General features: G+C 34.6%; 1 protein-coding gene across 27 annotated transcripts; it reads right to left on the minus strand.

Annotated features, from left to right (window-relative positions):
- Positions 1-23,445: 23,445 nt before the first annotated feature.
- Positions 23,446-45,760, minus strand: LOC109620264 (zinc finger and BTB domain-containing protein 49). Of its 27 annotated transcripts, XM_066083888.1 has the most exons (9): positions 45,636-45,760; positions 42,723-42,884; positions 41,395-42,560; positions 40,866-41,143; positions 38,324-38,397; positions 37,976-38,222; positions 37,149-37,235; positions 36,456-36,679; positions 35,424-35,548 (listed from the first exon to the last, which is right to left on the minus strand). In XM_066083888.1, exons 2-8 carry the CDS (start codon positions 42,846-42,848, stop codon positions 36,555-36,557), a joined length of 2,103 nt encoding a protein of 700 aa, XP_065939960.1. In that variant the 5' UTR covers positions 42,849-42,884; positions 45,636-45,760; the 3' UTR covers positions 35,424-35,548; positions 36,456-36,554. The 27 variants fall into 27 exon arrangements, with proteins under 27 accessions (XP_034332000.2, XP_034331371.2, XP_034332377.2 ...); XM_066083889.1 differs by lacking the exon at positions 37,149-37,235 and having other exon boundaries at positions 35,426-35,548; XM_034475787.2 differs by lacking the exon at positions 35,424-35,548 and having other exon boundaries at positions 36,526-36,679; positions 37,114-37,235.
- Positions 45,761-62,078: the final 16,318 nt, after the last annotated feature.

Genomic DNA, 62,078 nt, shown 5'->3' on the forward strand with positions numbered 1-62,078 from the left:
ATATCAAAGTAGATAATTTTAATCATTAGATTTACCTGGTATTCAATTTTGTGATCCAAAGGAAAATCCACAAGTCAGACGGTATCCGTAATAAAAGTTTTATGAAAACCCCGAAAATTCTAAAACTGCTGAATTAACAAACAAAGTGAACATTTCTATATCGATAACAAACACAAGCACCTGACGTTAGAAATATTTTTTTACAATAAGATTCCCAGAACTTTGACAATAAAAAGATTTGTCACGGTCGCCATTTTGATTTTTAAGACCGACTTATCGGACACGATTTTCTTCATTTGCTATTCATGCAAAATTAATAGGTAAAAATAAATCCGTTCGCTATTTACTACTTTTTTGTGTAAACTCGTGCATCAGCTACACGAATTACGTTACAACCGTTCCTTTCATTAAAAATCATACTCCGAAAATCAGAGACATATATAACAGATATTGTCAACTCCGCCATTAACTTGTAAATGTTACGGGACCAACCTTACGTTGAGAACTACAAGTGCAACAACAATCTTGTATAAGTAATTAAATCTAAACCTGATAGTGAATATGAACATGAACCTGTAAATATTTTAAGCATGTTTTATTTGTGAAATATTTACAAAAACTCTTTGTTTAGTTTTTAAATTACTTTTTTAAACTTATTGACTTTTCACAAAGTAATGGTAATGCACTACTTTACTCATGTAATGGTAATGTAATGCATTACTTAAGAAAGTTCAGTAATGGTAATGATAATTTAATGCCCTAATTCATGAAGTATTGGTAATGTTATGCATTATTACGGGCCGCCGAAAGGCGGTCCGTTATTTGATATACATTTAAATATTGCTGCTGCGTTTCTGTGGGATAGTTATTTTTTAATAGTATTCATATTATGCTTCTTTTTATGAATTAAAAATAAATTTGCATCTAGAAATATGTTTTATGCCTTTTAAAATATATCACATGTTTTTTGTTTTACTCGTGAATGAAAAATAGGTCATACTTAGTAGACTGTCGTGGTTGGCGCGTTTTATCGAGAATATAATCTATTCGGAAAATTTCGGAATTCTTCATTCTCTTCAAAACAATGCATCAGGATCGGTATGCGGGACATACATAAGACCTGAATGTCATTAAATTTTATATAAATGATTTATGTGAATTTCTATGTGCCTTGTCAAATAAAATGACTTTGTGTGTATGTATTTATTATATTTCCATGTAAAATGTGGTAAAAAATATCATGGAATGACATCCATATCAATTATTTACGCAAAAATATGAGCGAAATGAAATTTTGAATTGACTGGAAAATTTGAACTAATCCATTTTTATCATGTGGTCCCTTGAAATCATATAAACTAATGCATTAAGTTTTCATTCAATACAATGCAACAACAAAAAACCAAAATGGTTTGAAATACATAATCTCCAAGAGAAAAATGATGAGTAGAACTTTGTATTAGGGTAATGTACAAATCAATGTGTTCTCCATTACTTCATACTATGGCAATGATCATACAATTACCGTTAGAAATGCTTACAGTAATGAACTCGATTCTTCATGATAATAGTAAAATGTTAAACTTCAAAACAAGTTGCTGAAAGTATATTAAAACTTACCATAAAAATTAGTACAACCAACTTTTATTTTCTTCTTCTTGGTGTGTTTTATGTAAACAACCGACATACAACAATTTTTTTTTTTTGCGGCCCATTTGACGCTTGCGTCAATATGATTTCTTGTTTTACAATGTAATTCATCCCAAGCCTGATTCCAACTAAGCCGGAAAACATGAACATCAACATTTAACTTGGTTCTTCAATTGATAAGATTGTATATATTATATGATGTATAAGTCTTCCAAAATGTATAATCTATTATAGATTTTGCTTACAATGCATTGTTTAAAATTTAAATTCAGTTTAATCAACTAAAGAGCCAACGAACGAGAAGGCAAATTCAGACTTGTTTTTATTTTCTTTGTACAAAATTCCCTTGGAGAGGAACAGCAGTCATACCGCAAGTAGACTGGAAGCCAATGAAACACCTATTTAATTTGTAAAACATCTGTGTAGAACCCGTCCCGATTTTAACTTCGGCTTGCGCATGAAGTTTGGTAGTAATAAGGTGAAAGATTGTCAAAATAAAATTCACAACTTTTCAAAAATGGCACATTGCGTTTGGGAACTTTAATTTCGATTCCACAATCAACCTCTTCTATTGATTAATGAGCTCGTACAACAACTGAATCGTCAACGGCGCTGTGGATTCAGTTACGTAACTCATTCCACATTTGAACCCGAGCAAGAATATTTTGATCAAAAATACTATTTGTTTATTTTCTAAATAGAATTTTGTTTATACACAGAGGACTTAAAAAGATTTAATGCGTGTTTTTATAATACATATTTACTGGAATGCATGAAAACTTTCTGCACTATTTTCTTACGCGTAGACTCAATTCATGTGTTCTACGCGTGCCTTCCGGTTTGAGACTTCGGCGGACAGTAAACCAATAGACGGGGTCACGTGACCCCGTCTAAAAACGAAGTCATCATCATAGTGTTGCATACTTCATACAGAAAGTCGAGAGGGGGCCCTTTACAGTATTGCAGTGTACTTGACGGTTCGTTATAGATCTTATTATTTATAAAGTTTATTTTAGACAAAATGCATCTGTCAGGTAAACAGCATTCGGTCTATCATTCATGAATGACTGCAACATTGCATCCTCCAATAATTTGATTCAGCAATGTCATTAGTCTTTACCTTTTGATAAGACTAGAGTGTTTCATGCACGTGTTATTTGTATATCTAGGAAACAATTTAGGAACTTCAATATCAGAATTTGAACGACGCAAAATGTTTTGTGACCTTCAATGTTGGTTGGAATATACAAATTGGTCTCTGCAATTATTTTTTTCTCAAACAAGTATTTGATATACAATGTAGATATTGTTCGATCTTGAGAGCAGTTTGAGTTAAAGTACAATGTACACTGAACACAAACACCCATGCGATGGTAATACAATGGCAGCATTACAATCTTAAATTACTTTTACTTTGGAATTTAAAAGCAAACTTGATAAAAATCTATTAGAATCACTCATACCTGTAGTCATAATTATGTTTCAATACAACTATCACAATAAGACTAAAAGCCGTCTAGTGTGATGTTTTGCACTTAAATCAGTAAAAATCAATAAAATCCATCAGATATGTAAATAAAATATGAAAATAACAAGAGGCCCATTGGGCCACATCGCTTACCTGAGCAACAATTGTTCAAAGGATATTGTGCCATATGGCCCCACGGTAGAAAAACAAAAAAAGAATACCATAAAATAAATTGTATCATAATTTTACACTTATTTTCCTACACTTAATCTTTGACATTGTACCCTTATGAAATACCATTTTTACCAAAAATAAGATCCTATGCAAGAAATAAAACAAAATTTTTGGTAGGGGTACACTCTTAACTTCCAATTCCCTTTACATGTATTTTAGTTCTGCCCCCTCACTTTATAAAACAATCAAATGATATATGAGAACATGCATATAGGTACATATTCATCTTCAACTACATTGTACTAGCTAGTTATTTCATTATTTTATATATATCATTATTTTATATAAGTATTTTATTATAGAAAATTACTATATGTGAAAGAGGAAAATTGTACCTCAAGGTGCTCAAATTAAAAACATTCAAATATTTAGTTGGTCTTCCGCATTATAAACGATTGTTGATTACCAGGCGTGAACTCGTGCTACGTTTTATAACCTTATTCACTTGAAAATGAAAAATGTTGCCATGTGATATGTTTACGAGCTATTACATATATAATCAATGCATAGGCGTCGGAACTGAGTGGAGGGGGATGCCCCCCCCCCCCACTCCCCCACCCCACTTTTTTTGCAAAGTTAGACATAGCCGTACTCAAAATCTTTCTTCTTTTTTTTTGCGTGTCACGATTTCTGATAAGGTCTAGCCAACCCAACCCCATACCCCACCCCTCTCAGACTGCATTGTATTGGCAGGCATATCCTCTATTTTACTTAGGCCCACCCTTTATTCAAAATCAACGTTAACGAATGGCTACAAATTAAGATGATTTTTCCGCTGTAATTTTTCTTAAGAATAGCGATAATACATTTATCCCTGTAACAGTAATGTTTTTAACTGTTTTTAAGAGGTCGTTTTTATTTAATTGTGTCTGAAAAAAACCAACAAAGTTGTTGTAGATTCATCGTATAAGGAGGGGGCCCCAAAGAGTTGTTACTGCATACTATCCTTTTAATTGTTCTGTACAAGTATTTAACGTTTAGTGAGACATTTCTAAAGATAAAGAGTTAATCACATTCAACTTAAGATTTTTAAACTTGGTATTTCCTATTCAGAATGAACAAAAGCATGGCCTCAGTTCTGTGAGCAAAGCTCTTTATCTTGCTTATAATTCGAAACTAGACACAGCTGAATATGGTTAGTAAAGAGAAAATTGTAAACAATTAACACAGAAGAAACATGCACTAAAACAAAGAAAGAGCACAATTTATTTTTCAATTCAAAACAACGTAACACCACGGTCACGAGTGAAAATGTCAACGCATTGAAAGATTTAACCTCAATTCACTTCACAAAATCGGCACAAATATATTTAGCATGTTTCAAGTATCTCTTCGCACGTAAACTGTTGCACAACAAGCAATTTCATCTTTGTATGTTTGACCCGTTTCTCTGACTCTAACTCCCGCTTTTATATTGTGACGCACGTCATAATATAAAAGCGGGGGTTAGAGTCAGAGGAATCTCGGATTACCGTTTGTCATGCGTCAACATTCAAAAATGGCTGCCTTATATTATGAACTTTCGTTTTAGATATAGAATACCGAATCCGAAGTTATAAACCGATTGACAGCGATTATCTCTTTATTTTTTTTTCCGTAAATTACTCAAATTTGAAACAGAATTCACCGATTATTTTTGCAATTTATATTTTCCTTCCCGTAAGGATTATTTTGCAACATTACGTTAAATTTGACTCAGTAGTTTTTGAGAAGAAGATTTTTTAAAATGCACCCCCCTTTTTCTACAGTTTCGAGGTTTTGTCCACTTTGAAAAAAGATCCGTCTTTCATTTCTGCAAGTTATAATCGCCTTCACATAAGGATGCTTTGTGCCAAATTTGGTTTAAATTGGCCGAGCGGTTATAGAAAAGAAGTTCAAAATGTAAAAAAGATTACAGACAGACAGACGGCGGACTAAATGTGATCAGAATAGCTCACTTGAGCTTTCAGCTCAGGTGAGCTAAAAATGAGGCCAACAAATTTGGTAGAGGCCAAATTTGAGGCCAGGCCAAAATTTGGGATCAAGCCAAATATATGTGACCAAAAATCATTATTCAAAAAAGTGTTTGTTTTTGTTTATTTGTTTGCAAGCTTCAAATTACAAGAGCTGTCCACTTTGTTTATGGTTAAAACAACGCAATCGAATTCCAAACCTCTCCTCCCATGGAAATTTTTTTTAAGTTTACAAGTGGAAAATTGAATTTATTAGGAGCCCACCCCCTCCCACGTCTTTGCAAGCAGATAAAGAATATATAGGGGGAAAATCCAAAATCCCCCCCCCACACACACACACACGCATTAGGGATTTTTTTTTTCGCTTGTCCTGATTTCGGATTAGTCTGTCCCATTTCATTTAAAAACCAAGCTGTGTGCCTGTACTTATAAAACCTTATATATTGAGATTGAGAGTTAAGTAAAGAATATACCCTCTACCAAGAATACACAAGGTACACATGGCCGCCACCTTGGATTAATTTATAACTGTCACATCGGCTGAAAGTTTCGCTCCAGAATCACCGGTTAAATTATTTTGGGATCATCTCAGTCTCCCGATCGGTCCTACATCTAAGCTTACAACCGATTCAACCAAAACGACGCATAAAAATCATCATTCAATTTGAATCCACCGACTTCGATAAGCGATAAATGTTTAAATGGAATACAAAATTTACAACTTTATGTACACAAGATATCCATGCACCTGTGTTTTTGTCAATATCTATGAAATAAGGAATCATTCTTTGAGTATTATGAGGTGAGTATTTCGGTCGGGGCGTGGTCAAATCCAATAAAGCCCGAAGGGCTTTATGATAGATTTGACAACGCTTTGACCGAAATTATCACCTCATAAGATTCAAAGAATGATTCCCTATTACTTATATTTATATTATTTCCAATTTGTACACTTTAAACAACATAATTTTTAAAACACTATTTTTTATGTAGCACATGCAATGTATTACAACGCGGCGCAGCCAATACCGTTTTTCAGTTATGTTATAAGGCACGCCCATTTTGTGTCACTCATAGTTTATGAAGTCATTTGGTTTTAGGGTTCAAAATTGGTTCGTAATGTTATCACAGACAAAGGCAGTTGGAAATGTAAATATTTCAAATATCTGCATTTAGAAACGTGTATATAAACTTTGTGTAATAAAAGTTATATTTGACAGAATGAATTTCCACTTCCATCATTTCAACGTGTATGATGTTGTTAAAATTCAGAATCAGCGCCTTCTGAATATACGCATCAATGCTATATTCAATTTGGAAAGGATAAATCGAGGTATGACGTCTTTGTGTAAACTTCCCTTCATCCTTTAGCCATTTATTGCATATCGAATGCAGTAGATGCAAATTAAAGAGCGACTTTTGTTAGAGACAGGTGTAATGCGCCGTTTTTGTTGAATCGGTTGCAAGCTTAGATGTCGTAGGATAGGGAGACGGAGACGTACCAAAGGCTGCACAGAATTCTAAATAATAGGGACTACATGTTGTATCTTTATGGTTGTAAAAAGAATAAAGGAAACCACAATCAAAAATTCATAAAAGATTGTGTACTCTGTGAAAGTATTTTCCAATGTATCTTCAAATCTATCAAAACAAGTTGCTGAAAGTATATTAAAACTTACCATAAAAATTAGTACAACCAACTTTTATTTTCTTCTTCTTGGTGTGTTTTATGTAAACAACCGATGATTCATACAACAATTTTTTTTTGCGGCCCATTTGACGCTTGCGTCAATATGATTTCTTGTTTTACAATGTAATTCATCCCAAGCCTGATTCCAACTAAGCCGGAAAACATGAACATCAACATTTAACTTGGTTCTTCAATTGATAAGATTGTATATATTATATGATGTATAAGTCTTCCAAAATGTATAATCTATTATAGATTTTGCTAACAATGCATTGTTTAAAATTTAAATTCAGTTTAATCAACTAAAGAGCCAACAAACGAGAAGGCAAATTCAGACTTGTTTTTATTTTCTTTGTACAAAATTCCCTTGGAGAGGAACAGCAGTCATACCGCAAGTAGACTGGAAGCCAATGAAACACCTATTTAATTTGTAAAACATCTGTGTAGAACCCGTCCCGATTTTAACTTCGGCTTGCGCATGAAGTTTGGTAGTAATAAGGTGAAAGATTGTCAAAATAAAATTCACAACTTTTCAAAAATGGCACATTGCGTTTGGGAACTTTAATTTCGATTCCACAATCAACCTCTTCTATTGATTAATGAGCTCGTACAACAACTGAATCGTCAACGGCGCTGTGGATTCAGTTACGTAACTCATTCCACATTTGAACCCGAGCAAGAATATTTTGATCAAAAATACTATTTGTTTATTTTCTAAATAGAATTTTGTTTATACACAGAGGACTTGAAAAGATTTAATGCGTGTTTTTATAATACATATTTACTGGAATGCATGAAAACTTTCTGCACTATTTTCTTACGCGTAGACTCAATTCATGTGTTCTACGCGTGCCTTCCGGTTTGAGACTTCGGCGGACAGTAAACCAATAGACGGGGTCACGTGACCCCGTCTAAAAACGAAGTCATCATCATAGTGTTGCATACTTCATACAGAAAGTCGAGAGGGGGCCCTTTACAGTATTGCAGTGTACTTGACGGTTCGTTATAGATCTTATTATTTATAAAGTTTATTTTAGACAAAATGCATCTGTCAGGTAAACAGCATTCGGTCTAATATAATGTCATTCATGAATGACTGCAACATTGCATCCTCCAATAATTTGATTCAGCAATGTCATTAGTCTTTACCTTTTGATTAGACTAGAGTGTTCATGCATGTGTTATTTCACAGTATATCTAGGAAACATTTTAGGAACTTCAATATCAGAATTTGAACGACGCAAAATGTTTTGTGACCTTTAATGTTGGTTGGAATATACAAATTGGTTGTCTGCAATTATTTTTTTCTCAAACCAGTATTTGATATACAATGTAGATATTGTTCGATCTTGAGAACAGTTTGAGTTAAAGTACAATGTTCACTGGAAAAAAAACCCCTTGCCATGGTAATACAATGACAGCATTACATTCTTAAATTACTTTTACTTTGGAAATTTAAAAGCAAACTTCTATTAGAATCACTCATACCTGTAGTCATAATTATGTTTCAATACAACTATAATAATTAGACTAAAAACCATCTATTGTGATGTTTTGCCCTTAAATCAGTAAAAATCAATAAAACCCATCAAAATGGAAATAAAATATGAAAATAACAAGAGGCCCATGGGGCCACCTCGCTCACCTGAGCAGCAATGGCTTTATATGGGTGTTCAAAGGATATTGTGCCATATGACTCCACGGTAGAAAAACAGAAAAAGAATACCATAAAATAAATTGTATCCAAATTTTACACTTATTTTCCTACACTTAATCTTGTACCCTTATGAAATACCATTTTTACCAAAAATAAGATCCTATGCAAGAAATAAAACTAAATTTTTGGTAGGGATACTCTCTTAACTTTCAATTCCCTTTACATGTATTTTAGTTCTGCCCCCTCACTTTATGAAACAATCAAATAATATATGAGAACATGCATATAGGTACATATTCATCTTCAACTACATTGTTATAGCTAGTTATTGTATTTTATTTAGAAAAAAATACTATATGTAAAAGAGGAAAATTGTACAAGGTGCTCAAATTAAAAACATTCAAATATTTAGCTGGTCTTCCGCATTATAAACGATTGTTGTTTACCAGGCGTGAACTTGCGCGACGTTTTATAACCTTACTCACTTGATCGATGAATACACTCGAATGAAAAATGTTGGCATGTGATATGTTTAAGAGCTATTACATATATAACCAATGCATAGACGAATGGCTACAAATCAAGATGATTTTCCGCTGTAATTTTTTCTTAAGAATAGCAATTATACATTTATCCCTGTAACAGTAATGTTTTAAAGAGGTCGTTTTTATTTAATTGTGTCTGAAAAACCAACAAAGTTGGTGTATATTCATCGTATAAGGAGGGGCCCCCAAAAAGTTGTTACTGCATATCATCCTTTAAAATTTGAGCTAGAGCCACGAAACATCAAAATGTGCCTTAAAATTTTCACAAAACTCAAGTTTGAAACAATACAAATTGTAATTACTTATAATGTAGGGCACAATATTCTGCTTCTATGCATATGAAATTTTTCCACTTCGGCCCCAACGTTTAGCACATGCGCATCATCAAACATACTATGATCGTTAAAAATAGCTGAAAATTGTAGATTTTACTGCAGTATTTCCTAAATTTGAATGTGGCCACACTTGAGTACCTCTTTGAAACTTTTAAAACTGAGAGATATTGCATAAATGCTTCTGCCTGCAAAATTTCGTAGAGGTACTCAAGTGTGGCCAATATGTATTATACAAATTTTGAAAATTTTAGTAACAGAAAATAAAACAGACCACTCTATTTTAGGGTAATTATTTGCTTCCTTTTTATTGAAATAGCAGAATTTAATTAATGATGATAAAGAATAATTTGTGATTATTTACAAAATCATCATTTTATTAAATGTTTGAGGAAGAAATGCATATAAACTGAACTTTAACATGTTTTATCTAGTAATTTTATACTGTGTATTCATGCTTATATCGTGCATCATCAATGACGTCATAGTTTGACGTTTGCGACGTCAGATGAATCTGTACATGGAATCTTGAGTTTTTTCAGTATTTTGCCAATAGAATTTACCAGTAAAGTCTGCATTTTTAAAAAGCATTATTTCTAAGTACCACGGTATTATTCAATTGCAGTAGAACATGAGATACATGAACATTGCTAACAAACAGAAAAAAAATTAAATCATGGCAAAGTTAACATTGTACGTACGTAAGTAAATATATATTCCTATACCTTTATGTAGAATAAGCGATAGCATGTATAAGTAGCTAGTTGTGGTTTTTTTTGTCAAACGGTGAAATGCATTAAACGAAAGGAAAATGCAAGCGATTTTTTTTTTACACAAGTACGTGTTCCTGAATACCGCGGGAGAAAGACAGTCGACATCACGTGTAAACATGTACATGTACATATATTTGATTAACTTAACTTATTCCGTCAAAAAACTTGATCATTTAATTCCTAATTACAGCTGCAATTGAATATTAAGCCATCGTCCCTTGCATAAAAACATTTTGCCAATGCATACGTCTTTTCTTTATCAGCCACCTGTTGATCAGTGTTGTTTCGTCGCGTGGTCAATGCCGTTGAAAGGAGTTACACTCCTTTCTCAAAGATCGATTGTGTCCGTTTCGATGAAGACGGCTTTTGGTATACACAGCTTAGAATACATTATCAATATGTACACTATATAGAAGTCTAATCCTAATTGCGATGTCTTTGTTGATAATTTGTCCAATAAAATAAAAAATCGCCCTAAATATGTATACATCGGTGACTTACTTTTGCCTATAAAATTCTCGATTGAAATTATCTTTGATTATTTTATGCGTATTAAATCTTATTAAAGTTTTACTTGTATGGCATATAGAAAAAATTCAGATTGCCGGGCCCTTTCTTTAAAAAAAAAAACAACGATGAGTACAGAGAGATTTAAAACAGTATTTGTTTCCATTCAACCCCACTCCCTTCCCTACCCTCTGAAAAAATCGATTTACGGCCGAGTTCATGACAAATCTATGTATATGATAACACAAATTCTACATGCTTGATATGAATTCGACTTTTCAAGACAATTTAACGACATTATTTATGGGCTACTGCTTGATGTTTTAAATAAAAATGTTCATTTTAACCCACATTTCTCTCTCTCTCTCTCTCTCTCTCTCTCTCTCTCTCTCTCTCTCTCTCTCTCTCTCTCTCTCTCTGAAATATGATCTTAATTTTCAAGACATATACGGATAGCTAATCACTTGTAACAATTCTCAAAAGACATGAATATCACTAGAAAAAATTTAATGTAAATGAATAGACGTTATGGCATTTATAAGGAATAATTAGCTCATAAAAATATTTTTAAAAGAAATCGATATTCTTTTTTCATTTAATTAATTAACATTAAAACACTGCTGTAATGTCATTCCCTTGTTCCAGCAGTCAAAAATTTTACTTATGACAGTCCGATATATTAGAGAGCTTTTTAATATCAGACCATTACCAGTGGTTCCAACACTGTTATTCCTTAAAATCGGGCTGTCTTGGGAATCAACAATGATATTCAATTAAGTACTATATATGCCTTAAACACTTCTGTATGAAAAAATATCACAGTTCTCGGCCCTATTACGGGCTTCGAAACTGTTTTATATTATTTCATACAGAACTGCTTTCGACATACTAGTGTATCCATTACATAAACATGGTCGCTAAAAGGTTTTATTGTTCACTTGAACAGTTCCTGAACGGTGAGCGCACAGTGAGTGCACTCTAAACGAACGGTGAGTGCACGCTGAGCCGAATTTGGATAGTGCTTATGAATGGTGGATTATGAGCGAACGCAGAGCGCAAACGCAAGCGCAAAGTGAACGGTGAACGATATATGTACTGTCTCTATGTGAACGCAAGATGAACGATTTATTCGGAGTGCCCCGGGAGGTATTGTTACATTGTGTTTCGTTGGTAATCAGGAAATAACAACAATAAACTACATGTTTGTATCGTTATAAGCCTAAATATAATATTATCTGACTAAACAATAAATGAACACTAAATGAACGCAGTGAGTGCAAGGCTAAATCTTTGTGAACGCACGGTGGGCGTTTTGTGAACGATGAGCGGGAACGGAGCGGAGAGCGCGTGAACGCACAGTGAGTGCGCATGGACGCACGGTGAGCCCACGGGAAAATGGGAAAATAAAACATTTCAAAGGACTGAACCCTGGCATCTAACTGCTGTAAAGCGCCAGGATTGGGTGAAAATATCGAAGCCTTGAAACAAGTACCGTAAAATAATCATGTAGAATAATGTACACAGACTGTTACAGTAATGCATCAAAATTCGAGATTACATATATCTCTATTAAATTCAATTACCGTATCTCTGTCATATTTATAAATTTATTTTTAATAATTTGTGATTACACTGGTAGAATTCAATGATTAATCCTCATTTATACACTGCGCATCATCAGCATTACTTCATGCAGTTTCAAATTGCAGAAAAAAGAACTTTTAATACACCGACATATTTAAATGTACCTCCGTTATATTGACCTTCAGCACTGGTCCCTGTAATATTTTTTAAACTTTATTATAATAAGCTTTTCATGGTATTTTCATCAATAAATGTATTTTCATAAATTAATTATAATATCTACATGATAATTTTATTTGTTTTTTGTTTATTTTTTTAGATTCAAGTCATACGTAGTTTTATCATTTCATGACGTTACTTAACAAAAATGACGTCTGTTCTACATTTTTCATCAAAACAATGCCATATTGTAAACTCCGTTTATAAAAAAGTATGATAGATATCGAAAAAAGAAAAACAGTTATGAAAAGCTAAGATTCTACCCTATATTTTACCAAAATATGGTAATTTTTAATAATAGGGCAATTTTTGATGCTTCGTGGCTCTAGCTCTTTTTCTGTACAAGTATTTAACGTTTAGTGAGACATTTCTAGTGATAAATCAAAATTTCAGCGTCAATCGTAGAATTATAAGCAAGATACTGCTTGGTTTGAGTCAATTTTTTGTTCACAAGAGTTAATTACATTCAACTTAAGATTTTTAAACTTGGTATTTCCTATTCAGAATGAAAAAAAGCATGGCCTCAGTTCTGTGAGCAAAGCTCTGTATCTTGCTTATAGTTCAAAACTTGACACAGCTGAATATGGTTAGTAAAGAGAAAATTGTAAACAATTAACACAGAAGAAACATGCACTAAAACAAAAAAAGAGCACAATTTAGTTTTCATAATATATATATACCTATATATTTCTAGCAGCAAAAACAAACTCCCTTTAGACTGAAAATGTAGAGCATCTGAACAAAGTACGTTGCATTATAATCAACCATTACGTAGAGATCGTACCGAATTACCAAAAGAATGTATAGTATTTATAATTTAATATGTTGTAAGTGCATCAGATTTTGCTCATCTTGCGCAGGTTAACAATTAACTGTCTGATTTACCGAGGTCTATATTTGATTCGATACGTAAAAATTCCAAAATACAGGCGATATTTCCCCTCAAGTTAAAAAGCATAAACGAAATTCAAAACGACGTAAAACCACGGTCACGAGTCAAAAATGTCAACGCATTGATAGATTTAACCTCAATTCACTTCATTAAATCGGCACAAATATATCTAGAATGTTTCAAGTATCTCTTCGCACGTAAACTGTTGCACAACAAGCAAATCCATCTTTGTATGTTTGACCCGTTTGTCTAATCCAAGATTCCTCGAACTCTAACTCCCGCTTTTATATTGTGTCGCTCGTCACAATATAAAAGCGGGGGTTAGAGCCAAAGGAATCTCGGATTACCGTTTGTCATGCGTCAACATTCAAACATGGCTGCCTTATATAATGAACTTTCGTTTTAGATATAGAATACCGAACCCGAAGTTATAAACTGATTGACAGCGATTATCTCTTTATTTTTATTTTCGTAAATTACTCAAATTTGAAACAGAAAATTCACCGATAATTTTTGCAATTAGACTAAAAACCGTCTAAAGTGATGTTTTGCCCTTAAATCAGTAAAAATCAATAAAACCCATCAAAATGGAAATAAAATATGAAAATAACAAGAGCCCCATGGGGCCACCTCGCTCACCTGAGCAGCAATGGCTTTATATGGGTGTTCAAAGGATATTGTGCCATATGACCCCACGGTAGAAAAACAGAAAAAGAATACCATAAAATAAATTGTATCCAAATTTTACACTTATTTTCCTACACTTAATCTTGTACCCTTATGAAATACCATTTTTACCAAAAATAAGATCCTATGCAAGAAATAAAACTAAATTTTTGGTAGGGATACTCTCTTAACTTTCAATTCCCTTTACATGTATTTTAGTTCTGCCCCCTCACTTTATGAAACAATCAAATAATATATGAGAACATGCATATAAGTACATATTCATCTTCAACTACATTGTTATAGCTAGTTATTGTATTTTATTTAGAAAAAAATACTATATGTAAAAGAGGAAAATTGTACAAGGTGCTCAAATTAAAAACATTCAAATATTTAGCTGGTCTTCCGCATTATAAACGATTGTTGTTTACCAGGCGTGAACTCGCGCGACGTTTTATAACCTTACTCACTTGATCGATGAATACACTCGAATGAAAAATGTTGGCATGTGATATGTTTAAGAGCTATTACATATATAACCAATGCATAGACGAATGGCTACAAATCAAGATGATTTTCCGCTGTAATTTTTTCTTAAGAATAGCAATTATACATTTATCCCTGTAACAGTAATGTTTTAAAGAGGTCGTTTTTATTTAATTGTGTCTGAAAAACCAACAAAGTTGGTGTATATTCATCGTATAAGGAGGGGCCCCCAAAAAGTTGTTACTGCATATCATCCTTTAAATTTTTCTGTACAAGTATTTAACGTTTAGTGAGACATTTCGAGTGATAAATCAAAATTTCAGCGTCAATCGTAGAATTATAAGCAAGATACTGCTTGGTTTGAGTCAATTTTTTGTTCACAAGAGTTAATTACATTCAACTTAAGATTTTTAAACTTGGTATTTCCTATTCAGAATGAAAAAAAGCATGGCCTCAGTTCTGTGAGCAAAGCTCTGTATCTTGCTTATAGTTCAAAACTTGACACAGCTGAATATGGTTAGTAAAGAGAAAATTGTAAACAATTAACACAGAAGAAACATGCACTAAAACAAAAAAAGAGCACAATTTAGTTTTCATAATATATATATACCTATATATTTCTAGCAGCAAAAACAAACTCCCTTTAGACTGAAAATGTAGAGCATCTGAACAAAGTACGTTGCATTATAATCAACCATTACGTAGAGATCGTACCGAATTACCAAAAGAATGTATAGTATTTATAATTTAATATGTTGTAAGTGCATCAGATTTTGCTCATCTTGCGCAGGTTAACAATTAACTGTCTGATTTACCGAGGTCTATATTTGATTCGATACGTAAAAATTCCAAAATACAGGCGATATTTCCCCTCAAGTTAAAAAGCATAAACGAAATTCAAAACGACGTAAAACCACGGTCACGAGTCAAAAATGTCAACGCATTGATAGATTTAACCTCAATTCACTTCATTAAATCGGCACAAATATATCTAGAATGTTTCAAGTATCTCTTCGCACGTAAACTGTTGCACAACAAGCAAATCCATCTTTGTATGTTTGACCCGTTTGTCTAATCCAAGATTCCTCGAACTCTAACTCCCGCTTTTATATTGTGTCGCTCGTCACAATATAAAAGCGGGGGTTAGAGCCAAAGGAATCTCGGATTACCGTTTGTCATGCGTCAACATTCAAACATGGCTGCCTTATATAATGAACTTTCGTTTTAGATATAGAATACCGAACCCGAAGTTATAAACTGATTGACAGCGATTATCTCTTTATTTTTATTTTCGTAAATTACTCAAATTTGAAACAGAAAATTCACCGATAATTTTTGCAATTAGACTAAAAACCGTCTAAAGTGATGTTTTGCCCTTAAATCAGTAAAAATCAATAAAACCCATCAAAATGGAAATAAAATATGAAAATAACAAGAGCCCCATGGGGCCACCTCGCTCACCTGAGCAGCAATGGCTTTATATGGGTGTTCAAAGGATATTGTGCCATATGACCCCACGGTAGAAAAACAGAAAAAGAATACCATAAAATAAATTGTATCCAAATTTTACACTTATTTTCCTACACTTAATCTTGTACCCTTATGAAATACCATTTTTACCAAAAATAAGATCCTATGCAAGAAATAAAACTAAATTTTTGGTAGGGATACTCTCTTAACTTTCAATTCCCTTTACATGTATTTTAGTTCTGCCCCCTCACTTTATGAAACAATCAAATAATATATGAGAACATGCATATAAGTACATATTCATCTTCAACTACATTGTTATAGCTAGTTATTGTATTTTATTTAGAAAAAAATACTATATGTAAAAGAGGAAAATTGTACAAGGTGCTCAAATTAAAAACATTCAAATATTTAGCTGGTCTTCCGCATTATAAACGATTGTTGTTTACCAGGCGTGAACTCGCGCGACGTTTTATAACCTTACTCACTTGATCGATGAATACACTCGAATGAAAAATGTTGGCATGTGATATGTTTAAGAGCTATTACATATATAACCAATGCATAGACGAATGGCTACAAATCAAGATGATTTTCCGCTGTAATTTTTTCTTAAGAATAGCAATTATACATTTATCCCTGTAACAGTAATGTTTTAAAGAGGTCGTTTTTATTTAATTGTGTCTGAAAAACCAACAAAGTTGGTGTATATTCATCGTATAAGGAGGGGCCCCCAAAAAGTTGTTACTGCATATCATCCTTTAAATTTTTCTGTACAAGTATTTAACGTTTAGTGAGACATTTCGAGTGATAAATCAAAATTTCAGCGTCAATCGTAGAATTATAAGCAAGATACTGCTTGGTTTGAGTCAATTTTTTGTTCACAAGAGTTAATTACATTCAACTTAAGATTTTTAAACTTGGTATTTCCTATTCAGAATGAAAAAAAGCATGGCCTCAGTTCTGTGAGCAAAGCTCTGTATCTTGCTTATAATTCGAAACTTGACACAGCTGAATATGGTTAGTAAAGAGAAAATTGTAAACAATTAACACAGAAGAAACATGCACTAAAACAAAAAAAGAGCACAATTTAGTTTTCATAATATATATATACCTATATATTTCTAGCAGCAAAAACAAACTCCCTTTAGACTGAAAATGTAGAGCATCTGAACAAAGTACGTTGCATTATAATCAACCATTACGTAGAGATCGTACCGAATTACCAAAAGAATGTATAGTATTTATAATTTAATATGTTGTAAGTGCATCAGATTTTGCTCATCTTGCGCAGGTTAACAATTAACTGTCTGATTTACCGAGGTCTATATTTGATTCGATACGTAAAAATTCCAAAATACAGGCGATATTTCCCCTCAAGTTAAAAAGCATAAACGAAATTCAAAACGACGTAAAACCACGGTCACGAGTCAAAAATGTCAACGCATTGATAGATTTAACCTCAATTCACTTCATTAAATCGGCACAAATATATCTAGAATGTTTCAAGTATCTCTTCGCACGTAAACTGTTGCACAACAAGTAAATCCATCTTTGTATGTTTGACCCGTTTGTCTAATCCGAGATTCCTCGAACTCTAACCCCCGCTTTTATATTGTGTCGCTCGTCACAATATAAAAGCGGGGGTTAGAGCCAAAGGAATCTCGGATTACCGTTTGCCATGCGTCAACATTCAAACATGGCTGCCTTATATAATGAACTTTCGTTTTAGATATAGAATACCGAACCCGAAGTTATAAACTGATTGACAGCGATTATCTCTTTATTTTTATTTTCGTAAATTACTCAAATTTGAAACAGAAAATTCACCGATAATTTTTGCAATTAGACTAAAAACCGTCTAAAGTGATGTTTTGCCCTTAAATCAGTAAAAATCAATAAAACCCATCAAAATGGAAATAAAATATGAAAATAACAAGAGCCCCATGGGGCCACCTCGCTCACCTGAGCAGCAATGGCTTTATATGGGTGTTCAAAGGATATTGTGCCATATGACTCCACGGTAGAAAAACAGAAAAAGAATACCATAAAATAAATTGTATCCAAATTTTACACTTATTTTCCTACACTTAATCTTGTACCCTTATGAAATACCATTTTTACCAAAAATAAGATCATATGCAAGAAATAAAACTAAATTTTTGGTAGGGATACTCTCTTAACTTTCAATTCCCTTTACATGTATTTTAGTTCTGCCCCCTCACTTTATGAAACAATCAAATAATATATGAGAACATGCATATAAGTACATATTCATCTTCAACTACATTGTTATAGCTAGTTATTGTATTTTATTTAGAAAAAAATACTATATGTAAAAGAGGAAAATTGTACAAGGTGCTCAAATTAAAAACATTCAAATATTTAGCTGGTCTTCCGCATTATAAACGATTGTTGTTTACCAGGCGTGAACTCGCGCGACGTTTTATAACCTTACTCACTTGATCGATGAATACACTCGAATGAAAAATGTTGGCATGTGATATGTTTAAGAGCTATTACATATATAACCAATGCATAGACGAATGGCTACAAATCAAGATGATTTTCCGCTGTAATTTTTTCTTAAGAATAGCAATTATACATTTATCCCTGTAACAGTAATGTTTTAAAGAGGTCGTTTTTATTTAATTGTGTCTGAAAAACCAACAAAGTTGGTGTATATTCATCGTATAAGGAGGGGCCCCCAAAAAGTTGTTACTGCATATCATCCTTTAAATTTTTCTGTACAAGTATTTAACGTTTAGTGAGACATTTCGAGTGATAAATCAAAATTTCAGCGTCAATCGTAGAATTATAAGCAAGATACTGCTTGGTTTGAGTCAATTTTTTGTTCACAAGAGTTAATTACATTCAACTTAAGATTTTTAAACTTGGTATTTCCTATTCAGAATGAAAAAAAGCATGGCCTCAGTTCTGTGAGCAAAGCTCTGTATCTTGCTTATAATTCGAAACTTGACACAGCTGAATATGGTTAGTAAAGAGAAAATTGTAAACAATTAACACAGAAGAAACATGCACTAAAACAAAGAAAGAGCACAATTTAGTTTTCATAATATATATATACCTATATATTTCTAGCAGCAAAAACAAACTCCCTTTAGACTGAAAATGTAGAGCATCTGAACAAAGTACGTTGCATTATAATCAACCATTACGTAGAGATCGTACCGAATTACCAAAAGAATGTATAGTATTTATAATTTAATATGTTGTAAGTGCATCAGATTTTGCTCATCTTGCGCAGGTTAACAATTAACTGTCTGATATACCGAAGTCTATATTTGATTCGATACGTAAAAATTCCAAAATACAGGCGATATTTCCCCTCAAGTTAAAAAGCATAAACGAAATTCAAAACGACGTAAAACCACGGTCACGAGTCAAAAATGTCAACGCATTGATAGATTTAACCTCAATTCACTTCATTAAATCGGCACAAATTGTCTAGAATGTTTCAAGTATCTCTTCGCACGTAAACTGTTGCACAACAAGCAAATCCATCTTTGTATGTTTGACCCGTTTGTCTAATCCGAGATTCCTCGAACTCTAACCCCCGCTTTTATATTGTGTCGCTCGTCACAATATAAAAGCGGGGGTTAGAGCCAAGGGAATCTCGGATTACCGTTTGTCATGCGTCAACATTCAAACATGGCTGCCTTATATAATGAACTTTCGTTTTAGATATAGAATACCGAACCCGAAGTTATAAACTGATTGACAGCGATTATCTCTTTATTTTTATTTTCGTAAATTACTCAAATTTGAAACAGAAAATTCACCGATAATTTTTGCAATTTATATTGTCCTTACCGTAAGGATTTTTTTTGGCAAAATTACGTTGAATTTGACTCATTAGTTTTTTAGAAGAAATTTTTTTTTCTACAGTTGTGAGGTTTTCTCCGCTTTGAAAAAAGATCGGTCTTTCATTTCTGCAATTTATAATCGCCTTCCCATAAGGATGCTTTTGTGCCAAATGTGGTTTAAATTGGCCGAGCGGTTTTAGAGAAGCTCAGGTGAGCTAAAAATGAGGCCAAAAATTTTGGTAGAGGCCAAATTTGAGACCAGGCCAAAATTTGGGATCAAGCCAAATATGAGACCAAAAGTCATCATTCAAAAAAGTGTTTGTTTTTGTTCATTTGTTTGCAAGCTTTAAATTACAAGAGCTGGCCACTTTGTTTTTGGTTTAAACAACGCAGTCGAATTACAAACCTCTCCTCCCATGGAAATTTTTTATAAGCTTACAAGTAGAAAATTGAATTTATAAGGAGCCCCACCCTCTCCCACGTCTTTGCAAGCAGATAAAGAATATATAGGGGGATCCTAAATCCTCCATAGGGTTTTTTTTTCGCTTGTCCCGATTTCGGATTAGTCTGTCCCATTTCCTTTGAAAACCAAACTGTGTGCCTGTACTTACACAACCTTATATATTGAGTTTGAGAGTTAAAGGGGAAGGAAAGTCAAAAACATAATTTATTTATTTTAATAAAGTGATGTAAATTATCACATATGGTCATGCTGTTTTGAAAATAAAATACGTAATTAAGCTTTAATGAACGTTTGAAGTTGGAGAAATCGTATTTACTGGAGGCTGACATGATGTAGAACTCTTTTGTATTAAAAACCCAAAAAATTAATTATTTTGACGTCACACCATATATTCCGGTTTGGTTTACATTAAAATGAATGTACACAGTGCTCTGAATATAATTAACGCTGGTTTAAGCGTTTCTGTTACTCAAATACGACTAAACAAAATTGATAATGTTTGAGTTCAAACGCCAATCTAAAGAATAAATACATGTATCATTGTATGCATAAATATATATGCATTTTCTTAAGTAAATGACAGCTGTTAATCTGCTATCATTCAAAGTTGAAAACGACCTCGATTAAATTTTTTATTCCAAGTCAAGTTCTTCGCTAACTGAATAAATTATATAATTGTAATCGGGATGTTTAAAATTCATTCTTTAAAGTCGGAATTACCATCTCGAAATAACGACGGCAGACATTTTCTATGATACTTGGCATCTGTTGACAATTTCCACATTTACGCGGAGATTTCTCCGACACTAACCTCCGCTTTTAGATTTCAACGAATATACTCAATTTGACGTTAGTTTGTAGTTTGCAAAGGTAAAAGAACGGTCTCAAATCAATATTGTTTCAAATTTTCCAGAACTTGTCATTTAGAGCGAATATCATGATTTACTAATACTGATGTTATGTTGATAAGACAAACCGGAATAGATGGTGTGACGTCATAGATTAAAGTTCAATGGCAGCCCTCATGGCGGCGGGAAATTTAAATTAAGCGATCGATTTTCTTGATTTATTCATTGTTCCGGGGTTTTTAATGAAAATAAATACGATTTACAATTATAGTAGATGATAATTAATTGATTTATTGTACAACATATTTTTAGTTTCCTTCCCCTTATATATACCCTCTACCAAAAATACACAAGGTACACATCGCCGCCATCTTGGATTAATTTATAACTGTCACATCGACTGAAAGTTTCGCTCGAGAATCACCGGTTAAGATTATCTCAGTCTCCCGATCGATCCTACGACATCTAAGCTTACAACCGATTCAACCAAAACGACGCATAAAAATCATCATTCAATTTGAGTCCACTGCCTTCGATAAGCGATAAATGTTTAAATGGAATACAAAATTTACAACTTTATGTACACAAGATATACATGCACCTGTGTTTTTGTCAATATTTATGAAATAAGGAATCATTCTTTGAGTATTATGAGGTGAGTATTTCGGTCGGGGCGTGGTCAAATCCAATAAAGCCCGAAGGGCTTTATGATAGATTTGACCACGCTTTGACCGAAATTATCACCTCATAAGATTCAAAGAATGATTCCCTATTACTTATATTCATATTATTTCCAATTTGTACACTTTTAAACAACATACATGTAATTTTTAAAACACTATTTTTTTTGTAGCACATGCTATGTATTACAACGCGGCGCAGCCAATACCGTTTTTCAGTTATGTTATAAGGCACGCCCATTTTGTGTCACTCATAGCTTAAGAAGTCATTGGGTTTTAGGGTTCAAAGTTGGTTTGTTATGTTATCACAGACAAAGACAGTTGGAAATGTAAATATTTCAAAATATTTACATTTTCCAGTGCCGTTGTCTGTGATAACACTTCGTATCGATTTTGTACTATAAAACCCATAATACAAATGACGCCAAATTGAGGCGCCAGCGGGGTTTGCTTATTTATGTTTTTATATTTAATCGTACGGTGGCTTAAAATTATAAAAATATAAGTAATAAGGAATCATTCTTTGAATATTATGAGGTGATAATTTCGGTCGGGGCGTGATCAAATCTATCATAAAGCCCTCCGGGCTTTATTGGATTTGATCACGCCCCGTAAAAAAGAATGAAGAAATTCATAAAAGATTGTGTACTCTTTGAAAGTATTTTACAATGTATCTTGCACAGGTAGTGTTGTGCTGCATTACTTTGCATGCACATCGAACACGTGTGTCGTTCATACATAGTGCATAATGTCTGCATCTTATTATAGACATTTGCCGCACAACATCTAACACAGTAGATAAGTGATAGTTAATCCAAGATAATAACAAAGTAACATTGTTTTATCAGTTTTTACAAAAAACCCCACTGTTTTCTTAAGTATATATGCTGTCACTACACGATCTGCTCTAGTGTGTGGTTTGCGGATGTGCAAAATTATCACAGTTTGACACAGATCGTTCTACAGTGATCAAGTGTTTTTGATATAATTATGTGTAATTATGTGTACCTTGATGTCAGGCTGGTTTGTTTCGTCTTGTACTGAATATTCCTTACCAGTGCAGTGTCTGTAATACTAATTTAAAAGGCTTCAAATATTTCCGTCCCGTGTGAATGAAATACCCGAATGCGGTGTGGCGGTAATCGAGCTATCGGCTTTATTGGGGGGGGGGGGGGTAGCGATGAGCGTGCTATTAGAAATCGACAACTTATATGGTGGTAGTCGGTGCATGTGATAAAAGGGAAATAATGCTTATTTATGAATTCACTTCACTTACTTCACTTATCCCTGTTCGCTCCTTGGGGAGCATAGGGCCGCATTTATGAATGCATGTCAGCTTAAATTAAAAGTTCCTCTAATTCCCTATAAGCTGATTAGAGTATCAATTAACTTCCAAAGATTGAAAAAAATATATATATTAGTATCAAACAGCACTGCTTCATGAAATAAAATATACAAAAACCCAATTTTACTTGCATAACAGATTTAATAAAAAAACGTGGAATTCTTATTGTTCAATTCTTGCATACCTTATTCACATACAGTAGCGGTGCATTTAGAAATGTATACATTCATATTAAAACTTCCAACCAAACTATATGCAAATCTTAAGTTAATCTGTTCTCTAGAAGAAACTCTGAATTGTGGCATTTCGTTACACTTCATTACCAAGATACGCGTGTTCCTTGATTTCAGCGTAGTTCACACGTGGTTTTATAATTAAACCCCCTTTCCGCTGCTCTTAAAAAAGGTGAACGTCACCATATATTCTGAAAAATTAGTTAGCATTATGAGGCATATTTGGCGTTCTTTTATGACCCGGCTGAAAAACTCGGCTCAGTGACAACACGTGCTCATATGGAAGTTTAAACAGAGAAGAGTGGTAGACCGCAAAGCAGTTCCGGTTTCCTCTACAAAGCGCCACCTGGCATTCGTGACATTTCCAGCGGGACTGGATCATTCCGCCGCTGCTGGTTTTCAGTTTGTTTGACCGACAGACCACACAGACACGGCGCTGACATACGCTCTCCTCGGGGGTGATCCGGACTGGAATATGGCGGTCGTAGTCAATCACTTCATGGGAAATACCTGTGTGCCCCGGATCTCCTGCAAGAGAATTGTTGTAACAGTTCAACGCTGTAAAAACGGCACACTATTTACTTTCAACGAAAATAAATGTATGCATGTTAAGTACATCTAAATTCTTCTTAAACCTTCAACATAGACTTATGAAAACGTTCTGTACATAAAATTGGCGTACAACTTTTGAATAGTATTTATATTGTAAGTGAACATTGGTAGTCTTAAAATACTCAAATTTTTTACGATCGGATTCCCCAAACCTATACGTCTTTTTTCAAACAGAAGAAATAACGTCAAATTGATCATTTGTAGAATATATTCAGCGCCATCAATAGAACTGAAAACTAGCGAAAACCCAATATATGTTTGACTTATCAAATATGAGCAAGGCAAATGCAATAATACCAACTGCTTTTTAATATCCAAATCTCATTGGAATAGGTTTCATACACAACATCAAAAGCCAAGAACCATTAATGTTTTATTTATTCACTAGAATTTAATGAAATATAAAAAACAAAATACATTGTAACGAATTTCGAGACCATACTGTGTCTCTTCTCACAACACTTAACTATTGTTAATGAAACTGTGCTACATGAAAACAATCTAATACTTAACCGCAAAGAAAAACAAAACAAACCAAATTATGTCCAAATTAAAGTTTGTAAAGTACTAATACTATTGAGGGCAAACACTACAATATCAATAATGTAATTGTAATACCTGAAGGGGAAGGGGTGGGGATGGTCTGCAATATTTACAAAGAAATGTCTCGTTTGTACATAGCCATTCAAGTTTCTTCTAAAGGAATTGCAGGTCTGCAAAACGTTAATAAGAGAAGCAATCGCCAATAAATTCGGCTAGTTATGACAACATAAAAAATATGTAATCGGTAAAGTACATTCACTTTGGCATCTTAACAATCAATTCCCATTGTTTACTTCAAACAGTAAATTGTGGTAGATCTTGAAGCAATCCTTCTTTCCAGTGCACAGTCCGACAGTACAGACACTGCATTTGTAGACCGAGGAAACCGAATATTCACCGCCACCTTCTTGACTTCGCTTCGCAAAGCAAATTTCGCAGACCTTCTTCTTTTTGAAGTCTTCCTTAAGATTCACGCGTACAGGATAATGGATGGCCAACATTTCTTCTGTACTTGCAGATTCATCAAGCAACGTTTTTGTGATATGCTTTGCATTTTCTTGGTGATATCGATCAAAGCAAGATCTTCCTCCTGCTATGAATATTGAATTGCAAAGATATACGTTACATACTTTGCATTTGTTACGAACAAGATCAATTTTTCCTTTGGTTTCGGGGTTTTCATAGCAATACACGCACATTCCTCTCTCTCGTCCATCCACAAAAACATGCACTGGATGCTTAGGCGAAATCTCAGTTGAACAGTTTTTATGTTCTTCATTTTGGTTTTCAGCATTTTCGCTCTGGACATCATTCGACTCTGCTGTTTTATCCTTGGTCTGACAAGCTTCGTTCTGCGTCTCGGCTGCTGTTGCCCTCGGTGGTGAGTTATACCGATGTCTTACTTGTCGTTGTACTTTTAATCTGCTTTTCCTGCGAAAGGTTCTGAAATCGTAGCGGTATAGACCTTTACGTACAGGCTTCACTCCTTTTTCTCTGACATTTTTTTCCATAGACATGCTCCGATGTTTACTCATAGACCATTTCTTCGAATTTGGAAGTCTCGAGGAAGGAGTTGCAAGGTTTCTTCTTTCATGTTTACTTTGTTTTATTTTCTCGCGTCCTCTATCAAATGAGTGTTTCGTGTTGTCAAGTACATCACAACTTTGATTCCCCCGCTCTGGGGAGTATATTTTTCGTGTGATAGCTGACCCTCTAATGATTCTTGATCTTTTCTTCAATTTTTTTATTTTATTGGCCTCGTCAAAAGAACCTGACATTTTATCAAAACCTTTCTCATTTGAACTTCCAAAAAATAATTTATAGTTTTCTTCTTCGATTTCATAGCTTGTTGCTCGCACAGAGGAAGTATTTTCTCTTTCATTTCTATATTCCATCGATATCCCTTCAACGACTTTTTCGTCTGGTTGAGCCAGGCTGTAGGCAGATGAAATTTTCCACTCACACTCATTTGAGTTGCAAGCAACTTGTTCAGCATTTTGTTCATTAAAGACTAAAGTGTCCGTGTTATCTTCAGAGCAAATCGGGATGGCATACAAGAATCTGGCCGGGTCGGATGCTAGAACATTCTGTTCAACCACTGAAAGAAAGAAAAACATTCTCAGTGAAAAAATGAAACAATGTTAAATCTATCTGATTCATCTTTCAACTTCAATTTCGTAATTCAATGGCAATATAAACTTATCTACTCTTAAACAAAAACATTTAAGGTAACGAAACCACAAAGTGTAAAACCCTAAAGGATTTGAAAATTGAGTCCAAGGAAATGGGTGGTATGCCTTATCCAAAATACTACGCATCATTAACTGTAAAAAAACATGTGCCATTATGTCTCCATATAAAGAATAATCAGCTGATATTGGGAACAATGGGAACCATGTTATATTAGGCCTTAATGATCCAGCGCAAAGTAATTGACGCAAACAAATGATCACAATAATATTTTTATGTACAACAGAGACAATAAAAACATATTAAATTACATTACAATAAAAATAATTCAAAATAAGATGCAATCTAAAGATATGTATGCGTCCGGAACACATAACAGAATGTTTAAAATAATCACCGACACCATTTCCGGTATTTGATACCAAATTTATTTGTTATATAAAGCGATGTCTTCAATCTGCTTGCACATGTGAAATTTTACGACAAGCCCATGTTATTCAGTTTATCGTGGAATGTGTTCCAACAATTTCTATTGTTGACGCAGAGCGCCACGTCACACGTGACGCAGTTCCAGCTGGTTTCTACCCCGTGACCACTGCTGGTTGTCACCCCGGTCATACGGCAATGCTGACACACTCTCCTCCGCTTGGCATGCAGGCGTTCTGCCACGTGCAACACGGTCCCTACCAGGTAAGTGGGCGGGGGAGGATTTCTCACTTTATGTTTCACATTGTACGATTTAGGACGTGGACGAGCCTCTACAATGATAGGTAGAATAGTATTTAAGTTTACATTTGTTGGGACAATTCGAAGTTCACATGGTGCAATAGGCTAAGACATACCAACCATACAACAGATACACAGACTTCAAACAACACTTCACATCAGTCAAACGAAAACAAATACTAGTAACAAATACGATCCGCAGTTTAAACAATGTAAACACGTTTTTTGTCACCACATTCTCATTGATTTGATCAAGATCCGTAATGTGTATTTAAAGATACAATATTGGAGAGAAAATCTACCTTCAATGTAGCAGACCAATCTAGCAAATAATAAGTAAATATTAATGATATGAGTTTAACAAATCAAATGCATGGTCCATCTAACCCTAAATTAACCTGAGATTAGCGATTCATCCTGAAGGGAAATTATATCATGTCATTAGAAACGTTTCATCGGTTTGTGGATCAAATAAGATCTAACAACCTTAATGAAGATCAATCACTGAGCACTGAAGTTGTTGTAAATCAACATTGTACCTTGCGAATAGCATCATAATTTTTATGCATTGAAGACTGAAAATAAACCCAATCTGCAATTATTTAAATAAATTGCTCAAAACTGGATAATCGTTGTGACATTTTATACATGTATCCTGCATCTCCCTTATAAGTCATCTGTAGCAAAAACGTTTTATTACTAACTTTAAAAAATAAATAGAATCATGGAGAAGAAGCTAGATTTTATTTTGGATGAAACAAAATTTTATATGACAGGTATACAAAAAAATTATCGACATACAAGTAACTTACAGAATGTTTTAACGAAACGGGAATATACTTAAAAATTATTTTTGTCGAGGTGGATGGAGGGGTACAAGGACACACAAGTTGTCAAAGTGTTTAAAATTATTCAACACAAAAACATCGACAACCAATAATAATTCAAAAAAAGGCTTAATCGCCATTATATGTCATGTAATACAAAGGTACATCAAATAACATAAAATTACTATAACTGATATTATACGAAACATATAAAGAATTTTATCAACAGGGATTGCTTCTATCGCAAACTTTCTGCAGGTACTATTTTACATACAAACATCTCCGACAAGACGGACAGCTTTCCGAGAACCTCAGTGGAAAGTGAATTCTTTGGAATATAGTTGTGAAAAGATCTTTTTCACTTTAAAACAGATCCTGTCAGTTGATGGAAAGTAACAAAACAATTTCGCGAAAGAGAATTGCAGAGCGGCAGGTTACAAACATTACATTTGAAATAGGTTTCTACTTTAGATCCTCTCTCTGTCCTACGCTTGTTCACTTTGCATAAATGACAGCTTTTCCTGCCACAACGAACGTCCTCTCTGGAAAATTTTACGGCGCGGTGTGTTTCTCCGTCAATAGTGACTACTCCCGGTAATCGAGGGGCCATTTGTACTACGTCGGATACGCTATGCATAAAACGTGGCTGTAACCTCAACAAAGTCAAGAGCCTTTAGTCTCAAAACCAAAATCAGGCATGTATTCGAAGCACATATTAAAATATATTCCTATTCTTATGTTCATCAAACTCATTTCACACCATCTACACGTACATGTGTTATTATTTAGAAAAATACACTGTAAACTCCAATTGCTAAAGAAACAAATCATTTATACAAGAAACATTTGTTCAATCTTACGAACAATCGCCAAAATAATCCAAAGCTTTCTCAGAATGTTTCAATGATCTGAATTATATAGCCCTTATTTCTCCAACATGTTTTCTGTGAATTTATATTTTTAACCGTTTTGTTGATTTTAAGCCACTTAATATCATTGGTCAACAATGTCGTTTCACTCCTGTGAGTTTTTGGTCAGATTTTCGTGGAACAATGTGAAGCAGTTCCTCTTGCCGATACAGAGAGCCACGGCGCACTGCTCACACTTCCACTGGGTCTCCACAGTCCGCCCACTGTTGGTCGTCACACCGATCGACCGACAATACACGCAGGACCTCTTGTAGTTCCTACTTCCGGTGAATCTTTCTGCCATGTGCACTTGGCTCCCTTCGTTAGTTTGTAAAATGAAGGAAAGCTGCGTTTGAATGCGACTTTTTGCTTCAAGGTTGTGCGGTTTTCCAACGGATAGCTGATGTTCTGGAAAATATTAAAATCATAGCAAATGCCATAAACCCAATTTACTTGATAAAACTAAAAAAAAATATATTTTAACAACTATTCATATTTAATATCCTGACATGTTTTCTCTTAATACTAACACACAATAAATGACAAATATTGCACAAAACTCTGCACTTTTCAAAATTCCCAAAATACCAAGATTTTAGCAATGACAACAAAATCCAAGCCAAAACACATAAATAAATTGATTTCAGACTATTCTGTGTCTTAGATCTCACTATTCGCCTGACATTTTTCCCCATGAAAATTGTTCAGCAGATAAGGTTCACCGTTTATCCTGTTCACATCCCAAATCACTACTGACGATCATTTGCGCATTGTAATGAAGTTTGACGCCTTCATGGAAACGGCCAAAGCATTGAGTTATCACTCTGTTACATAAAGCAACATCACATGCTTCGCATTTATAATTCGTATATATATCCCATCCTGATTTGGTCTTCACACGATAATAGTAGCACAAGGCGCAGCGCTTTCTAGAACCAGGAACAAGGCGGTGGGGAACATCCATCGGAGGATTACGGCGGGGCTTGGGAAACACTGGAGAAAACGAGGCTTGTCTGAAATCTGAAAAGACAGGTCAGAGGATGATTTCGTTCTACAGTTTATCCATGATTTCAAATTTATTCACAAAATCTCGATATATTTTCAGTTGTAATAAATAATAAATGTCAAGATGCACCACACTTCAAAGAGTGTTCATAATAACAGGAAAGTAGTCCTTTAATGTATTACATCCAGTAATATGAATAAACAGGTATACAGTATATAATGCCAAAAGTTAAATCCGTTACCATCCCCATGTTATGCACTAAAAATTAAATGCAAAGCTCACAAATCGACTATAAATCTGAAGGACTTTCACAATTTGGTATTTAATTTTCCAATACAAAAATTCTGGTGAAACCCATTAGCCATGATATCCTTGCAACTGAGAGCTCACGTGATGTCCGCTTGATTTCAAGAGCTCGTGGTAGAGTTCAAAGCATTTTGTGGTCCCAGCACAAAGAGGGACTTCACAAGCCACGCAGTGACTTGTCGTTTTAACTCGGTATCCTGACCGAGTTCGCACTTTGGTCATTTGACAGTAAAAACAGCGCTTTAATTTGTTGCCATCCATTTTGGAGAGGCGATGTTCCCCGGCGTGGGTTCGGTTAATTGATCGAGATGCATCATGATGCCGCATTGTATTCTCATATGAGTAACTTGCATAAGGTTCTGAAATTAAAGAAAGTTTGTCAATATCTTCTGCTAACTGATGACAGCATCCGATACAAAAAATCGGTGGAATCTAAATTCTTCATAATCAAAGTATGACTTAAACTACATGGGAAAGACAATTACCTCAGATATGTGACAATTCTCGACACCTTCACAATGAAGCGAACCACAACAATGCGCAAGTTTCACCTTAATGGATCTTCATATACTTTATACACAGAAAAAGTAATTCAAATTATGATACATTTTATTAAAAAAATTCTATACAAGTGGCACAAACTCTGTTATTTACAATAAACTTAACGGAACATGTGTTAGTTTGAAGATTTCATGTTTGTTATGGATTCATTTTGGAGAGCGTTGTATACAGCTTAAATTCGGCTCTAGATATTGGTCCCTGCAACCCGTGATGTTTAATTATTTCATGGTACTTGAAAAAGCATCTGTACTCATTTCGACACAGAGGGATTCGGCAAACATTGCACTCATAGTACGATTTCTTCGCAAATCCAGCTTTTGTTACATTCCGCATTAGACTACAGTATCCACACGTGCGATTTTGAGTCATATTCAGCCGAACTAGTGAATGGATGACACCATTGCAATCCATTTGTACTGCCTTGAACCGCGGGTCTGGTTTGTACAGTTGATATGCACCAGTATTTGCTTGGTATAGATTATGAGAAAGGTTAGGAAATCTATATTCCATTTCCTCGAAGTTGATTGACTGTGACGCCATAGATGATCCTGCAAAGACAACGAAAACTCACACTCAGGTCGTTGCATACTCTGACATTCTCTCTTATTTCATATTATATAGAGACTGAGAGACCTATCAGCTCAGAGCAAAATTCAACAACCCAAGGAACTATTATTTGAATCACAGTTTTTAACATACATATTCTTCTATAAAACATCAGCCATCATTTTCTTGGAAGTGCACTACATTCATGTCAAACTAATACAAAAAAAGCTTTCCAAGTTTTATTTCATTCAAATACGGATATTTCACAATGGTAGTACTTCACACATAATCATTTCATGGTACTTTCTGAAACATTCCTTTTTGCACAGGAAAACGTTACAAACGGTACACTTGTAGGCCGATTTGCGAGTTTCTCCACATTTGAATCTCCGACCAGAGTGTTTACAGAACTGACACACTCTGCGTTTCTCACCCACCACAAGGTTGTGATTTAGCTTCTGTCCAGTTTGTAGAGTTTCCGAATAGGTATTAAAAATCCGGGTTGTCTTCTCTGTTGGTTCTGGAACAGAAACCGGATGTAGTTGATCAAAGCCAGATTGATTTTCATTCATATTAATTTCTGGTACACACTGTTATAAAACAACTGTCTTTAAAGTCACTATGCGACCAATTTCAGGGGAATACAAGTTCATAGAAATAACCAAACGTCGACTAAGTAATGAAGGCATTGCAAACATAAGAACAACGATATGAAAACGAAGAAAAAGAAATGCATTTCTCTTTATCTTTGCTTACACCGATCACGTTTCCCGGTGATAATGGAAACTTGCTATTCACAAACTGGATGGTATTTTGCCAAATGGTACTTTTCAAAACACCTTCTTTTATAACTTTTACATAAAGACACTTCACAAATTGAACACATGTATTTGGACTTTAAAGTCTCTCCACTTGGGTATCTGACATCAGACGCCTTACACTGAACACACACTTTAGCCCGACCCCCACAGATCACTGTCATTTTATGCACAATACTGCATCCATTATTTGTCTCTATGAAAGTGAAAATGTCATCTCTTCGTCCAATATGCGAATCTCTTAGCACAGTCTCTCCGTCTCCTGATAAAGATATAATGGCACCAGGCTCTGCAAGAAAGAAAATGCCCTCAATGGTTTCACCGTTCTCTCATTCTAATATCATTTTCGAATTTTTTTTCATGAATAACATTCCATAAAATTGTGCTATCAAACGGTTTGAAAACAAAGTGTGACAAATTGTATGATTCCTAGTCTCGCTAAAATATCTACAAGAAAACTGTATTGAATTTCACAACTCCGAAAACCCCTGTTACTGCGAAATCTTACAACCTCAAATTGCATCAAACGCAGATTATGTAAAATTGTATATCTTTTATTATTTTCAACAAACCACAATAAATATGCATTGTTATGTGAAATTTTATTGTCAAAATTACATTTTACAAATATTCACAGAAGTCATCCTGAAATTAAATGAATTCCTTTCGATTATATACGCAATTATAATATTTAAAATTAGCATCACTTCCACTAACTGAACTATATACACTTTGTCTGCACTACTACGGAAGCAACTGGCTGAATGCGACGCTGGGGTGCCTTTTATCAAGTAACTCGTGGTATTTAACAAAACAATCTCGCGTTACTTGACGACAAAGGTTCACTTCACAAGCTTCACACTTGTAGTAAGAAGTCCTGACCACTCCACATCCAAAACGGTTACCCATTATCTTACAATATCGACATACGCCATTTTTGGCGTGCACAAGTCGGTGGAACTTCCCGCCATCAGAATCACCACGTGTTTCCATCGTCAGAAAAGGGCTCACTTGGTCTGAGAGTGGAGCTGTTCAAGCAAATGGTACTCTGTTAATTTACTGATGAATAATGTGGATCGTTATTAATTCCAACATATATTATTTGTAAATATATACTAAGAATCATGCTTGTATGTAAATCTACTGATAACAACATCCCAATACAAACACAGCTTTAAGTCCTATTAATCTGAATCATAGTCAGATGCTCGTCAACTGTACTGAATCGAAAGCATGCAACTCAACTCTGGAATCCAACGTGATTTATTAAGCAATCAAATAATTTGACTGCTTAGGAAAAAAAACCTTTCACAACAGTTCAAGAGTAAGCAGAAATGTAGAAATTCAATAATTTATCAAAACAGGAATGAACGCCCTTACTTGAATGATAGTAACTAAATTTAGTGACAAGCTATATAATCTAGTGAATAGTCACGCATCGAGAAAAAAAGAAGTTAAGAGTTTAACAGAGTAAATGTGAAAAATATAGAACAATCAAGTGTTGAGCTGTCCTTTCTACCTTAGTTCATAAACTAATTTCAAACAAGCATTCAAAGAGCGCGCAGGTAACCAACTGTATATTCTGATGATCGGATATTTCCTTTCATTTCTCCAATGTTAATTTTGCTAACTGATGGTGCCACTGATAAAAACAGTCTTTGAAATTTGGACGACAGAGGGAAACATTACAAGCGTCGCATCTGTAGTAGGACCTCCTAAACATCCCACACGCAAATTTACTTCCTAATCTTTTGCAATGTGCACACACTCGTTTTATACCACCGGGATTCTGAATCAGACGGTGGGCAATGCCTGCGATAACCTGACATGTCTCTGTGTCCAGGAAACTGAAACCTTTTGACGTTCGACCAACACTTGGTCCTGATCCTCTCCAAGACAATGATCGGGTTGGTCTCAAAGATTCCATTGGTGCAGACAAGGGTTCTGTAATAATAAATTGGCGTGTAAGAATCGCTATTATGTCATGACTGGTGTGATATGCGTAGATGACATGCACAGCCTTACTGAACTGACGAAAGTCACAAAATTACGTACGTAATGGAGTGCAATTAACCGAAAATCTCTCAATCCACTATATATCTATAAGAAACCAGAGGTTGCTACACTTTCAAGTTACAGAGATGTGCCTTCAAATTGTTTTTGTATTTGAAGGACCGCCCACATTTTAAACACAAAAAGTCGCGGTTCTTGGAGTGAGATCGCTTGTGCGACTCAAGTCTGCTCACACAGTGAAAGTGTTTACCACACACTTCACAGGCAGGTAGCTTAGTTTTCTCTCCATGGTTAAGTTTATAATGGAGTCTATAACCCGATTTTGTTTTTAGCATCTTTCCACATTTTGGACAAACAAAGCCAAAATTTCCAAGGTGGTCTTGAATAAAGTTTGGTTTTGGTAGAATAGTTGTTGTTCCTCCTTGGCTCTTCGGCTCTAAAAATAAACATGTTGGCTTTAATTACATATCCTTTCAACTCGCGATATTAACATACCTGTACTTCATTTTTGTTGTACAAAAAAACTAATAACTTTGCTTTACACTCTAATCATTTCAGAAGAAAATCATTTTGAATAACCAAATATTTTAATGATCAAATCACAGTGGAGTAAATATACAAAACTAAGTAAAGTTCATGGGCAAGAAATCGACAAGAACAATTACATACAATGGATGTGATATGCACTGCTTACTACTTCTGTAACATTGGGCAGTTGTGTCTCTGAAGATTAAACTTGTGTTTAAAAGCCTTGTTACAAGTCACACAAAAATAGTTCTGTTGATCAGAGTGCGATCGCATGTGTACATTTAACTGACTTCTTGTTGCGCAGGACTTCCCACAAACCTCACACTTGTAGGTCTGGACCTCTCCCTCTTTAGTGTGATACATCTTCATATGATTGTTGTAGCCCATTCTAGATTTAAACCCCTTGCCACATGGAATGCAGATGTCAACAAACATACTGCCATCAACATGCTTCAGACGAACATGCTCATTGCGTTCTTCTTTCGTTTTAAAAATGCAAGAACACCATCGACAGTGGTACAACCCTTTATGGTACATAGATCGTTCGTGAATGAGCAGATCACTCTCACTATAAAAGGAGGTCATGCACAGCTCGCATAGAAATGCAGGAGCCTGGAGAGGGGTATTCTTTGCCATTGTAGACTTCTTTCTGACACTAACCATCGGAGAATTGCTACCCATTGGTTGAGACTGAGAAGTGGTTGGACCGGAATGAAAACCAGATAAAAATGGTCTTGTGTCGTTCGTTTTGGACTGCATCGACTCCCACCCAGATATAAGTCTTAGTGGAAGTGGAGATGGGCTGGAAAATGAATGGTCAGACCTTCCTGGTTGTTGGGCACTTTGACTATACTCATTTTGGCCTCTACTATCAATTAATGATGTTTGTTCCATAGTATCCTCTTCTATCAATAGCTGCGGATCATCAGGTGATGTTGTATTTCCTGAAGAGAAACATAAATTCCTTTATCGTCACGGCTGATCATAAGTCGGCACCCATTGTTTCTTCTTTTAATATTCAGTCAGAGAAAATACAAATTGTTAATCTCAAAACCCAATCATGTAGTATGTCCATTTTTCTTTATCATCCAAACGAAATTCAATTAGCTTTATCAGAGGTAATTCAAATAAGATAAAAAGGAAGGGAGGGCAAAGGTTTGGGGTTAACATATATCTTTTTCACAAATTGTTCAAATAATTTTAAAAAATACGTCTACTAATTTAAAATATTGGTATTTGCAGGATGATGCAAATATCCAACAGTTTACATTTTCAACAAATAATTGTCATCGAACAATTCTGCAGCAAGATTAAGCATGAGAAAAAGTTATTTGTAAGAGTGTATGTAACACAGGCAGTGGTGAGATATGCATGATATATGTACTTGTATGTGCTTTAGAAATTGGTATCTTTCCTCATTTCATCCTGCTTTTCATTCCAAATTTCACAACACAATATCAAGATTCCCGATCTTTTAGCCTTGATAATTATAGGCCGTTATACGTACAAACATGAACATGTTTTCTGCAGAAGACAGAGAGGTTCAATTTGCAATGTAATCCTTTTCTGATAAAAAAAAATCATCTCAAATGTATTTTCGTATTTCATTACAAAGATATAGCAAATGTTTTGATCACTGTCAAGAATCATACTTCATTTGTTTAGAATTCAAACAATATACCAGTCGTAAACCCTATTAATGATGAAACAAACTTTAATCCTCCTTAAACTAATCCGCAAACCATGTCACTTTAACCTCAAATCATAAAGAAAAAGATAATGCAAGGAATATTCAGAAAACAAATTCTAATTGGAATACATTACAACACAAAGATAAAAACAATTCAGCACCTTATGACATATTTTCTAATGTATTCAACAGTTTATGTTTTAAACTGAAGTGCACTGTCATTCTGCATCTAAAAACAGGAAGTTTGGGGTATGAGACAATCAGGTAAAACTTTTTCTTCTGCTGAGGAGTCGATTCCTGGCAAATGTTCTATAAGCTGTAATTTTTCTTCCAAGAGCTGAGTGGGTATCTGTCATTGAAGAGTCTGATTTCTGGACACAGAACACTGAAAGAAAAAAATCAGCAAATATCATTCACCTGCCAACTTGTGGGGATTCGCTTATTTAATTTCATCAAAGTTACAAGCTTTCCTCCAAACAACGTTTGGTGAAGGTATTTTAAGTGTTTATACAAGAATCTAATCTTCTGCGTTTTGAGATGTTTTTGAGTGTGCGTTGCCCGAGTGTGACATTGACTAAGGTCATGCATTCCTCAGGTCAAACAATTCCCCTTAGTGATGGAACCTCACCTTTCCATTTGAATCATTTGAGATATATAACTTACTTACACAAAACAGTGAATTCTGTATTTTTTTAAATCATCAAATCTGAGACTAATAAAAAAAACTTCAGCGTATTTTATCCACAATGAATGTTTTATTTAAACTTCTAAAACCTTAGTTTTGAAACAGAGAAACTTTTGACCTGAGGGATGACATACCTTACTGGTCTAAATGAAATCTTTTCTGACTTTACTTCGTCTAGCTCTAGCAGATGTTATCTTGCTTCCAAGAGTTTGGTGAATTGTGGTCAGTCTTGTGTCCGAATATTTAGTGCAAAAATCTGCAACATCATTCACAATGCTTCATAAAAATCTTGATATCTTTATTTCTTAAGAATGGATACATATGTTCTTAACATTACTTGTGTGATGTGTAAATTTGACAACATATCTTACAGGTGCATGGTCACAATTTTGGTCAAAATTTATTTTCTGGCTTTTAATGTTTAGCAAAAGCTTAGGCAACCAAAATTTGAGTGTCGGTTGTCAAATTTTAAGCGAGATAGAGAGCTCAAGATTCTCTGTTATGTAAACATATCATGTTTTTTGTTTCCATATTGAATTTGGACAAAAAAATCAAGGTTTAGACCAAAAATGAATGTGACAAATGCCAGGATCTGTTAATACTGTTAATGATTAAAACAAATTAGTAGATACAAAATCAACTTGAAAAGACTTTTAACAGTATTTTGAACCAATGTAAACAAAAATGTGGCATATGAGCCCTATTCAAATAACAAAGAATTGTTAGCTCTGTACCTTGCCCAACTCTAAAACAGACATTAAAATTTTAGTTGATCATTAGAAGAGCATTTCTAAATCATTGTAAAGAAAAAAACTGGTAGAATAAATTTTGATCAAAATCATGACCATGCTCCTTCAAAGGTGCCATCATGTTGATGCTAAAAATTAAACAGATTCTATTCAGCCCAATAAACTTTAGGTAAGTTTTTTGGCCGAAGTATCTGTTAGGTAAGTTAGAATGTAAGAGCTGGATGACCAGTTTACTGACATCATGTACCTTCTATAGCGTATATTATGACTCGGTTCAGCGGTGTGTACCCTTGGTACAAATTATAGTCGCCTTCTGTATTTCTTATTGTTGCATTGATGAGCTCCGACTTATCATAGAATGTACTCAGTAGATATCTGGCTGCTGGAGTTCCATCCCTTGACTGGGTCTTCTCATTAAACTTGATCTTACTCAGCGCTGTTTCATATTGCTTTCTGTACAGATAGACGGAGGTGTTGGGTGCCAGCTCTACCATCTACAAATAAAGAGAGAGGCATACATATAAAAGATGCCTTTTTGGAAGATTAAGATTGAAATCTAAATAACAATTATTGTAGAATTGTAATAGTTTCATACCCCATAATGCATTGCTTTGCTGCCCTCCATAATTCCTGGTCTTGGAGAATCTGCATGCTCCTGTACCTGAATGTCTGGAAAAAAAGACAAGATTAAGAACTCATTCCACATCCCATTTAAATTGATACGGAATTTCAGACCAAAACAATGAATGTTACTCTGTAAAGTTTTTATTCACATTTCATACAATAACAAAAGTGACTTACCAATATATGATAACCAGGTAATTTCTCCATTTCTTCATCAAGTTCATCAAAATAATATTCCTCCTCTAAGCTTTCAAAATTGAAAACTTTACAGGGTGCATTCACTATTTTAGTGATAAAATTCTGTTTTCTTGAAGTGTAGCATTTATCTCTTAAATCTATAAATCCAGTATTTGCATTTTGCAAGGCTGTGACCTAACCATTCTTTTTCCTCTTCTGCGACAAGAAAATTTTGTTTTCCGTACAGAACAAACAACAAACTAGTGATAACAATTTTATCATATATTTGTATTATGTCACATGAACAAAAGTTGTACATTAATTACAGCATTATATACATGTACAAAATCCTCAACGGTCTTATTCTACACATTCTAAGTCCACTTGATGCTTTCCTTCTCTGTTTTGAAGATAGGAAACTTACCTTTTCTTGGCGTGTTGAAAAGGTGAGCATTTTAGTGTACTGCAGTATATTTTGTAGATTTTTTGTGATAAATCAGGAACATTATTTTACTTTGTCCAGAATATTTAATACTGTAAGCCAGCAACCAGTATCCAATGCTTTTCCCAGGCTCCTTATCATTTTGCTTTTGAGCTTCTTTCTTATATCGAGCAACAGCATCCACAATCCATTTGATTCATGACTTTTTTCTGCTTACCTCCACAAGGTCCAACATGATTTCATGACTTATCATTAACATCAACCTACACCAGGCGAATAACGACAGTTACAGCCAATGTGCCTACTCAACCTTTTCATTCCTACAGCAAAACCTTACATCACAACTACTTTCCCTACAGCTACTTCTCCAAAAACTGACTACCTATAGACTTCCTATCCTAGCCCGTGACTCTCCTAACTTAACACCTAATGATATCTGAACAATGTCTATCAATAACAGAACTATTCAACTTGAATGACATCTATGAGACAAGCCTTTTACACTTACAGATTTTCAGATCATTTTTCCTATGACAGACCAAACTGGGAAGAGCAATGGATGCCTTATATAACTGGGACCTGTTTAATGTGCTAGGTATTAAAGCCATAATAAAAAAGACCATTTTCATAGCCCTTGTCTTAATTTAAAATACAATCTTCATCCTTGAAAAAAAAAATTTATACTTTGATACAATGATTTTCTTTATTCTATGAAAATGGTCATTTTTAGTTCAAGAAAAGCTTGCTTGTTCTCCTTGTGCAATGTCAGAATTTGTTACTATAATCATGTAATTCAAGCAAACTTTCCTTTGAAAAGAATAAATGCTGTGTACGAAATGAATGTTTTTATTCTTTGCTTCATTACCGTTTGAATTATCTGAATACTATTGTTAATCATGGAGAACACCCTTTGTACATCATGATTCTGGTGGATACCTTTAGCAACTTTATGATGGAGCAAAGAATAAAACTTTCATTTATAATAACATTCACATTGATAACTTCATAAATTTCAACCTAGAAACATTTCGTTTAACTAAAAAATGGACTCTGTAAAACAATCAGAGATGGAAATCTTTCTTTTTTTATTCAGGCGAAAATACAAACTATAAATACACATCTTCTGAACAACAGAATTTACAAGAAGCATTGAAAAAATATTCACAAATCATTAATCATCTTTTGGTGTAATTGGTCTATTATTGAAAAATAAGGTATACTGTCCCTGGACCAGTTTAACCGAGAGATTATTCTTGTTTCTCCAGTACTGAATGACAGCGTTTTTCTGAACTCTAGTTCTCTGTTTTATTGGGATCTTGAATGTGCCGAGTGCTAGATTAAGGAGAGTCTCGTACGTCTCCTGATTCATGGTTCGCATTGCTCGAGAACTAGACGTCAGAGACGAGAATCTAAAGCTGGGACTCAAGCTACTCAATGAGGGACCTAAAAGAGGAAAAAATATGGGGTCTGAGAATAAGGCTTCAGAAGTTCCCATCTAATCTTCTAGATACCCAGTTACAGAAAAGGAAAATGACAGAACTATGCCCTACGGTACATCTCTGATTGCTTTGACGGAGTCTCATTTCTTGATTAAAGAAACAAATCTTGTGCACTTGTGATTCAAGATATAATCATGATTCTGACATTACAAGTGCATCAAATAATGTTTCTTTCATTATTTGATTTACTGCCAGTAAAAAGGGAAATAACACTGGGTTGTTTTTTTTAAATTGTCAATTTAATTAATTTTTCATATGCACATATTGAAGCATTTGTTTGAATTTGAGTTTCACGTAACAAATGATCTTTTTCTATTTACATTATCTCAAAACAGATCTAGACAATGATAGTTCCCCTTTTGCTGACAAGGTAAAAAGAAAGCATGAACACAAACCTCTAAAGTTGCCCATGTACCAGTTTCCACTCTGGTCCATACTCATGTTGCCACTTTCGTTGGACATTTCATCCCTGTGCATGTCTCCTGGGGGTTCCTCCACATCGTAATCACTCTGATCCTCATCGTTCTGTCCGTGGGACTGACCAGACCCACCCCCTCCCACATCAGACACATACATGTCTAACATTCCTGTCTCCTCTGGTCCCAACTCATTCTCAACTTTCACAATGCTGATATCTGGGGAAAGTCTGTTATTGTGATCTTTCACCCGCGACCTGTAAAGTAAAGTAAATCATCTTCAGAATAACTGTTATTTACACAGCAAATTACATGAATTTATTCAATGTCAACTAACTAGTAATGATATATTCATATCCTAAAGGAATCATCACTCAAATATTTCTAATTCTATCATTATGTCAATGATAACTTCAAGTGCATGTTGCTGTTTTTCAAATATCAAATTCAAGGTTTTGACAGAGTTTATCTACTCTTTCACTTAAGGCATATTAATAAACTGACTTACCCCATATCACGAGGGGGCCTGTCTAAGGGAGGGGCCTTCTCTGTGTTCTCCACTCGACTGATCGTCTGTGGTTTAGGGCCCCTCTGTACAGCACCAGGGGACACAGATTCTGCCTGCATGGCACTGCCTGCAGCAAAAGGCTTCTGCTGAAGACTCTGGGTTAATGGTCTGGTTGATGTGGTCATAGATATGGGATAAGGGTGGGTGGACTGGGATCCAGCTACTAATTCAGGTGGGCGCGGTCTCTGAGTGGCAACTTCAACATCCGAAAGCTGCTCTTGATTTTTGGCTGATTTTTCTGGTTCAGTCTTTGGTGGATAAATAGGGTTGCTATAGTGAGGGGGTCTCTCTTTCAGAGAGGATGAATCTGATGAAGAGGGTGAACTAGGAATGAATGGAGCGGAATCTGAAGCAGATTTCTGACTAGAAACATCTGAAGCACCAGGTACACTAACAATCTGAACGTCTGCGGGGGCGTCTCTCTGACTGGCCACTGACACCCCCACAGTGCTCTGTACCTTTCTTAACTCCCTCTCCTCTTCTCCTGGTCGTTTACCTGGAGGCTCTGTCTGTATTAACTCGATGCTGTCTTCTACAATATCAATCACACCAGGCTGTTGACTAGGAACATGAACAGATGAGGGAGTGGATGAGTGTGATCCCAATCTCGGTACACGATCCCAAGGATCGTTAACTGTGTAACTTTCCTTCATTCCAGACATGTCGTGGGTACGGGAATCCGACATTGGACTGGGCTGCCTTTGGAATCTAGGTCGCTTACTGCCTGGGCTGATTGGTCTGTCAGTGGACCTTTTCTGGTTTCTGTCTTGGACTTTCTGAAGCTCTGTGGTTCTCACATGTTTGAATTCCATCTGGTCTGGATAGTTGTAACGATACTGATTGCCTGATGGCAAATTAATGCATTTGATAAAGTCAGCACAACATTTTATGGCGTTATCCACTTGAAGGAGCCTAGAGATTTTTTCAATGTCTTTGTAGTTTTCTTCAGTGAGTGTCATGAAACCTTCGTATAAATATTGCAGGAATGTGTTGATGGATTCTTGTTTGATGTCTGCAGTTAGTCGTACTTCTAAATGGGACCCTGCTGCAGCATTCTCCATGGACTGTAACATTGGACATGCAGCTACCAGCACCACACGGTGAGCCTGAAATATGAAGAACAACAGTATAAAATCTAAAACAGAGGTGAATTCATGTTAGAATTACATTAGCATTATAGTAACATTATGTTTCATACTGATTAGGCAAAAAATATTAAACTTAGTTTTAAAAAATGTACTTATTAAAGAGATTTTCTATGAACTCACTTTTGTAATGATGCTGCCAGTTCGAATGATAGCATCACACAACGTCTGTGATTTCCACATCGAGGCCAGCTGATATAGCAGAGAGCTGGAGTGAATGTGATTCATGTAGGTCTTTTGATAATTCATCCTGGTCAACTTTGGGACTTCAAAGATTTACTTAATCTGTAACAGAACATGAAACACAAAATTGACAAAACCAAATTCTGACAAAACCAAATTCTGAACATACAAAAAAATATATATCAAAACCTGAGAATTGAAATAATCGATAAAAGGTTAGACTGTCACAGTAGTGATGTTAATTTTGTGGAAAAATGATCAGTATTTCGTTGGTGGCATTTAAATTAAATCATTTGAATTGGTACTTTGAATTTATGCATAAACCTGAATAATCAGAGATTTGTGCATAACTTTAATAAAATCTATCATAGATGCATATAGCTGTTTTGTGTTTAAGTGTGATGTATTTAAAAAAATCATTAATACTGTGGTTTGCTAAAATCAGTCAATATTTTTCTATAAAGTGTGCAGTAAATAATTATTACAGAATACAGACCCCCGTTTTATTATGAGTTTTGTCAAGGCATTTACTACATGAATAGGTTATACATTAAACTAACATCAAAATATTTTTTTTTAATATGATTAAATTCAATTTTAATATCAAAACAGTTGGACAGTTCAATGGTCTGTTCACAATTATGTCACACTAAAAACGCAGTTGATTCCGAGTATCGCTAAGCTTATTGCTCCTTTCCAACAGAGCTCAAAAAAACCACATTGAATGTATTACATTGGCATCCATGACAAGGCCAAAATTATTGCTTGATTGAAATTGTCTCCCACCTCATTGAAATACCCTGCGGATAAATTTTATAAGCAAAAAATGAAGATATTTTTTTATGGAACTTCTAATTCTTGACTTATTTTTTAACATTTTATTTAAGAAGGGCACAAATCCCCTTCTTTTGAAAATCTAATATAAATTAAACACATTTTACGATTTGTTGAGAGATGTGAGCTAGAATTTATTAAATTCAATTACATATCCTAAAATATACCACAGAAGAGACATACTAGGCATTAGCCAACTTAACTGATGGGAAGCAACTTCATTTTGTATAAAATTTACACATCCAGTAATGTTAATACATTCTAGATGGTTTTCCAAGCTCTTGTGGAAATGCCAGAGAAGTTGTGATTGTAATGCTCATGTGTAATAATCATGTGCCACCAAAACCTATGCATGTATTTTATTTTTATATGGCCATTGTTTATCAAATTTGTGATATCATCTACTATGTAAACGATGTGACCGTTGGACTAAGGCTAAAGCGCTGATATTTGGGGTTAAAACAGAAGGTTCAGTTTCTTTTTTAAGAAATAGAGAATAAAATTAATTGGAAACATTCACAAAGCAGCCTATAAGCTGGAAGAAAATTTTTTGGCTGTTAGTCCTCCAATTCAACTTTCTTTCCTTTCTTTTCAGCCACACCATTTTATGATAAGGAAGATAACTTGTGTTTTGACCTGACAACCATTGATATTCAAATTTCCTCCATTATGTAAACAATTGTAAAATTTTAACAGAAAACATCCTTAGTGATTACAGCTAGAAGTATATGAATGTGGAAGTAGCAGAACGGTTCCATTATTTATCATTAAAACGGGAGCATCGAGTATCTGATTTTAATCAGATTGTTCCCACACTTGATGAATATAAACTTTAAATAGAATGTATGGTTAACTTAAAATTATTTAAATTCTCTTTGATATAAAAGTAGTTGGGAAAAGTTTGAACTTTCTGGTAGTTTACATTAGTGATTCTGATTTTTCCATGCATTAAGATGAATTCAAATTGAATTGCAAAAATATGCACAGAATTTTATTTTAAAAAAATTGTCTAGATCAGAATTGGAATCAGCTGCTTCTCGCTGTACTTGGTATTATAAAGTGTTACACAAAGTACTTCAAAATAGGTACATGTATATAGGTACAAAAAAAAAATCTATTAGTATTATATACTGGTGTCTCATAATATCGCGGTACTTGTTTTTTTCCCTAAAAAAAGATATACAAAGTTATCATTTTCACATGTCAAAGGTGCTGTTCAAAAAGCTTGTATTGGACTAGCTTTTCTGAGGAACATCAATTTCCCAACTTACGTAGTTTATTTTGTGTGCTATTTTTAAATCACAAGTCTTAATTGCCTTCAAAATTAGAGAGTTCCATTGTATCGCGGCATTGGAAATCTGGAAGCCTGGTTCAGTTATAACGGACAGTTTTTATTTTTTATAAATAAAATATGATTTTTCATGAAAGCAAAGTCACCTAAACTGGTTAGGGAATGAAATATACATTTTATTATGCTTTTTATATAGTTTTTTTCATCAGATACATTTAGGACTTTTGAACTTGCTCTCTCTCTAGAAAAAATTTCATTTGTGAGAAAAATTTTATTTGCCAATGTATTTGACAACCTTCTCTGCACTCATCCTAAAGTTGGTGCATGAACTCCTTGTGGAAAATCGGGGGGGGAAACGGGAATCCTATTTTTGGAACATACCGCGATACAACGGAACCCGCGATATAATGAGAAGAGAGTATATAAAATTACATAAAATAAATTATAACTCGCAAAATTTTGAGTGTCATTTACTAAATGCGTTTTAAGTCGTAATAAATATTGGTTTAGATCCAAACGCAGTTCCCTAGATTTTCTTGGGAAAGAAATCAATAGGAAATAAATAAGAGATTATAGCATCATACATGGTAGGCTGTGTTCTGCCAACATGGCTTCCTCTTTTGACCCAAATTATAAATGCAACACGCTGTTCGGCATCTAAACAGTTGTTCAGCCATGCAATAAACAATACAGTTAAATAACTTCATGTAGAATATGTTAATACAAACCATAAAAATTTCAATGTGAAGGATCGGCTCTTCTTTCATAAAATTTATCTCTTTATCGTCTTTTCATGCATCTGTTTGATTATCATTCATGTTTATTGCGCATAAATGCTTGCGCATCTTTTGTGTAACGTAATTTTGCGTATCTCGATCCCGATATTAACCACAATCAAGGATTTTTACGGGTCAATACGACTTCTAAAATGAATTCACATACTACATTGTCAGGAAAATGTCTAAGTCATCATTTCAAAATTAATATAGTTGGTCAAATAAAGGCGGAAAATTTGCAATGTTGTATAGAATAACCAATTTGTAAAAAAGAAAAAAACCACACGTGCAACCAGGAAAAATACATATATAACTCGAGCCAGGGATGTATATATACTAACTGTTATACATGTATATGTCTCTGATAACACGTCATGTATCAAAGAACATACGTATAATTTTTTTTTAAATTTAACCAACAAAAATGCACAAAAGATTTATGACAAACGTATGTACGCTCAAAGGAAAGCATAGTACCGAATTACTGAGCTATTTATTCTGGGTTAAAGTCCACACAAAGGCTTGTTCCGATGGGGCTACTTCGACCTTCGCAACTCCTTCTCTAGGGCGAAGATGCGAGAGTGCGAAGTTGCGAAGGCGAAAGTGCGAAGTTGAAGGAACGAAAGTGCGATGATGCGACGCGGCGAATCGTGAATAGTCGAATGGCGAAAGTGCGAAGTTGCGAAGGCGAAGGAACGATACTACTATCTTTCTTTCGCCTTTGCAACTTCGCTCATCGGAACACCATAGGGATCCGGCGTCCGATAAAAGGTGTGGTAACTACGCAGTATATTTGATATAAGCAATGTTGGGGAAAAAACTGAATTCGCAATTCTTGCTATAATAAACGATGAATCTTTTATTTCAAGACATTTGTTTAGAAACACATTTCAAGGTGGCCGGATAATTTTTAAATGGTATTTTTACGTAAAATTGATTAACTCTCTATTTTTATAATATTGGTGCTCTCTTTAATCCCTTCAAATGATATCAAACATGTTTAATAAGTTTTAAGAATGGTAGAGAGCAAATTATGATTTTTCAAATTCGCTAAAATAATACATGTACGAACAAAATTAAGCCCCAAGTGGATTCGAAATATTTAACGATATGCGGTTCACAAGCACAAACACTTAAACCACTGAACTATAATGATATATGCATGTACAACAAAATCGATTGATACAAACAATTTAACAAACATTTAAATTGCCACCTTTTGACCGAAGCGTCTCAAAAAGTACAAGTTTTTGGTGTAGGGAGGTACGTTCCTTTAATTGGTCCTGAAACTTCTCATTTTCTTCACTTTTTGTAAGATGTACAGATGTTAAGTGAAGAGTTCAGACAACCGAAATTCACACATGCCCATGTGCGAATTAAAATTGTCAATATATTAAGTATAGTATATAGAAATGGTTTTATAAACAGTCGCTAGAAATGCAAAATATGTGTTCAAATACAGTGATATATATTCATAACTTAACTTTTCTCTTGTCTTATGCTTTGTGTATCTCAAACCATCCCAAAGACACTGTGACATATATATACGGTTCAAAACAACATTCACGAAACTCGAAGATCAAACATTAATATTGCATCATTTATTTGTTGTGTTTTGTCATTTTCCTGTGGGGTTTTTTGTGCCTGCAAATAGTTGTATACCTGTGGAGTGTATGTGAACACAATGCCTGCTGTTTTTTCTTTTTGAAGCTGATTGAAGCATCTGTAATTAAATCATAAATTTCATAAATGACTGTTGAATTACATATCCATATTTGCTGTCCCATTGTACGCATAATACTATCTGTGTTTATTCAAACGATAACATGCTGTCTTTGGTGATGCATACGGGTACGATGGTATATAACCAGAGAAGTACATGTCCTGATATGCTTGCTACTATCCTAGCCCATGAATCAACAAAGAAAGCATTTTTACTGTTTATATCGTAAAAGTGTGTATAAAATAGGCTCATTAATTATTGCCATGCTCCTACTAGCACTAGCTAGTGGGTTAACCCTTTAGCTCATTCAAAAGTCCGTGCTCGCAGTGTATATAGCTATATTTACATTTTCCAGTGTCTTCGTCTGTGATAACACTACGTATCGATTTTGCACTATATAACCCATAATACAAATGACGCCAAATTGAGGCGCCAGCGGGGATTGCTTACTTATTTTTAAATATTTGATCATACGATGGCTTAAAATTATATAAATATAAGTAATAAGGAATCATTCTTTGAATATTATGAGGTGATAATTTCGGTCGGGGCGTAATCAAATCTATCATAAAACCCTTCAGGGTTTATTTGATTTGATCACGCCCCGACCAAAATTATCACCTCATAATACTCAAAGAATGATTCCTTATTCCTTATTTAATACAACCCCTCAATCAAGGAAAAAAATCCGCATGCAGATTCAAAATTCAAAGTACAAAAACACACCGATGACTGATGTAAAAAAAACAAGAGGCCCAGGGGCCACATCGCTCACCTGAGCAACAATTGCCTTAATTCTGATCAAATTAGCATTACAGTATCAAAATATCTTGACAACTGAGTACAGTAGATCTTGCTAAAAAAAAATTGAAAATCTGCCAATTTTTATCCACCCCCTTTTTTTAGTAAAGCCCCTTTTGTTGTTGTACCTGTAAGAAGATTTTTCTCTATTCCTATAAACCCCCCCCCCCTCCCCATTTCGTGGCCCCACTATTCTCTAGGGAATCATGGTTTCATCAAACTTAAATCTACCTTTAATCTCATAACCTGTGCGTTCACACTAAGTACTGAGTTTTGGACCGAAAACTTTCCCAGAATATTTTTAAGGATTGTAAAACTTGATCCCCTTATTGTGGCCTCACCCTACCCCCGGGGACCATGATTTGAACAAACTTGAATCAACACTTCCTGAGGATGCTTCCATTTTAATTTGAGTTTTTCTGGCCTAATAGTTTTTGAGAAGAAAATTTTTAAAGATTTTCTCGATATATTCCTATGTAAAACTTGATCCCCCAATTGTGGCCCCACCCTACCCCCGGGGACCATGATTTGAACAAACTTGAATCTAACTTATCTGATGATGCCTCCACTCAAAGTTGAGCTTTCCTGGCCTAATAGTTTTTGAGAAGAAATTCAAAGATTTTCTCTATATATTCCTATGTAAAACTTGATCCCCCAATTGTGGCCCCACCCTACCCCCGGGGACCATGATTTGAACAAACGTGAATCAACACTTCCTGAGGATGCTTCCATTTTAATTTGACCTTTTCTGGCTTAATAGTTTTTAAAAGAAATTTTAAAAGATTTTCTCTATATAATCCTATGTAAAACTTGATCCCCCAATTGTGGCCCCACCCTACCCCCAGGGACCATGATCTGAACAAACATGAATCTACACTTCCTGAGGATGCTTCCATTTTAATTTGAGCTTTTCTGGCCAAACAGTTTTTGAGAAGAAGATTTTTAAAGATTTTCTCTATATATTCCTATGTAAAACTTGATCCCCCAATTGTGGCCCCACCCTACCCCCGGGGACCATGATTTGAACAAACTTGAATCTACACTACATGAGGATGCTTCCATTTTAATTTGAGCTTTTCTGGCCAAATAGTTTTTGAGAAGAAGATTGTTAAAGATTTTCTCTATATATTCCTATGTAAAACTTGATCCCCTTATTGTGGCCCCACCCTACCCCCGGGGACCATGATTTGAACAAACTTGAATCTACACTACCTGATGATGCCTCCACTCAAAGTTGAGCTTTCCTGGCCTCATAGTTTTTGAGAAGAAATTTTTTAAAGATTTTCTCTATATATTCCTTATAAAACTTGATCCCCCAATTGTGGCCCGACCCTACCCCCGGGGACCATGATTTGAACAAATTTGAATCAACACTTCCTGAGGATGCTTCAATTTTAATTTGAGCTTTTCTGGCCTAATAGTTTTTAAAAGAAATTTTCTAAAAGATTTTCTCTATATATTCCTATGTAAAACTTGATCCCCCAATTGTGGCCCCACCCTACCCCCGGGGACCATGATTTGAACAAACTTGAATCTACACTTCCTGATGATGCCTCCACTCAAAGTTGAGCTTTTCTGGCCAAATAGTTTTTGAGAAGAAAATTTTCTAAAAGATATTTAAGGTCTTCCGTTTTCAACGGAAGACCTTGTACTGATTCTGTTGGTAATTAAGGTCTTCCGTCTTCAGCGGAAGACCTTACTGTTTTTCTACGCGTTCTCATTCTTCTATATTATTATTTTTCTTCTTGGTAGTCACCCTTAATTTCTCAGCCATTTCTCAATCGATTTTAATGATTTTTACAGGGATGATGTCTTAGGTGAATATCTCTTTGCATCTTACTTCCTGTCTGAAAATTCACTTCCGCTTCTGAATTATCTCCCTTTTTCGTGAATTTTGGAACATGATATTGTTCACGCATCTCCTCAAATACTGTTATAGTTAGGGACTTGAAATTTATATGCAAGATAGAGTGGTTATGGTAGATTTGCTTGCTTGTTTTAGATTTGACCAGAAGTCATCATCCTTGAAGCTCGCCCGGAACTGAAAATGTTGATGTTAAATTTTTTTGACAATTTTTACGAAATTTGAGATTTGATCACGAATATCTTTCTTCTAATCAATATTTTGCTAACACATGTAGAGCATCAAAAATTAATCTATAAAAGATCTTTCAACTGACACCAAGCAAAAGGGGCTGACCCCTCATATAAGGGGCCAATAGGGGTCAAAAGTCTTTTAACTATATCTCTTTAATGAAAAATATTTTGTAATGTATTATAGAAGCGAAAATGTGTATCTTCCAGTTGTCTACCTATATTTGTTAAGAGTTTTCTGATATGTTACATAATTTGGATTTTAAAAGGGGCTAGAAGTCCAATATTTTGATCATTTATTTCTTAAAAAGGAGAAATATTTTGAAATGCATTATAGAAGAGAAGATGCTCAGAATAATATTCGTAATAATATTTAACCACCAAAGTTTCGTTTAATGGTCCTTATAAGGAGATAAAGAGTCGGCCCCTAAAACAATCTTTCCCTAATATCTCAAAAACAGTAACAAATTTCTAAACACTTGTTGAACAAAATGTGTTTAATATTAAGGGACCTTTCATTGATATTAAGAAAAAGGGGCTAGCCCCTCAAATTACATGATAAGAGGGATCTAAATGTTTCAATCAAAGCTCTTATACATATATCAGAAACAAAACAAGGGCGAGAAGTCCAATACATTTATGATTTTTTTGTAAAAGAAAAAGAGGATATAGAAATTGAAGAAAATAGTCTGTTTAAAATCAAAGGATTTTTCATTCTATTTCCAAATCATGTTTAGCTGGTAAATAGCAAAATAAAAGTCAAGCATGTATCTCAAACTCTAGTGATATTGGGAATTTAGTATTTTCCGTTTAATATAGAAGTCACCGACCACCGCCCCCCCCCCACCCTTCATAAAATCATTTAGTTTTTCTGGCCCGATTTTACTTGATCTTTGATCTCGGACCTTTAATTTCAACTTAGTACCATTCTAGATTACCGCACTAATTACCAGACCAATTCGTTCATTATTATCAGAGTTATGAACTTTTTGGCATTTGAGTTTTAATTTTCGTGTTTGACATGTACTGTAGAAAAAAATTCTAACTCCCGAGCCCTTCACTCAATCCTCATGAAATTTTGTGTAAATGTACCTCGGACCTCATTCTGTTTTTCTGCTAAATTTGCAGCGGGTTGAACAATTAAGAAGAAATTTCCGATATCAAGCCGCGAGTATAGCCTGTACGGGGACTTAAAATTTACACAGTGCAAGGGATGTAAGCAGCCGCGTAATATTTCTGTTGCATGTATATTTCTTGTTTTCCGTTTAGTCTGTATCTACGATAGCGTGTGAACTACTTATGAATGTTAGAACTGTGGAAATTACTGTCATCAATTTTTTTATGAATAAATTTACGTGTTACTGATTTCGTTATTTCTACATTTATAAGAATTTTATCAATCCTGTTGATATAAAACAGTCAAACATAATAGTAAACGACACAAAAAAATCTCTACTCTGAAATACGTGTGTAAAATGCATCAGTCATTGTTTTAGGACTTCCCCTAATTGTCGTTAGCCGAATCCGAGATCCACACCTCAAAATTCTACTTTCGATTTATTTACGACGAAAATCAAGCTCGGTCCTTTTCATCCCCCTCCAGACACAAACACGCATCAATATTTCAAATGACCTCGCACTGTTACCAAGCCTGAGTAGTGAGACATCTTACACGTTGTTTTTCATCTCATACAAAAATTCAGCTCCTGTCCCGGGCGGAAACGACCCAAATTCAAAGAGAAAATCGGGAATTATTTCGCGTCAGCCATGTTTTGACGTGAACCTTCGATGATGAAATATAGACTGGCAATACCTGTCTGATATGTGCGATATATATTTCGTACGATAGAGACAGAGGACCAGTCTACGATGAAATACTGTTATGACACATGCAAAGGCTGTGTGTTCGAATCTCGCCGGAGCCAAGATTTGTTCTTTCTCTCTATTTCCTTCTCTCCATTTTTTTTTTGACTTTCTAACTAAGATATTCAAAATAAAGGGGTTGTTGGACTGAAGTACAAGTTGAAAAACACTCTTCCTTTAAGATTGAGACAAAAACAGCCCTTTATTATTAAGGTCTTCCGTCTTCAGCGGAAGACCTTACTGTTTTTCTACACGTTCTCATTCTTCTATATTATTATTTTTCTTCTTGGTAGTCACCCTTAATTTCTCAGCCATTTCTCAATCGATTTTAATGATTTTTACAGGGATGATGTCTTAGGTGAATATCTCTTTGCATCTTACTTCCTGTCTGAAAATTCACTTCCGCTTCTGAATTATCTCCCTTTTTCGTGAATTTTGGAACATGATATTGTTCACGCATCTCCTCAAATACTGTTATAGTTAGGGACTTGAAATTTATATGCAAGATAGAGTGGTTATGGTAGATTTGCTTGCTTGTTTTAGATTTGACCAGAAGTCATCATCCTTGAAGCTCGCCCGGAACTGAAAATGTTGATGTTAAATTTTTTTGACAATTTTTACGAAATTTGAGATTTGATCACGAATATCTTTCTTCTAATCAATATTTTGCTAACACATGTAGAGCATCAAAAATTAATCTATAAAAGATCTTTCAACTGACACCAAGCAAAAGGGGCTGACCCCTCATATAAGGGGCCAATAGGGGTCAAAAGTCTTTTAACTATATCTCTTTAATGAAAAATATTTTGTAATGTATTATAGAAGCGAAAATGTGTATCTTCCAGTTGTCTACCTATATTTGTTAAGAGTTTTCTGATATGTTACATAATTTGGATTTTAAAAGGGGCTAGAAGTCCAATATTTTGATCATTTATTTCTTAAAAAGGAGAAATATTTTGAAATGCATTATAGAAGAGAAGATGCTCAGAATAATATTTGTAATAATATTTAACCACCAAAGTTTCGTTTAATGGTCCTTATAAGGAGATAAAGAGTCGGCCCCTAAAACAATCTTTCCCTAATATCTCAAAAACAGTAACAAATTTCTAAACACTTGTTGAACAAAATGTGTTTAATATTAAGGGACCTTTCATTGATATTAAGAAAAAGGGGCTAGCCCCTCAAATTACATGATAAGAGGGATCTAAATGTTTCAATCAAAGCTCTTATACATATATCAGAAACAAAACAAGGGCGAGAAGTCCAATACATTTATGATTTTTTTGTAAAAGAAAAAGAGGATATAGAAATTGAAGAAAATAGTCTGTTTAAAATCAAAGGATTTTTCATTCTATTTCCAAATCATGTTTAGCTGGTAAATAGCAAAATAAAAGTCAAGCATGTATCTCAAACTCTAGTGATATTGGGAATTTAGTATTTTCCGTTTAATATAGAAGTCACCGACCACCGCCCCCCCCCCCACCCTTCATAAAATCATTTAGTTTTTCTGGCCCGATTTTACTTGATCTTTGATCTCGGACCTTTAATTTCAACTTAGTACCATTCTAGATTACCGCACTAATTACCAGACCAATTCGTTCATTATTAACAGAGTTATGAACTTTTTGGCATTTGAGTTTTAATTTTCGTGTTTGACATGTACTGTAGAAAAAAATTCTAACTCCCGAGCCCTTCACTCAATCCTCATGAAATTTTGTGTAAATGTACCTCGGACCTCATTCTGTTTTTCTGCTAAATTTGCAGCGGGTTGAACAATTAAGAAGAAATTTCCGATATCAAGCCGCGAGTATAGCCTGTACGGGGACTTAAAATTTACACAGTGCAAGGGATGTAAGCAGCCGCGTAATATTTCTGTTGCATGTATATTTCTTGTTTTCCGTTTAGTCTGTATCTACGATAGCGTGTGAACTACTTATGAATGTTAGAACTGTGGAAATTACTGTCATCAATTTTTTTATGAATAAATTTACGTGTTACTGATTTCGTTATTTCTACATTTATAAGAATTTTATCAATCCTGTTGATATAAAACAGTCAAACATAATAGTAAACGACACAAAAAAATCTCTACTCTGAAATACGTGTGTAAAATGCATCAGTCATTGTTTTAGGACTTCCCCTAATTGTCGTTAACCGAATCCGAGATCCACACCTCAAAATTCTACTTTCGATTTATTTACGACGAAAATCAAGCTCGGTCCTTTTCATCCCCCTCCAGACACAAACACGCATCAATATTTCAAATGACCTCGCACTGTTACCAAGCCTGAGTAGTGAGACATCTTACACGTTGTTTTTCATCTCATACAAAAATTCAGCTCCTGTCCCGGGCGGAAACGACCCAAATTCAAAGAGAAAATCGGGAATTATTTCGCGTCAGCCATGTTTTGACGCGAACCTTTGATGAAATACTGTTATGACACCTGCAAAGGCCGTGTGGAGCCAAGATTTGTTCTTTCTCTCTATTTCCTTCTCTCCATTTGTTTTTTGTTTTTTGACTTTCTAACTAAGATATTCAAAATAAAGGGGTTGTTGGACTGAAGTACAAGTTGAAAAACACTCTTCCTTTAAGATTGAGACAAAAACAGCCCTTTATTATTAAGGTCTTCCGTCTTCAGCGGAAGACCTTACTGTTTTTCTACGCGTTCTCATTCTTCTATATTATTATTTTTCTTCTTGGTAGTCACCCTTAATTTCTCAGCCATTTCTCAATCGATTTTAATGATTTTTACAGGGATGATGTCTTAGGTGAATATCTCTTTGCATCTTACTTCCTGTCTGAAAATTCACTTCCGCTTCTGAATTATCTCCCTTTTTCGTGAATTTTGGAACATGATATTGTTCACGCATCTCCTCAAATACTGTTATAGTTAGGGACTTGAAATTTATATGCAAGATAGAGTGGTTATGGTAGATTTGCTTGCTTGTTTTAGATTTGACCAGAAGTCATCATCCTTGAAGCTCGCCCGGAACTGAAAATGTTGATGTTAAATTTTTTTGACAATTTTTACGAAATTTGAGATTTGATCACGAATATCTTTCTTCTAATCAATATTTTGCTAACACATGTAGAGCATCAAAAATTAATCTATAAAAGATCTTTCAACTGACACCAAGCAAAAGGGGCTGACCCCTCATATAAGGGGCCAATAGGGGTCAAAAGTCTTTTAACTATATCTCTTTAATGAAAAATATTTTGTAATGTATTATAGAAGCGAAAATGTGTATCTTCCAGTTGTCTACCTATATTTGTTAAGAGTTTTCTGATATGTTACATAATTTGGATTTTAAAAGGGGCTAGAAGTCCAATATTTTGATCATTTATTTCTTAAAAAGGAGAAATATTTTGAAATGCATTATAGAAGAGAAGATGCTCAGAATAATATTCGTAATAATATTTAACCACCAAAGTTTCGTTTAATGGTCCTTATAAGGAGATAAAGAGTCGGCCCCTAAAACAATCTTTCCCTAATATCTCAAAAACAGTAACAAATTTCTAAACACTTGTTGAACAAAATGTGTTTAATATTAAGGGACCTTTCATTGATATTAAGAAAAAGGGGCTAGCCCCTCAAATTACATGATAAGAGGGATCTAAATGTTTCAATCAAAGCTCTTATACATATATCAGAAACAAAACAAGGGCGAGAAGTCCAATACATTTATGATTTTTTTGTAAAAGAAAAAGAGGATATAGAAATTGAAGAAAATAGTCTGTTTAAAATCAAAGGATTTTTCATTCTATTTCCAAATCATGTTTAGCTGGTAAATAGCAAAATAAAAGTCAAGCATGTATCTCAAACTCTAGTGATATTGGGAATTTAGTATTTTCCGTTTAATATAGAAGTCACCGACCACCGCCCCCCCCCCCCCCACCCTTCATAAAATCATTTAGTTTTTCTGGCCCGATTTTACTTGATCTTTGATCTCGGACCTTTAATTTCAACTTAGTACCATTCTAGATTACCGCACTAATTACCAGACCAATTCGTTCATTATTAACAGAGTTATGAACTTTTTGGCATTTGAGTTTTAATTTTCGTGTTTGACATGTACTGTAGAAAAAAATTCTAACTCCCGAGCCCTTCACTCAATCCTCATGAAATTTTGTGTAAATGTACCTCGGACCTCATTCTGTTTTTCTGCTAAATTTGCAGCGGGTTGAACAATTAAGAAGAAATTTCCGATATCAAGCCGCGAGTATAGCCTGTACGGGGACTTAAAATTTACACAGTGCAAGGGATGTAAGCAGCCGCGTAATATTTCTGTTGCATGTATATTTCTTGTTTTCCGTTTAGTCTGTATCTACGATAGCGTGTGAACTACTTATGAATGTTAGAACTGTGGAAATTACTGTCATCAATTTTTTTATGAATAAATTTACGTGTTACTGATTTCGTTATTTCTACATTTATAAGAATTTTATCAATCCTGTTGATATAAAACAGTCAAACATAATAGTAAACGACACAAAAAAATCTCTACTCTGAAATACGTGTGTAAAATGCATCAGTCATTGTTTTAGGACTTCCCCTAATTGTCGTTAGCCGAATCCGAGATCCACACCTCAAAATTCTACTTTCGATTTATTTACGACGAAAATCAAGCTCGGTCCTTTTCATCCCCCTCCAGACACAAACACGCATCAATATTTCAAATGACCTCGCACTGTTACCAAGCCTGAGTAGTGAGACATCTTACACGTTGTTTTTCATCTCATACAAAAATTCAGCTCCTGTCCCGGGCGGAAACGACCCAAATTCAAAGAGAAAATCGGGAATTATTTCGCGTCAGCCATGTTTTGACGTGAACCTTCGATGATGAAATATAGACTGGCAATACCTGTCTGATATGTGCGATATATATTTCGTACGATAGAGACAGAGGACCAGTCTACGATGAAATACTGTTATGACACATGCAAAGGCTGTGTGTTCGAATCTCGCCGGAGCCAAGATTTGTTCTTTCTCTCTATTTCCTTCTCTCCATTTTTTTTTTGACTTTCTAACTAAGATATTCAAAATAAAGGGGTTGTTGGACTGAAGTACAAGTTGAAAAACACTCTTCCTTTAAGATTGAGACAAAAACAGCCCTTTATTATTAAGGTCTTCCGTCTTCAGCGGAAGACCTTACTGTTTTTCTACACGTTCTCATTCTTCTATATTATTATTTTTCTTCTTGGTAGTCACCCTTAATTTCTCAGCCATTTCTCAATCGATTTTAATGATTTTTACAGGGATGATGTCTTAGGTGAATATCTCTTTGCATCTTACTTCCTGTCTGAAAATTCACTTCCGCTTCTGAATTATCTCCCTTTTTCGTGAATTTTGGAACATGATATTGTTCACGCATCTCCTCAAATACTGTTATAGTTAGGGACTTGAAATTTATATGCAAGATAGAGTGGTTATGGTAGATTTGCTTGCTTGTTTTAGATTTGACCAGAAGTCATCATCCTTGAAGCTCGCCCGGAACTGAAAATGTTGATGTTAAATTTTTTTGACAATTTTTACGAAATTTGAGATTTGATCACGAATATCTTTCTTCTAATCAATATTTTGCTAACACATGTAGAGCATCAAAAATTAATCTATAAAAGATCTTTCAACTGACACCAAGCAAAAGGGGCTGACCCCTCATATAAGGGGCCAATAGGGGTCAAAAGTCTTTTAACTATATCTCTTTAATGAAAAATATTTTGTAATGTATTATAGAAGCGAAAATGTGTATCTTCCAGTTGTCTACCTATATTTGTTAAGAGTTTTCTGATATGTTACATAATTTGGATTTTAAAAGGGGCTAGAAGTCCAATATTTTGATCATTTATTTCTTAAAAAGGAGAAATATTTTGAAATGCATTATAGAAGAGAAGATGCTCAGAATAATATTCGTAATAATATTTAACCACCAAAGTTTCGTTTAATGGTCCTTATAAGGAGATAAAGAGTCGGCCCCTAAAACAATCTTTCCCTAATATCTCAAAAACAGTAACAAATTTCTAAACACTTGTTGAACAAAATGTGTTTAATATTAAGGGACCTTTCATTGATATTAAGAAAAAGGGGCTAGCCCCTCAAATTACATGATAAGAGGGATCTAAATGTTTCAATCAAAGCTCTTATACATATATCAGAAACAAAACAAGGGCGAGAAGTCCAATACATTTATGATTTTTTTGTAAAAGAAAAAGAGGATATAGAAATTGAAGAAAATAGTCTGTTTAAAATCAAAGGATTTTTCATTCTATTTCCAAATCATGTTTAGCTGGTAAATAGCAAAATAAAAGTCAAGCATGTATCTCAAACTCTAGTGATATTGGGAATTTAGTATTTTCCGTTTAATATAGAAGTCACCGACCACCGCCCCCCCCCCCACCCTTCATAAAATCATTTAGTTTTTCTGGCCCGATTTTACTTGATCTTTGATCTCGGACCTTTAATTTCAACTTAGTACCATTCTAGATTACCGCACTAATTACCAGACCAATTCGTTCATTATTAACAGAGTTATGAACTTTTTGGCATTTGAGTTTTAATTTTCGTGTTTGACATGTACTGTAGAAAAAAATTCTAACTCCCGAGCCCTTCACTCAATCCTCATGAAATTTTGTGTAAATGTACCTCGGACCTCATTCTGTTTTTCTGCTAAATTTGCAGCGGGTTGAACAATTAAGAAGAAATTTCCGATATCAAGCCGCGAGTATAGCCTGTACGGGGACTTAAAATTTACACAGTGCAAGGGATGTAAGCAGCCGCGTAATATTTCTGTTGCATGTATATTTCTTGTTTTCCGTTTAGTCTGTATCTACGATAGCGTGTGAACTACTTATGAATGTTAGAACTGTGGAAATTACTGTCATCAATTTTTTTATGAATAAATTTACGTGTTACTGATTTCGTTATTTCTACATTTATAAGAATTTTATCAATCCTGTTGATATAAAACAGTCAAACATAATAGTAAACGACACAAAAAAATCTCTACTCTGAAATACGTGTGTAAAATGCATCAGTCATTGTTTTAGGACTTCCCCTAATTGTCGTTAACCGAATCCGAGATCCACACCTCAAAATTCTACTTTCGATTTATTTACGACGAAAATCAAGCTCGGTCCTTTTCATCCCCCTCCAGACACAAACACGCATCAATATTTCAAATGACCTCGCACTGTTACCAAGCCTGAGTAGTGAGACATCTTACACGTTGTTTTTCATCTCATACAAAAATTCAGCTCCTGTCCCGGGCGGAAACGACCCAAATTCAAAGAGAAAATCGGGAATTATTTCGCGTCAGCCATGTTTTGACGCGAACCTTTGATGAAATACTGTTATGACACCTGCAAAGGCCGTGTGGAGCCAAGATTTGTTCTTTCTCTCTATTTCCTTCTCTCCATTTGTTTTTTGTTTTTTGACTTTCTAACTAAGATATTCAAAATAAAGGGGTTGTTGGACTGAAGTACAAGTTGAAAAACACTCTTCCTTTAAGATTGAGACAAAAACAGCCCTTTATTATTAAGGTCTTCCGTCTTCAGCGGAAGACCTTACTGTTTTTCTACGCGTTCTCATTCTTCTATATTATTATTTTTCTTCTTGGTAGTCACCCTTAATTTCTCAGCCATTTCTCAATCGATTTTAATGATTTTTACAGGGATGATGTCTTAGGTGAATATCTCTTTGCATCTTACTTCCTGTCTGAAAATTCACTTCCGCTTCTGAATTATCTCCCTTTTTCGTGAATTTTGGAACATGATATTGTTCACGCATCTCCTCAAATACTGTTATAGTTAGGGACTTGAAATTTATATGCAAGATAGAGTGGTTATGGTAGATTTGCTTGCTTGTTTTAGATTTGACCAGAAGTCATCATCCTTGAAGCTCGCCCGGAACTGAAAATGTTGATGTTAAATTTTTTTGACAATTTTTACGAAATTTGAGATTTGATCACGAATATCTTTCTTCTAATCAATATTTTGCTAACACATGTAGAGCATCAAAAATTAATCTATAAAAGATCTTTCAACTGACACCAAGCAAAAGGGGCTGACCCCTCATATAAGGGGCCAATAGGGGTCAAAAGTCTTTTAACTATATCTCTTTAATGAAAAATATTTTGTAATGTATTATAGAAGCGAAAATGTGTATCTTCCAGTTGTCTACCTATATTTGTTAAGAGTTTTCTGATATGTTACATAATTTGGATTTTAAAAGGGGCTAGAAGTCCAATATTTTGATCATTTATTTCTTAAAAAGGAGAAATATTTTGAAATGCATTATAGAAGAGAAGATGCTCAGAATAATATTCGTAATAATATTTAACCACCAAAGTTTCGTTTAATGGTCCTTATAAGGAGATAAAGAGTCGGCCCCTAAAACAATCTTTCCCTAATATCTCAAAAACAGTAACAAATTTCTAAACACTTGTTGAACAAAATGTGTTTAATATTAAGGGACCTTTCATTGATATTAAGAAAAAGGGGCTAGCCCCTCAAATTACATGATAAGAGGGATCTAAATGTTTCAATCAAAGCTCTTATACATATATCAGAAACAAAACAAGGGCGAGAAGTCCAATACATTTATGATTTTTTTGTAAAAGAAAAAGAGGATATAGAAATTGAAGAAAATAGTCTGTTTAAAATCAAAGGATTTTTCATTCTATTTCCAAATCATGTTTAGCTGGTAAATAGCAAAATAAAAGTCAAGCATGTATCTCAAACTCTAGTGATATTGGGAATTTAGTATTTTCCGTTTAATATAGAAGTCACCGACCACCGCCCCCCCCCCCCACCCTTCATAAAATCATTTAGTTTTTCTGGCCCGATTTTACTTGATCTTTGATCTCGGACCTTTAATTTCAACTTAGTACCATTCTAGATTACCGCACTAATTACCAGACCAATTCGTTCATTATTAACAGAGTTATGAACTTTTTGGCATTTGAGTTTTAATTTTCGTGTTTGACATGTACTGTAGAAAAAAATTCTAACTCCCGAGCCCTTCACTCAATCCTCATGAAATTTTGTGTAAATGTACCTCGGACCTCATTCTGTTTTTCTGCTAAATTTGCAGCGGGTTGAACAATTAAGAAGAAATTTCCGATATCAAGCCGCGAGTATAGCCTGTACGGGGACTTAAAATTTACACAGTGCAAGGGATGTAAGCAGCCGCGTAATATTTCTGTTGCATGTATATTTCTTGTTTTCCGTTTAGTCTGTATCTACGATAGCGTGTGAACTACTTATGAATGTTAGAACTGTGGAAATTACTGTCATCAATTTTTTTATGAATAAATTTACGTGTTACTGATTTCGTTATTTCTACATTTATAAGAATTTTATCAATCCTGTTGATATAAAACAGTCAAACATAATAGTAAACGACACAAAAAAATCTCTACTCTGAAATACGTGTGTAAAATGCATCAGTCATTGTTTTAGGACTTCCCCTAATTGTCGTTAGCCGAATCCGAGATCCACACCTCAAAATTCTACTTTCGATTTATTTACGACGAAAATCAAGCTCGGTCCTTTTCATCCCCCTCCAGACACAAACACGCATCAATATTTCAAATGACCTCGCACTGTTACCAAGCCTGAGTAGTGAGACATCTTACACGTTGTTTTTCATCTCATACAAAAATTCAGCTCCTGTCCCGGGCGGAAACGACCCAAATTCAAAGAGAAAATCGGGAATTATTTCGCGTCAGCCATGTTTTGACGTGAACCTTCGATGATGAAATATAGACTGGCAATACCTGTCTGATATGTGCGATATATATTTCGTACGATAGAGACAGAGGACCAGTCTACGATGAAATACTGTTATGACACATGCAAAGGCTGTGTGTTCGAATCTCGCCGGAGCCAAGATTTGTTCTTTCTCTCTATTTCCTTC

This window comes from Magallana gigas, chromosome 5, assembly GCF_963853765.1.
Source record: "Magallana gigas chromosome 5, xbMagGiga1.1, whole genome shotgun sequence".
Taxonomy (NCBI): Eukaryota; Metazoa; Mollusca; class Bivalvia; order Ostreida; family Ostreidae; genus Magallana; species Magallana gigas.

Coding starts and splice junctions, on each gene's coding strand:
- LOC109620264 (XM_034475480.2), bottom strand. CDS start 42,848: ATGAATTATCAAAAGACCTACATGAATCACATTCACTCCAGCTCTCTG. Junction 42,561..42,722: donor CTGGCAGCATCATTACAAAA/GTGAGTTCATAG, acceptor TTCATATTTCAG/GCTCACCGTGTGGTGCTGGT. Junction 41,144..41,394: donor AGGCCCCCTCGTGATATGGG/GTAAGTCAGTTT, acceptor TTTACTTTACAG/GTCGCGGGTGAAAGATCACA.